The sequence below is a fragment of the Lepisma saccharinum genome, chromosome 10, assembly GCF_977018435.1.
Source record: "Lepisma saccharinum chromosome 10, izLepSacc3.1, whole genome shotgun sequence".
NCBI classification, from domain to species: Eukaryota; Metazoa; Arthropoda; class Insecta; order Zygentoma; family Lepismatidae; genus Lepisma; species Lepisma saccharinum.
This window is the reverse complement of record NC_139238.1, coordinates 77,737,013-77,809,101: the sequence shown is the minus strand read 5'-3', so window position 1 is coordinate 77,809,101 and position 72,089 is coordinate 77,737,013. Positions and strand designations below refer to the sequence as shown.

At 40.0% G+C, this 72,089-nt stretch overlaps 10 non-coding genes across 10 annotated transcripts; all 10 read left to right on the top strand.

Moving 5' to 3' along the window:
* Window positions 1-2,703: 2,703 nt before the first annotated feature.
* Window positions 2,704-2,865, top strand: LOC145994510 (U1 spliceosomal RNA). The gene has a single exon (XR_014442375.1). It is a non-coding gene; the product is annotated as a U1 spliceosomal RNA (small nuclear RNA).
* Window positions 2,866-9,462: 6,597 nt separating this feature from the next.
* On the top strand, window positions 9,463-9,624 carry LOC145994509 (U1 spliceosomal RNA). The gene has a single exon (XR_014442374.1). It is a non-coding gene; the product is annotated as a U1 spliceosomal RNA (small nuclear RNA).
* A 14,455-nt stretch (window positions 9,625-24,079) lies between these two features.
* LOC145994508 (U1 spliceosomal RNA) lies at window positions 24,080-24,241 on the top strand. The gene has a single exon (XR_014442373.1). It is a non-coding gene; the product is annotated as a U1 spliceosomal RNA (small nuclear RNA).
* Window positions 24,242-32,623: 8,382 nt separating this feature from the next.
* Window positions 32,624-32,785, top strand: LOC145994507 (U1 spliceosomal RNA). The gene has a single exon (XR_014442372.1). It is a non-coding gene; the product is annotated as a U1 spliceosomal RNA (small nuclear RNA).
* A 3,660-nt stretch (window positions 32,786-36,445) lies between these two features.
* LOC145994514 (U1 spliceosomal RNA) lies at window positions 36,446-36,607 on the top strand. The gene has a single exon (XR_014442379.1). It is a non-coding gene; the product is annotated as a U1 spliceosomal RNA (small nuclear RNA).
* A 3,675-nt stretch (window positions 36,608-40,282) lies between these two features.
* LOC145994506 (U1 spliceosomal RNA) lies at window positions 40,283-40,444 on the top strand. Its single transcript, XR_014442371.1, has one exon. It is a non-coding gene; the product is annotated as a U1 spliceosomal RNA (small nuclear RNA).
* A 3,674-nt stretch (window positions 40,445-44,118) lies between these two features.
* LOC145994505 (U1 spliceosomal RNA) lies at window positions 44,119-44,280 on the top strand. The gene has a single exon (XR_014442370.1). It is a non-coding gene; the product is annotated as a U1 spliceosomal RNA (small nuclear RNA).
* A 14,457-nt stretch (window positions 44,281-58,737) lies between these two features.
* On the top strand, window positions 58,738-58,899 carry LOC145994504 (U1 spliceosomal RNA). Its single transcript, XR_014442369.1, has one exon. It is a non-coding gene; the product is annotated as a U1 spliceosomal RNA (small nuclear RNA).
* An 8,382-nt stretch (window positions 58,900-67,281) lies between these two features.
* On the top strand, window positions 67,282-67,443 carry LOC145994503 (U1 spliceosomal RNA). Its single transcript, XR_014442368.1, has one exon. It is a non-coding gene; the product is annotated as a U1 spliceosomal RNA (small nuclear RNA).
* A 3,660-nt stretch (window positions 67,444-71,103) lies between these two features.
* Window positions 71,104-71,265, top strand: LOC145994502 (U1 spliceosomal RNA). The gene has a single exon (XR_014442367.1). It is a non-coding gene; the product is annotated as a U1 spliceosomal RNA (small nuclear RNA).
* The last annotated feature ends 824 nt before the right edge of the window (window positions 71,266-72,089 follow it).

Here is a 72,089-nt window from a genome sequence, read left to right as displayed (position 1 = left end):
TCTAACTCTGATTGATATCTGTGCATTGTGGAAAAGTACAAAATGAAAAGGAACTGTTCATCAACAAAGTGAAAGGCTAGATGTTTATTGAAAGGAAGCAAGGCGAATTCAGTTTCAATTTAAAGAGTAGACTCAAGTCTGAACTTGTATACAACGCCAAAGTATTTCCAATTCAATTTGAATTTTATGGTTTGTAAAGTAGTAGTAGTAGTAGGAGTAACTAATAATAATAATAATAGCAATAATAATAATAATAATAATAATAAAAGTAATAATAACAAACATTTCAATGACTCTGCTCCACCCCTGAGAAAAAAATCACTTGAAGGGATGGCTTTTGGGACTGAAGGCTCACCCACCTAAAGTCCAAAGGAGTGTTGAATTTAAACAATTCCCCGTAACAGTATTTTTTAAAAAATAACTGTGGATTATATATTAATTTTACAAAAAAACAAAGGATTACGAGCGTTTGTTTCCAGTATCGAGCTTGGAAAACATTGAGAAGATTGGGCGTAACTCACTTATTCCCCACTTCATGGCATACTTTGTATGATCTCCAGTTACGAGACAACAAGGCGTATCTGTGGCGTAACTCAAAATATCTCCACTGGAACATGTTTTTCTCACAAGACAATGGGCATCTCTGTTTTCAACGGCCAACAAAGCCATTATTACTGATTTTCAAAAATGCAAACAGACTCACCAGAAAGCATGGCCCTTTAGCTATCTGTATGCTTCGACACATCTTTTGATTACCAAGCCCATTTTGCTAGGTAAGCTCCCCGGTACCGGGTAAATTTTAAGCAAAAAGCAGTGTTTCATTTGGATGACTGTAGATCGGAGGCTAATTGCCCTAGACAAACGAATGATATATCGTTATACGCGGAATGAACCATAGAATCGGACTATATAAAATTTATTCACATTGTGTATATATATGGATGCTTTTGAAACCGGAAAACTCCAAAATCTCAGAAAAAATGCCCCTCCGCCCAGAACAAGAAAGTACAGAACATTGTCAAAATACACATGGAAATGATCGCTGGCATGTCTGGAACAACAAAATAATTGCAGTATTATGATATGAACAATACAACACGACTTGCATCCCCAAAACGATATGTCTGTACGCCACTGAGCCATTCAGCAAAGTTACCTTCAAACGACTGTAGGTCCGAAGCTAATTGCCCTAGACGGACGAATCAAGTACCGTTATACGCGGAATGAACCATAGATTCGGACTACATACAATTTATGCACATTGAGTGTATACATATATGGATGCGGGGTGAGGGGAGGAACCGGAAAATTCCAAAATTTCTGAAGAAAAATGCCCCTTCGCACATGGACAACAAAGTACAGGACATTGTCAAAATACACATGGAAATGATCGCAGGCATGTCTGGAACAAGCAAATAATTGCACTATTATCATACGAGAAATAGAACACGACTTGTAGCCCGACCAAAAGACATGTTTGTGCGCCACTGACTCAAGCCTCGAATTGCAGAGTTACCTCGAAACGACTGTATATTGGAGGCTAATTGCCCTAGACGGATGAATCAAGTACCGTTATCCGCAGAATGAACCATAGATTCGGACTACATATAACTTACGCACATTGAGTGTATATATGGATGCGGAGGAAGGGGAGGAACCGGAACATTCCAAAATTTCTGAAGAAAGATGCCCCTTCCCCCTTCAACCCTGGACAACAAAGTACAGGACATTGTCAAAATACACATGGAAATGATCGCTGGCATGTCTGGAACAAGAAAATAATTGCACTATTATCATACGAGTAATAGAACACGACTTGTACCTAACAAAGGAAGTCGCCATTTTCCCGCCGCCCCCTTTTTATGGAAGAACAAGACGTGCAACAGTCTGTACGGTGCAGAATACGTGTTAACAATAAGGCCGAGTCTGCTGCCGCGCACGTGTCAGCAGTAAGAATAAGCGTCAAATTTGCTCCTGCCACGAAATACGTCTGCTAAGATGAGGTTACAAGTCTTAGGAACAGATTGAGACGAGAGAAATGCAAGTTTAGGATTAGTGGGAATGAATGTACAGGTAATTTAGGCCCTTTTTCTGTAGAAAGCATTCAGCTATATTATTTTAATGCTAACAGAACCTAGCCTAACTACGAGAACATTTATGCTTATATTAGAAGAATGCTAAGGAACATAATGTTAAAGAAATTTCGTGAAAGTAATCGCTACAACTTCACAGTATCTGTTACAGACGTAATTGCATGCATAACATGACGAAATCACGATAAGACAAAAACCGAGTCTGTTGCCACGCGCATCTTTTTTGAGGTTCCAGCAGAAAAAGAACGTGGCAGCAGACACTGCCTATCTAATCTGATTTGTAATGGGCTATGACGAACCGAATGTAATTACAGAATCGCTCACCAGATGTCACATCCAGCTGGAATATACACCTAGAAAAATGTTCCCGCTAGATGGCAGGAGTAATGAAATGATTTTTCTCTTGAATCAAAAGTAAGTTAAACTATCTGTGAATTCCAAATTTTCCTAAAAATTAGCCTTGTAGTGTGTATTAATGATATTGTTAAACGTTTAATGTAATAAATGTAATTTTTAGTCAAGTGTAGCATAAATACTTGAAGTAACGCAAGGTGCCGCGTGTAGTTACTTTAGACGAGTTAGTTAGGGTCGGGCGTTTCGTGCTTTCGGCATACTTACCTGGCGTAGGGGTTACCGTGATCAGCAAGGCGGTTCTCCCGGGGCGAGGCTCTTCCATTGCACTTCGGTTGGGCTGACCCCTGCGAATATCCCAAACGTGGATATCTCGGGCGCGCAATTTTTGGTAGTAGGGACTGCGTTCGCGCCGTCCCTTATAATTATAATTGAAACAGAATATTCACACAAAAAATCATCAAGAGAGTAGAGACAACTTATCGAACTTGAACGAGAACATTGGTTTCCGTATACAAATACCATGCCTGAATGTGTTGCTAGATTCTACCGTCATATCAAATGAATATTGTTTGGTTGGTTTATAGATTTTTCTTTTGTTTAAACGTTGCCTACATCGTTAGGTTAGCAGCAATGGTGAGATAGAGGGAACATCAAGGAAACGCCAATTTCCTTCATTTAATAAATATGCACACAACATAACAATCTAACCTTACCAGATTCGTTTTACGTACCTGTCAATGACCAATCTTCGAACAAAAATGTACTTCATATTGACAGTTATTACCTGAAACAAACAACAATTAGAAGTTTTAATATTGGTGTATAATCAAATTATGCAATTTCTGTGTTCCGTTGCAAATGTTAAATTTTAGGTTCAGAGCACCTTGATCCAGGGGTTATAGTTGAACGCGTTTCGAAACCAGAGGTCCTGGGTCAGAAGCTTACAAGGTTCTCACAATATTCTACACACACATTATTTTTAATCGTTTCCAGTAAGATTCCTTTCTCTCATTATAGAAGTTTGACGCTGTATAGTGGATTTACATTGTTTCGTATGAAGTAATAATTTTCACTTCATGGTATAATTAAACGAACAATGTAGATTATTATTTTTGATTGATATATTTGAAAAGGATTTATGTAGTTCTTCGTCCAGAATATGATTTCAGTAGTTGTTTTATGTGTTTGAGCACATTTATGTCAAAACAATCCCCAGCCTCCTATAAACTAGTATAAACCGTACAAAATGAAGACTAAAATTGGTATACGCTGTAAGTGCCAAAATAATTCAAACCCCGTTTTCCACGTTAAACTGTGTAATGTGCCATGCTTTATAATGTGGTAAACGTGAAAAGTGGCTGGTAGCCTTCTAAGTAGTTCAAAGTGCGTGAAAAGAGGCCACTAGTGTGAACGTTCTTATGGGCTGATGTGCGGAACGATGGGATTTATCAACACTTTCGCTTTTGGCACTTACAACGTTTACCACTTTTAGTCCTCAAATAATTATTTTTTCCAGGCGCGGGGCTTCGAACGTGTGCCCTAGTTGGCCATCCATAATGCCGGCTCTCGTCTTACCAGTCTGATAGCAAATGCCTGTGGACGCCATGTGATGTCCTTTAATTTAAAATTTTCACGACCGATTCGTATGTTAGTAAATGATGTGTACAGCCACGGACAAAATATTTATTACTGACTCGTTCCCTATTATAGTATTAGGTAAAATAAAGGTAAAGTTCCTCGCGTGCCATGAAGGCACATTTAGGGGATGTAAGCGTACCAAGGTGTGGGCTTAGCACCACGCTCCTACCGCCTTTACGCCCCCCTAGGAACCCAATGATTTGAGGTTGGGTGAGCCCCAGAGCCGCTTTATGTGGGGGACCAGAGGAAAGGAATGTTAGCTATGTATATATCATAATTGTCGCATGATTTACTGCCACTACTCCGTCTCGGTTATCTGTGGAGCAAACGAACGAAAACTGTCCCTGCGCAAGTAGTAACGCGAGACGGCTCGATCAATGAACACGTGAGAGGATATGGGATTGCCTGTAGGGGACGACTTCAGTAATCAACCTTCCCAGCACCGTGTATTGCTTCGCTCTGCTCAATCTCCTGCTACGCACGACATTGCTCCAGAGATAGGCGGGACAGAGTATAAATGTCAACCTCTCTTCTACGTTACACTGTGGATCGTATTTTGCAGACTAACGAGGCTATGGCGTCTGTACTCATGTCCAGTATAATCCCCGTGAACCTTGTTTTGTGAACTGCCCATGTGTTTTTGCGACTGTCCTTTCATCTACCTCATCTTTTCACAATTCATCTTCATGTAAGCGATTAGCCAAATGTGGAAGAAAACCTAAGTCAAATAAAACAAATCAATGAAATTAATTAATCTAAAATGCTAATGAAGTATAGTCTTATGTTCAATTCCTTCTTAATTGAAAGGGATAAGAAAAAATACCCCTTATAGAGCGAAGTACACAGTGAGCAGTTGAAAGACATGAGCAGGAAGACACAATGAAGGGAAGGGACGTTTAAATGGGTGAAATAAGGAAGGATATATTACGATTCGCACAGGGAAGATAGGAATGATAGCCAAGCGGCATTACAACAGGTGACGACATGGAGTAACTTCCTACTCTTTGTTAGATTGGAGTGGATAGAGGGAAATTTAATCAGAAGATTTGGCGAATCGATTATCTGTTTGCGACCATGCTTGTGTGTGAAAGCAAGGATTGGGGGGCGGTAAATATTATACAAGCAGAGATAAATCATAAACTTTATATCTGCACACCCTAATTTATCAAAATTTGACTGCTGCTCAACCGGTCAATATTTTCGTCAGTATCAAGTTTGTCGACGTCCTTCTCGACGTGTGAGACCCTGTCGACCATTTTCGCAATTGTTCCATTCATTAATCTCACTTTCTTCACGATTGTCTCGTTCGAAACCCTTACCATTTCCAGTATTTCCCGAATTTCACTTAGTTCACTTTGGTCCGAAGCGGGGTGATATGTGCCAAGGTATAAATTACATCTCTTCCACAAACCAAACTCTACTGTCTGCATAAAGTTTACAATAAATAATGAACGTTTTTAGTGTTGAATTCAAGCTGTATATTAATACATACATTACTTAAATAAAGCAACTTTTATGGTTTTGCGAATGTAGTAGTTAATTAGGAAAATAGTCTCGGACGCTAATTTCATGGGAGAAAGTTCTTCAATTTTTGGCCCCCTCCCCCAAAGTTAGGCTCCAAGTTACGCCCATGTCCACCACTGTTCCGAAGTCAGTTCTGTCTGAAATTTTATAGGTGTCATAAGCCTTTCTCTTTTACTTAACAACTGAAAATTTGGGGGCACGAGAGCCCCCCTTGCCTCGCCAAGTTACGCCTATGAATTACAGTATTTTAATGTAATTAAATTAAATGTAATATTTCGCATGATTTTTTTCCAGGGAGGGGCAAGCAAAGTATTTTTTTTCAGGGGTGGCAAAGGAGTGATATTTTTCTCCATAATAGTGATACCCCCTGAAGAAACACTATTTCAGTCCGAAATTAACATGTACCTTCAACGAATTTACAATAAATAACATAAGTTACTGTGACCGAAATGATATATCTTTTGGTGGACATTCATTTTCCAGGGGGGTGTGGCCTCCGTTGCCCCCCTTCCGGACGTTCATGGTGACATCGCATGATATTTAATCTGATTTGAACGGGGTGAATGTAATTACAGAATCGCTCACCAGATGTCACATCCAGCTGGAATATACACCTAGAAAAATGTTCCCGCTAGATGGCAGGAGTAATGAAATGATATTTCTCTTGAATCAAAAGTAAGTTAAACTATCTGTGAATTCCAAATTTTCCTAAAAATTAGTCTTGTAGTGTGTATTAATGATATTGTTAAACGTTTAATGTAATAAATGTAATTTTTAGTCAAGTGTAGCATAAATACTTGAAGTAACGCAAGGTGCCGCGTGTAGTTACTTTAGACGAGTTAGTTAGGGTCGGGCGTTTCGTGCTTTCGGCTTCCTAACGCCAAAATTCAAACCCAAGATCAGCGGATATAATATGATTCGACATGATGGGCCAATGGAAGCTCAACGTGCAAATGGAGGAACTGCAATTGGCTTTCGAAAATCATATCCGCACAGAGAACACACATTACCACCGCATTTCAACCTGCCGGAATACAGCATAGCAACAATATATCTGAGACACAGAAGCATTACACTAGCAACCATCTATGTTCGGCCTGGACATCCTATACCATACAACTTTATCAATTACATTGAAAACAGCTACAAGCATTACATAATCATGGCCGACATAAATCTCCATAGTCGACCACAAGCCGAAAAGCGACAATTTCACCAAACTATAGACAGCTGCCAAAATTGCCATTTCCACCAACTTCCGAAACCATCTAGACCAATCAGCAGTACTTCTCCAGATGTTGTACTTACATCGACTTCCCTCCTTACAAATAGCAACGTGGATGTACTTGAACCCATTGGTAGCGATCACGCACCTATAATCTTTACAGTTGACGCACCTGCACCAACTCCTCACAAACCCTTTCTCATAACAAGGTACTCCTACGATCAAGCAGACTGGGAACAATATCGTAATGCAATCGAAAACGCCGTGCAAAACACAGATACGCCAACAAACGATAGGGATCTGGATGATGTAGTCCCATTACTCACTTCCGCCTTAACTGAAGCTGCGAAAAGTACCATCCCACTTCAAACCATCAATCTATATAAACCAAAATTACCGCCGAACTATCTAAAACTGATTTCAGCCTCTAGGCGTGCCTTCCGAGAGTATGTTGTAACAAGAAATCCTGAAGCGTTACGGCATCATAGACAACTCCTCCGCACGGTACAAAACTATATTATTGCATATAAAAGAAGGAATTGGATAAAAACGTGCAATACACTGGCTGATACATCACATCCATCAAAATACTGGCAGCAATTTAACAAACTCACAGGGAAAAGGTCAAGAACTACATATCCCATTATAGTCGATGGGAAATCCATAGACGACGACCAAGAGAAAGCAAACGCCTTTGCACACCACTTTCAAGGTATCTTCACACCACAAACTGAACCATTACACAAAACAACCCTATCACGTACAGTACAACGTGTCTCAAACCCAAATAACCGAGCTCTCAAACCTAACAATGACCATAGTATGGATGAAAATGAACCTCTAACCTCACCTATAACACCAGAAGACATAGCATGCGCCATATCTCGGAAAAGAAACACTGCTCCAGGCTTCGACTCGGTAACCTACCGACTCGTCAAAGAGGCTCCACGAACCTTTCTGCTAATCCTAGCCACCATATATACCTATATACTACGAACAGGTTACTTCCCGACAGAATGGAAAGTTTCCAAAATGCTGCTGTTCGCCAAACCCGGGAAACCTGTTCGCGAAGTATCCTCTTACAGACCAATACAGCTCACATCGACCCTCAGCAAAATCTTTGAAAAAGTACTTGTACGCAGATTGCACCAACACCTTTCATCCAAGAAGCTCCTACCTGCACATCAAGCAGGCTTCCGACCATCCATCAGCCTCAACGACCAACTTCTGAGATTGATAACATCTATAACAAACCACTATAACAAGTCCTTGCCATCGTGTCTTCTTTTATTCGATCTCGAAAAGGCGTTTGACAAAGTATGGCATTCGGGATTAATATATAAACTCCACAAATTCCAACTTCCTCAATGCTACATTCGCCTTATCCATTCGTTCCTGGCAGGCCGCATGGCATACATCTCTCTGAACTCGGCAACATCCTATCCCATCTTCTTGCACACAGGAGTCCCGCAGGGGTCTGTTTTGTCACCGCTGTTATATTTAATGTATGTAACAGATATGCCGACCATGGATACCAGCACACACGTATTCCAATTTGCAGATGACACTGCTTTCCTAACTCTTGGGAAAACAGTTCAATCCATTAATAAAACACTCCAAAAGGCCGTAGACTCCTTTATTCGCTGGTGCAACCAATGGAAACTATCAATAAACTCTTCAAAAACTCAGGCAGTAGTTTTCCTACCTCCCCACTGTCGCTCCAAAGTACACCGAAACCCCAAACTCTTGGAGATTAAAATAGAGGGGAGACGCATCTTACCTTCAAATCACGTAACATACCTTGGGGTTACCATAGATGAAAAACTGACCTGGCGTCCACACTTAGAAAGGATAAAGAAGAAGGTAAAGAACCGCCTAAACTTATTATGGAAACTGGTGGGTACATCTTGGGGATTACACCCGACAACAGTCCTAACCACCTACAAAATGTTCTTGCGCCCAGCCATCACTCACGGGCATATTGCTTGGATTGACGCTTCTGCCTCCTTCAACGACCAACTGGAAATCTTTGAACGGCACGCATTTAGATTGGCTTTCCGGATTAAATTACCTTATCCCACAGCACTACTGTATGACAGAATTTCCTTCCCGACCATTTTGTATCACGTCGAGAGCCTTCGCCAACGATACATAACCAAAGCCATGATATCCGAAAACCCAGTATTCTGGAATACCATTCATCTTGATATCCGACATGATGCAGCACCTACACATATTTATACGCCATTACAATACCTGCTCACCATGTATTCATGTTATCTAGATGATCTAGACCCACAGAAACACGAATACGATATATATCATCCATCGCAGTTATCACGCCATATTTATCCCACCACTACAGCCTAAACAGTACCAACAATACTCCGACTCCAAATATCGAAATCCATATTTACAATCTTCTAAACCACGCCCAAAAGTAAGTTAACACATACGAATCACCAATCTTGATAAGAAAAAGATTCCGCAATATACAAAAGCACTTAGACCATCCAAAATGATGAAAGACACATAACTTACAATGAAATCACTTACCGAAGTGAGGGCATAACCCTCTCAACGGGTTAACACTAGCAAAAAAAAAAAAAAAAAAAAAATGCTTTCGGCATACTTACCTGGCGTAGGGGTTACCGTGATCAGCAAGGCGGTTCCCCCGGGGCGAGGCTCTTCCATTGCACTTCGGTTGGGCTGACCCCTGCGAATATCCCAAACGTGGATATCTCGGGCGCGCAATTTTTGGTAGTAGGGACTGCGTTCGCGCCGTCCCTTATAATTATAATTGAAACAGAATATTCACACAAAAAATCATCAAGAGAGTAGAGACAACTTATCGAACTTGAACGAGAACATTGGTTTCCGTATACAAATACCATGCCTGAATGTGTTGCTAGATTCTACCGTCATATCAAATGAATATTGTTTGGTTGGTTTATAGATTTTTCTTTTGTTTAAACGTTGCCTACATCGTTAGGTTAGCAGCAATGATGAGATAGAGAGAACATCAAGGAAACGCCAATTTCCTTCATTTAATAAATATGCACACAACATAACAATTTAACCTTACCAGATTCGTTTTACGTACCTGTCAATGACGGCGCCGTCTTGACCAATGGGTGGCCACATCTTCGAACAAAAATGTACTTCATATTGACAGTTATTACCTGAAACAAACAACAATTAGAAGTTTTAATATTGGTGTATAATCAAATTATGCAATTTCTGTGTTCCGTTGCAAATGTTAAATTTTAGGTTCAGAGCACCTTGATCCAGGGGTTATAGTTGAACGCGTTTCGAAACCAGAGGTCCTGGGTCAGAAGCTTACAAGGTTCTCACAATATTCTACACACACATTATTTTTAATCGTTTCCAGTAAGATTCCTTTCTCTCATTATAGAAGTTTGACGCTGTATAGTGGATTTACATTGTTTCGTATGAAGTAATAATTTTCACTTCATGGTATAATTAAACGAACAATGTAGATTATTATTTTTGATTGATATATTTGAAAAGGATTTATGTAGTTCTTCGTCCAGAATATGATTTCAGTAGTTGTTTTATGTGTTTGAGCACATTTATGTCAAAACAATCCCCAGCCTCCTATAAACTAGTATAAACCGTACAAAATGAAGACTAAAATTGGTATACGCTGTAAGTGCCAAAATAATTCAAACCCCGTTTTCCACGTTAAACTGTGTAATGTGCCATGCTTTATAATGTGGTAAACGTGAAAAGTGGCTGGTAGCCTTCTAAGTAGTTCAAAGTGCGTGAAAAGAGGCCACTAGTGTGAACGTTCTTATGGGCTGATGTGCGGAACGATGGGATTTATCAACACTTTCGCTTTTGGCACTTACAACGTTTACCACTTTTAGTCCTCAAATAATTATTTTTTCCAGGCGCGGGGCTTCGAACGTGTGCCCTAGTTGGCCATCCATAATGCCGGCTCTCGTCTTCCCAGTCTGATAGCAAATGCCTGTGGACGCCATGTGATGTCCTTTAATTTAAAATTTTCACGACCGATTCGTATGTTAGTAAATGATGTGTACAGCCACGGACAAAATATTTATTACTGACTCGTTCCCTATTATAGTATTAGGTAAAATAAAGGTAAAGTTCCTCGCGTGCCATGAAGGCACATTTAGGGGATGTAAGCGTACCAAGGTGTGGGCTTAGCACCACGCTCCTACCGCCTTTACGCCCCCCTAGGAACCCAATGATTTGAGGTTGGGTGAGCCCCAGAGCCGCTTTATGTGGGGGACCAGAGGAAAGGAATGTTAGCTATGTATATATCATAATTGTCGCATGATTTACTGCCACTACTCCGTCTCGGTTATCTGTGGAGCAAACGAACGAAAACTGTCCCTGCGCAAGTAGTAACGCGAGACGGCTCGATCAATGAACACGTGAGAGGATATGGGATTGCCTGTAGGGGACGACTTCAGTAATCAACCTTCCCAGCACCGTGTATTGCTTCGCTCTGCTCAATCTCCTGCTACGCACGACATTGCTCCAGAGATAGGCGGGACAGAGTATAAATGTCAACCTCTCTTCTACGTTACACTGTGGATCGTATTTTGCAGACTAACGAGGCTATGGCGTCTGTACTCATGTCCAGTATAATCCCCGTGAACCTTGTTTTGTGAACTGCCCATGTGTTTTTGCGACTGTCCTTTCATCTACCTCATCTTTTCACAATTCATCTTCATCTAAGCGATTAGCATTACAACAGGTGACGACATGGAGTAACTTCCTACTCTTTGTTAGATTGGAGTGGATAGAGGGAAATTTAATCAGAAGATTTGGCGAATCGATTATCTGTTTGCGACCATGCTTGTGTGTGAAAGCAAAGATTGGGGGGCGGTAAATATTATACAAGCAGAGATAAATCATAAACTTTATATCTGCACACCCTAATTTATCAAAATTTGACTGCTGCTCACCCGGTCAATATTTTCTGGCGCCGCCCCTTCGTCAGTATCAAGTTTGTCGACGTCCTTCTCGACGTGTGAGACCCTGTCGACCATTTTCGCAATTGTTCCATTCATTAATCTCACTTTCTTCACGATTGTCTCGTTCGAAACCCTTACCATTTCCAGTATTTCCCGAATTTCACATAGTTCACTTTGGTCCGGAGCGGGGTGATATGTGCCAAGGTATAAATTACATCTCTTCCACAAACCAAACTCTACTGTCTGCATAAAGTTTACAATAAATAATGAACGTTTTTAGTGTTGAATTCAAGCTGTATATTAATACATACAAGTATTTATGCTACATTACTTAAATAAAGCAACTTTTATGGTTTTGCGAATGTAGTAGTTAATTAGGAAAATAGTCTCGGACGCTAATTTCATGGGAGAAAGTTCTTCAATTTTTGGCCCCCTCCCGCAAAGTTAGGCTCCAAGTTACGCCCATGTCCACCACTGTTCCGAAGTCAGTTCTGTCTGAAATTTTATAGGTGTCATAAGCCTTTCTCTTTTACTTAACAACTGAAAATTTGGGGGCACGAGAGCCCCCCTTGCCTCGCCAAGTTACGCCTATGAATTACAGTATTTTAATGTAATTAAATTAAATGTAATATTTCGCATGATTTTTTTCCAGGGAGGGGCAAGCAAAGTATTTTTTTTCAGGGGTGGCAAAGGAGTGATATTTTTCTCCATAATAGTGATACCCCCTGAAGAAACACTATTTCAGTCCGAAATTAACATGTACCTTCAACGAATTTACAATAAATAACATAAGTTACTGTGACCGAAATGATATATCTTTTGGTGGACATTCATTTTCCAGGGGGGTGTGGCCTCCGTTGCCCCCCTTCCGGACGTTCATGGTGACATCGCATGATATTTAATCTGATTTGAACGGGGTGAATGTAATTACAGAATCGCTCACCAGATGTCACATCCAGCTGGAATATACACCTAGAAAAATGTTCCCGCTAGATGGCAGGAGTAATGAAATGATATTTCTCTTGAATCAAAAGTAAGTTAAACTATCTGTGAATTCCAAATTTTCCTAAAAATTAGTCTTGTAGTGTGTATTAATGATATTGTTAAACGTTTAATGTAATAAATGTAATTTTTAGTCAAGTGTAGCATAAATACTTGAAGTAACGCAAGGTGCCGCGTGTAGTTACTTTAGACGAGTTAGTTAGGGTCGGGCGTTTCGTGCTTTCGGCCATCAAGGTATAGGTAATCGGAAGTCGGTCTCTCTTGTGTCACGCATCGTGGGCTAATTATTCCAGGTGGAAGCCGTAAGTCTGGCACGGACAAACGGTGCCGCCTATACGGTGGTTAGGTGATTGCGAGGAACCTTTTTGGTTGAACACGTTGAGTGGAGCAGACATACGACTTGCACTATTTTTTGAAACTGTTTTCCCTTACTACCTTCATCCTTCCTCTTCTTTTGTCTTGGGCTCTACAATTAGTTTGGAATTTGGATTCGCTTCTTTGGATTGAGTTGTCAGTTGGTTTGAGTTTGTGCCTCTTTTCCCATAGGATTTGCGTTTGTTCTATTGGATCATATAAACAACTCACGGATGTGGTCTTCTGATATGCATCATGGTCTTCCTGCAACGCTGCTACGACAGCGAGAAGGGGTGAAAACCTTCACCGGAGGTACTAAACGGACGGACGGTCCAAACTCCGAGACGATGCTCGATTCACGAAGTTTCACAATAATTTGCGAAAAATCCTGATAATTAAAAAATAAAGATTGGCCTTCGTTAAGCTGAACTGATCTGTGCGTGTTCAAATTATTATTCAAATTCTGAATGACAATAAAGTGACCTGAACCTGATATTAAAATACCATTGCGTGTTCTGATAAACTGAAATAATTTATTGTCAGTAATACACTTCACTTCAAAATTACAAAATGTATAATTAATAAACAAAGATGAGTGTTGCAAGCATGTTCTAAATTCTGTTTAAATGTAAAAAAAAATTATTATGTCGTGAACCCTTAAAATAAATATATAAAATTTGTGTTGCGCAAAGCAAGCTGTTAGTATCTAAAAGGTTGCTTTGGCAAGCCTCTAATGGCCTCCTAATAAATGATAGGCCGGTGCAATTTGCCGTGGTTGAATATAATGCAATATAACACAAAAATTTCAGTAAACGCTACTTCTGAGTTTCGTTAAAACTCCAGATGGTAACAAATATAGCATCAGGGAATTAAAAAAGTGATATTCAAATTTTAAACACAATAAAAATAATAAAAACTTTCTCAATTTCAAATTTCCTTTAAACAAAAGAAATGTATCCACTCAAAACTTCTTGAGTCCGCCGTATACCTCAAATCACTTGGTCGTGAAAACAGACCCGCCGCGGAAAGGTATACTTGACCCATATAAGAATGGTGTGTCAATCCCTTAGTAATGTTTAAACAAAATAAATAGAAAATAGTTATACTATATATTAAAATATAAATAGAAATTACTAGTATTACCTACTGTACTAAAATTAACATGAAGTTAATCAGTAAGAAGTAATGAATTTATTGCTGCATTGTCAAATAAAGTGCAAATTGGGTAAGTGAGCTAAATTTCCTGATAATAAATAATAATAATTTCTCAAATTATAACATTTGTGGCAAACCACACTGTTTAAATTTGGAAAGGCTAACGATGCCGTGGCGACTTTTGCTGCACATGCCTGTGCTAATCACCGAGGCTTAGCCTGGGCCTGTTGCTAATAATCTTGATTACTCTATGTGCATAAAGTGCTAAAAATTGCCCTTTGTAATATTTCCCTGATTTATCGAAATTTCGTTTGACTTTATCCTGATTTAAACCAAATGTACGTCGATTTCCCAAAAAATTTACTTACTATAAATATCTCTATAAAAAACAGGAAAATTTTGCGAGAAAACGCAAAAGTTTCGTCTTGTTGTTCCTTAAAAAAAACTTATTGGTCGTGATTAACCTGAAGTGCATAAATGCGACGTTTTACGGAAAAAATTTATCTATATAAAACAAAATATCCCTAACCTTGTTTACGTGAACTTCTATCGTAAAAATCAAATTCTAATGGCTATATGCGTAACTAAACTGATCCCATAAAATTTTAAAGGACGACCGCCACTAATGCGAGAAAATATGCAAAGCCTATGGTAAGTGTTTTCTGAGCTTCCAGCGTGCTCAAAGTACTCGGAAGAGAGCTTGAGTGCAGAAAAGGAATTCGCTGATACCAGACATTCTAAATTGTGCAAGGTTGCATTTGTGGTCGCTGGACGTAACTGAAAATTTCTCTATGGCGACAACGAGAGCTCTGGCAAGTTCGCTGCCGTGATCGGCGACTTCGGGGAAGTTCGGGTTCCGTTCGGGAGGTGGAGGGGAAAAGGTCGCTGCTTCGAGCAGCGGGCAAAGGAACGGAGAGAGAAAATGCAAGGCGATGGTTCGCTGATACATGGAATGACGCGTAACTGTTTACAAAACTTTAACTTACTACGAACAAAGTCTAGTAAGCGCTGCGGGAGTTCGAAATAAAGTCAAGGACTTTTGAAATGACGTAATAAATTGAATGAAAAGAAAAAAAAAACTTCGTTGCGCTAGCGACAGCGTGTTACTTGAACACTTCCGTGCTGGTCAAATAACAACAGTTGGGAAGCTGTTAGCTAACTAAATGACTAATAAACCTTGCATAAGGTACAATGAAACGTAAAAAATGAATTATACTTAAAATTTAAATCGTAATTAATATAAAATTCTAGGCGAACGTGAAGTCGTAAAAAATATGATCTGTAAACGATACAACAGGTTCGGGAACCTGAAAATTTGGCTTACTTTCTGCTTTTAAAGTAACACTTGAAACTTTCTCGACTTTTACTGGTGACTGATTCGCAAATGACTCTTTAACTTTTACAACTGGCTGAACACAGTGTGAAATAGGCAAATCACTTTCCATTTTGCAACTGTTTTGAACAAAATTAGGATCCTTGCTTACGGCAAATTTCTGAACTCTATCTTTAACAGATAAAATATTCTTCGGCAAATCTATACTGTCGTCTTTAGTGACTAAACTATTTCTGGATGCATCCTGAACTTCTTCTTGTACCCTAGGTTGAATAATAATGGACTGAGGCAGTGGAGGGGGAATTGGCGGGTGACTCGTTTTTAATGGTACCTCTTCAACAATCGGTGCAATATCGTCGTAAATCTGCTCAATGGGCGGTGAATCATTAAGTTTGCTTAACGGTAATTCATTGGTACACTCATGGTCATAAGTAATAGATTTCTTGCGGTGACATTGAAAATAACAGATTATGAAAATTATAAAAATACTAATAATAAATGTTGTTAATAATAAAATTGTAATTATATTATAAGGATAGTCAAAGGACTTGTTCAACAGATAAATAAAATTAGAAGCTTTTACGTATGGAAGAAATCCGTTTAAAATAACTAAAATCGCAATGATTTTCATGTTGCTTAGGCAATCAAAACAAACAGTTCTTCAAAGCTAATACGTACTTTAAGCTTGCCTAGTCTAAGTAGTAGATATTTTAACTCAACTTTTAATTATTTCTGACTCTAGGCTCAAATTATCTGCGTGATTTATTTATTTAATATAATTTATTTATTCTCTAAATTTATTAGCACTGTTTAACTTATGTTATTTTAAATTTTTCTGCAAACTTATCTTATTTTAATTTCAGGCGTTAACGTTATGTTGAAATACTTAAAATTAATTGAACCGTACTAAAGTACAAGGTAAGGAAAAATTGAGTCTGATTTACTCCTGACTACCTGAAATAAAATAATAATTATTATTTATGCGATCTTTAAATGCATTAAAATACTAACATCACTAAAACTTGAAGAATCTTTAATTCTCTCTACTCATTCTAAAATATGCTTAGCATATTATTGTGGCAAAGCTTTAAACTAAAACCGTTGTGGTTTACTCATAATCATTCTGCGATGGCAGAATGGATTTCCAGGATTATCGGTTGCAATCCAATATCCGAAGGAAAATACTTGTTATAGGAGCGCAAAAAAATCTTGACGTCGACGTCTACATATTCATATAATATAAATATTCTCATAACTGGCGCTTAAAAATAAACTTTGCTAATATAATCATATACCTTCTTCTGAAGAGTAACTATAAAATTCTAGTGATGTATTCGCTGAGCTAGTATTATTACATACTGCAAAAACTTTTGTGCCTAAAGCACATTATTAAATAATAAGTCTGTTTTTAATCTTTAATATTATTAGTGCTATTTTATTATAAATTATTATTATGTCACGCGAGTGGATTTAAAATATTAGACCTGTTTCACTTTAATAAATGCCGTAACTTGGAGCAAAAATTGCAATATTTATATTTTAAGATTTTAAAACAATCTGCATTTTAAAGTTTTTAACATTCGAAGCTACAACGTGCTAAGGAAAAATATTCAACTGTCAAACGAAACATTGTTTCGGACAAAGAAAAAAAAATATAAAGATATACTAACAAAAAATATCTCGTTAATATGTGAGAAACGTCCACGCCGTGTGATGCTCTCCTAATTCTCTTCTAGTTATTCAAAATAAGTTGGCTGTGCCTAACTTTGCTTAAAGCATATAAGTATATGTATATCTGTGTACGGATTCATTCTCGTCACAACTGCTTACGGACATCTCTCGTCACTGCAGCCTATTTATACATCTATTACTTCTCAACTAGAACTTTTAATTAATCGGGCGGTTTATACCCTAAATCACGGTACGCCACTCTAACTATATACACCTGGCGTAATAGCGGACATAATTGTACAGCGTGTCGAGGAATATAATTAGCGTTTCGTTTCTTTACATATTAACATGAATTAAAATTTTCAGGCAATGTATGCGTAAGTTAAGGTAACGTAAGGCAAGTGACTATCTCGTATAAACTTGACTATCTCCTTAATCTAAGCTCCCTTCAAGAGGTGCTAGGAGACTTCAGTCATTAAGAATATAAATGAGTGGTCCTCGGGGCCTTATTCGTTCCCAAAACTATATATGTATAAAAATGTAATATCCTCGTTGCAAAAGTCTTAGCAGTCATAGTTCAAGCATTCTAAATCCTTTACAAGTTACGGTCAGTTTTAAACCAATTTTAAATTAAACTTTTAAGAAAATTCAATTAATAATAATAATAATAACAATATATTGACTCAAACAAGCATACTCTGTGCCATAACTCGTTAAAATGCACCATAGTGCCGATAGACTCTGACTCGGTGGCACTAATTTATTTTCCTCATTCATAAATAACTTTAAAATCCACTTGTAATCCACGTTATTAATTAATTAAAATGTTAAGGGTAAAATCGTTTACTGTTCACTGTAGCTTACTGCATCCTCATAACCAACGTTGTAATAATTTTCGTATCCAAGATCATAAGATCATATCAAAAAAAAAAAATTTCTAAAATCACTGTCACTGCAAGAAATCTTCAAATCTAAATGCCTATTCCTTATTCCTTATTTAAAATTCTGGATGGTAAAAATTTCCCAGGTGGGAATTTGTCGTAGCCATGGTACCGGGTTCGTGAGTGAACCACAGAGCTACCAGGAGCAGATTGATAGGGAATCGTCCACGGACGTCCCTGGGCCGGCCGCATTTTTGCAAAATGGGCCTCCCTAAAATCCGACATCGAACCTTCCGCCACGCGGAATGCCGGACGCTCCTGATACCAAAGCGCCAGCCCGACGTGGGTAACCGCGACGGAGCTAGGGCGCAGTTCCTCCGCATTCTTACATTTCGCTGATTATCGACCCAAACTTGAAGTCGATAAATTTAATCGAATTCATCCTCATGTTAGACTAAACATCTATCATGGCATATATAAATTCTTCTCCCCCCCATTAATGCAAAAAGCTTTAAGCCCTATGTATTTTCAAAATAAAATATGGCAAGGACATACTAACGAAACTAAATAAATGAGCAAAATTTTGGGGTGGTGTTGAATTTAAACTGGTTAAAATTTAACTGCAACTCTTTTCATTTTCTGTAAGAAATGAAAAGGCCCACGTATCTTCATCACGTAACGAGCTTTGGGGTGGGGTTAATTTAAACTGGCTAACAATTTCTTTTCATTTCTGAAAAAAAATGAAGAGACCCGCTAATCTCCACCACGTAACGAGCTGGAGATAGGGGGAAATTTCTAGGCTAACAATTAAATGCAACTCTTTTCATTTCCGAAGAAAATGAAAAGACCCAAAGCAACTCCACCACGTAACGAGCTTTGGGGTGGGGTTAATTTAAACTGGCTAACAATTTATTTTCTCATCGCATTTCCGAAAAAAAATGCATGAGAAGCCCTAGCAAATCCACCACGTAACGAACCTTAAAGTTCGTGGGATCTTAAGAGCACCTAGAATGTTAACCAGTTAACTGATGGGGTGATGTAAACTACTCATCATTCATCCTCTTGATGAGACCACTCGTCATTGACATGACGAGTTATTGCTTGGCATGCGAAAGGTACAAATTACACAAAGGAATTAAACTACTGAAAAAACAATGGCAACTCGTTGGATTTTGTGAACCGTTGAACCTGTATCATGGCTGGGTGTAGGATAATTACCTGTCTAACTGAAGTCTCTGAGCTGAATCAAAATAGCGAAGTCCTCTGTGAGCTTCTAACTTGTTGACCAAAGCGTGCTTCCACTATCGACCTCCTGCCTTGCTGACCTCCTCTCTCTACCAACTCAATTCCCAAAGTCCCGTCACCTCCCAGCTTGCCTCACCTCTATATCCCCTGGCCATCGAGCTCTTCCTCGATGCCGAATCGCCGAATCGTGTTTATTATCATAATTGCTACCATGCAAACCGCTGACTCTAAAACCAGAAGTGTTACCTGTTTCCTGAAAGCTCAGGAGGTTTGCATGGCACAACACAATGCATTGTAAACATGCCTAAGAGGCTTGAGACAGCTGAGAGAAAAACAAGTGAATGCCCTGGTCAACATGAAGCGTTCAGAGAGACTTAATAAAATAAACATACAATCCTATGGATTGATACGCAATGATCCAATGCAAACGTCCAGCTATTCCACAAAACACCGACGTCGCAATTCCTATGAAGGATTACCTCTACCTCAACGTCAACGATCTAGATCACCAATTAAACGAGATACAGGAAATACAGCTCATGCAACCCAACTAAAATCCAAACAACAGGATAACAGCTTATACAACTTCCTGCTCACCAATTACGACACCAAATTCAATACAGCAAAACATGTGTTCCAACAAACATCTAAGTATGTACCAAGGGCACAAATTGCACAAATACTGTTCACCCGTAATGGCATCATATTGAAATCACCAGATCCAGACTTTGCAAAACTAATTAGAAACAAAGCTTCTTTTGAAATTTATGGAGCCAAAGCAAACATCCAAACACTGAATGCTTCCACTCAAAAACAACCACCACCACCACATAAATCCCCACTACTATCAGTAGTCATCAGGGGTGTAGAACCTGTCTTAACAGACGAGGAGATCTTTGAGGAACTGGAATGCGAAGGTGTACAAATCCGCAAATGTATCCGTATTCGCAATAACAACGGACCCACATACATGGTGCGGGTCCTAACAGACTCACAAAATGCTGTAGACACCCTACTACACACTGGAGCATACATATACAGACGCAGGTACAAAGTTGAACCATCCCGTTCTCAACAACCTCTTCCATTGCGGTGCGAAAAATGCCAACAGTATAACAAGCACACTACCGCTGCATGTCCAAACCGAGATAAATGCGGATACTGTTCAGGACCCCATTCAACCAAAGAATGTCAAAACCAAACTGCTCCACCAAAATGTGTCACATGTACGGAAAACCATCCTACATACAGCTACAAATGCAAAGCCAAGCCAGATGCAATACCTGAACACCCTGATCTAACAGTTCCCCTGCGCACCAATGACACTGCTACGGAACCTGACAATTCACTACGACATCCTGTAACAGTGGAAGATCTAATACGTTTCTTCACACTGACTCTCCAAAATGTGCACCCATTTTTAAGAACGCACATATTAACCCAAGTAACGGCATCGGCAAAAACCATTTTCAACTTGCAACTCCATGCAACATACTCTGGTCCTCACGTGCATTTCCACATATCCCACTTGGAAACTGCGGTTTAAGGTTTTGAATATGGCAGTACGGAATATGTATAATTTTCTATTTTTAAATATCCGATCCGTTTCTAAACGAAAAGCTTTATTGCAACACCTGCTCTTGGAAGAATCTGTTCACTGCTTTGCGCTAAACGAAACCTATCTTGCTCCAAAAATGATCTGTCATATTCCACCATACAACATCTTACGCCACGATGGCCCGCCGGGCTTAAGAGTAAACGGCGGCACAGCAATTGGAGTAGATAGAAAATTACCATATCGAACAGTTACCTTCCCACCACACTTCCACTTGCCAGAACATACTGCTAGTACAATCTACTTTCCATCCCGGGTCGTTACATTTGCTACCATCTATGTAAGACCAGGGGAGACTATTCCATACCAATTCTTTCAACATATCCAAACCCTTAGCAAACATTATATCATAGCAGCGGACATCAATTATCATAGTCGAACCATGCAAGACAAAACAAACTTTTTACAATTTCTGGACCAAAACACTACAGCAGAATTCCATGTACTGCCCAGAGCCACACGTCCCATAAGTAACACTACCCCTGACGTTGTTATAACATCAACATCTCTAAGTGCCTGCTTGAACATATCTGTGCTGGATTCCATCGGCAGTGACCATGACCCAGTGAAAATAACCTTAAATCTTGGTAACCGCAATACGAGCAGTACAATACAACCTCGAAAAATCTGGTGTTACAACAAAGCGAACTGGGAGGCATATAGTGAAAAGCTACAGAATGCTTTTTCTCACCCGCATCCACCACCAAACAATTCAGAGGAACTCGATACGGCGGTGGAACATCTTACTGCTCAGATTACCAGTGCGGCAACCACTAACATACCTACGACCACTCTCAATAGTTACAAACCAAAGCTACCTCCGCAATATCTTCACCTAATCACAGCATCACGACGAGCATACAGGGACTATCTCCAGACCAGAAATCCTGAATCCCTTAACTTACACCGTCAGTGGCTGCGTACAGTTCATAACTATATAAAAGCTTATAAACAACGTCGATGGATTGAAACGTGCAACCAATTGAGTGACGAAAGCCATCCCACAAAATACTGGAAACGTTTCAAGGTGCTCACTGGACAATCCAGTAGTACTCCTTATCCGATAACAATCAAGGACGCAGCTCTAAACACAGACACTGAAAAAGCTTATGCCTTCGCAAATGCCTTGCAAGACACTTTCACTCCGACACCGCAACTAGCTCCAAATCTCCGCCTCCAGACCAAAATTGACAGAGTCACAAACCCCAATAACAGGCAACTGCAACCCAGTAATACGCACACTATTGATCCTACAAATGCTCTAACTGTTCCTATCACAACAGACGATATTATCAATACTGTGCGTAGGAAGAGAAACACTGCTCCCGGATTGGACAATATCACATACGTATTGATTAAACAGGCCCCGCTTGCATTGCTGTCCTTTCTGGCCATTATCTACAATTTTATCCTCCGCACAGGACACTACCCGACAGACTGGAAGATTTCAAAGGTTCTAATGTTCCCAAAACCAAACAAAGATAGTACCAACCCAACAAACTATCGACCTATTCAGCTCACATCAACCTTTAGCAAAATATTCGAACGCATCATTGTTCGACGCATACACATGCACTTACAAGCACACAGTTTACTTCCGTCGCACCAAGCAGGCTTTAGACCTCAACACAGTGTCCTTGATAATTTATTAAAACTAACTACTCGCATCACAAATCATTTCAACACATCCAAACCATCCTGCCTAGTACTATTCGACCTGGAGAAAGCATTTGACAAAGTATGGCATACTGGGCTCATCTACAAGCTCCATAAATTCCACCTACCGCTTTCCTATGTCAGATTAGTACACAGCTTCCTAACAAATAGGGTCGCCTATGTCACTGTAAATGGAGCAATGTCATACCCCATTTTCCCTTACTCTGGCGTTCCACAGGGTGCTGCTTTATCACCATTACTCTACATACTATACGTTGCCGATATGCCAAAACCCCCACAAGTTTCTATCTACCAATTCGCTGACGACACCGCATTTCTCGCCTGTTGTTCAACCATCCAAGCTATAAACAAAACTCTCCAACCAGCTATAAACTCCTTCCAAAGATGGTGTGACACATGGCGTCTCACAATTAATGCTCTCAAAACACAAGCATTGGTGTTTCTGCAGACAGGCTGTCGCTCGAAGATCCAAAGGAACCCAACATTATTAAACATCAAAATACGGGGAACTCCAATTCTGCCTGCCACCACTGCAAAATATCTGGGAGTCATATTTGACTCCAAGCTAACCTGGAAACCTCAATTGCTCAACATCGTCCAAAAAGCTACAAATCGTCTGAGCTTGCTCAAACGGCTAATTGGAACATCCTGGGGACTCAACTCCCAGGTTGTCCTACATACCTACAAGGCTTTCCTTCGACCAGCAATTACTTACGGCCACACTGCATGGATATCAGCCCCAGACTCATTCTATCACAAACTACAAGTTCTGGAAAGACATGCTCTTCGTTTGGCCTTCAGAGTAGTCCTACCAAGTCCTACACGACTACTGTACGAGCGAATAACCTTTCCCGAAATCACAACCCACATCGAAGCCATCCGTCACAAATATATAACTGGTCGAATGAACTCGCACCATCCACAACTTCTTAGCACAATGTACGAAGATGCTCTACACGACTGCCTTCCCACATACCACTGCACACCATTACAGCATCTCTTAACCATGTACACCTTCCTGATAGATCCACAGCATCCTGACTACCAGCTGTATAATATCCATCATCCTCCGGAACTACGGCACGTGATATATCCAACACATGCCGCACCATAGCAAATTATTACTTTCCTAACTGAAGTAATTTTCCCACTACTGCATAAATAAGATCTAAGTGAACTACCCTCAGAATAAGTAAATATGTACCTTTTCATTACTGAAAACACTTAGACCATCACCTTGCAAGGGAAAACATTTATGGAAACAATTCACTTACCAAAGAGAAGGTGTACCCTTCTAAATGGAAAACGAGGACAAAAAAAAAAAAAAAAAAAAATTGCTTTCGGCATACTTACCTGGCGTAGGGGTTACCGTGATCAGCAAGGCGGTTCCCCCGGGGCGAGGCTCTTCCATTGCACTTCGGTTGGGCTGACCCCTGCGAATATCCCAAACGTGGATATCTCGGGCGCGCAATTTTTGGTAGTAGGGACTGCGTTCGCGCCGTCCCTTATAATTATAATTGAAACAGAATATTCACACAAAAAATCATCAAGAGAGTAGAGACAACTTATCGAACTTGAACGAGAACATTGGTTTCCGTATACAAATACCATGCCTGAATGTGTTGCTAGATTCTACCGTCATATCAAATGAATATTGTTTGGTTGGTTTATAGATTTTTCTTTTGTTTAAACGTTGCCTACATCGTTAGGTTAGCAGCAATGGTGAGATAGAGAGAACATCAAGGAAACGCCAATTTCCTTCATTTAATAAATATGCACACAACATAACAATTTAACCTTACCAGATTCGTTTTACGTACCTGTCAATGACGGCGCCGTCTTGACCAATGGGTGGTAGCCACATCTTCGAACAAAAATGTACTTCATATTGACAGTTATTACCTGAAACAAACAACAATTAGAAGTTTTAATATTGGTGTATAATCAAATTATGCAATTTCTGTGTTCCGTTGCAAATGTTAAATTTTAGGTTCAGAGCACCTTGATCCAGGGGTTATAGTTGAACGCGTTTCGAAACCAGAGGTCCTGGGTCAGAAGCTTACAAGGTTCTCACAATATTCTACACACACATTATTTTTAATCGTTTCCAGTAAGATTCCTTTCTCTCATTATAGAAGTTTGACGCTGTATAGTGGATTTACATTGTTTCGTATGAAGTAATAATTTTCACTTCATGGTATAATTAAACGAACAATGTAGATTATTATTTTTGATTGATATATTTGAAAAGGATTTATGTAGTTCTTCGTCCAGAATATGATTTCAGTAGTTGTTTTATGTGTTTGAGCACATTTATGTCAAAACAATCCCCAGCCTCCTATAAACTAGTATAAACCGTACAAAATGAAGACTAAAATTGGTATACGCTGTAAGTGCCAAAATAATTCAAACCCCGTTTTCCACGTTAAACTGTGTAATGTGCCATGCTTTATAATGTGGTAAACGTGAAAAGTGGCTGGTAGCCTTCTAAGTAGTTCAAAGTGCGTGAAAAGAGGCCACTAGTGTGAACGTTCTTATGGGCTGATGTGCGGAACGATGGGATTTATCAACACTTTCGCTTTTGGCACTTACAACGTTTACCACTTTTAGTCCTCAAATAATTATTTTTTCCAGGCGCGGGGCTTCGAACGTGTGCCCTAGTTGGCCATCCATAATGCCGGCTCTCGTCTTCCCAGTCTGATAGCAAATGCCTGTGGACGCCATGTGATGTCCTTTAATTTAAAATTTTCACGACCGATTCGTATGTTAGTAAATGATGTGTACAGCCACGGACAAAATATTTATTACTGACTCGTTCCCTATTATAGTATTAGGTAAAATAAAGGTAAAGTTCCTCGCGTGCCATGAAGGCACATTTAGGGGATGTAAGCGTACCAAGGTGTGGGCTTAGCACCACGCTCCTACCGCCTTTACGCCCCCCTAGGAACCCAATGATTTGAGGTTGGGTGAGCCCCAGAGCCGCTTTATGTGGGGGACCAGAGGAAAGGAATGTTAGCTATGTATATATCATAATTGTCGCATGATTTACTGCCACTACTCCGTCTCGGTTATCTGTGGAGCAAACGAACGAAAACTGTCCCTGCGCAAGTAGTAACGCGAGACGGCTCGATCAATGAACACGTGAGAGGATATGGGATTGCCTGTAGGGGACGACTTCAGTAATCAACCTTCCCAGCACCGTGTATTGCTTCGCTCTGCTCAATCTCCTGCTACGCACGACATTGCTCCAGAGATAGGCGGGACAGAGTATAAATGTCAACCTCTCTTCTACGTTACACTGTGGATCGTATTTTGCAGACTAACGAGGCTATGGCGTCTGTACTCATGTCCAGTATAATCCCCGTGAACCTTGTTTTGTGAACTGCCCATGTGTTTTTGCGACTGTCCTTTCATCTACCTCATCTTTTCACAATTCATCTTCATCTAAGCGATTAGCCAAATGTGGAAGAAAACCTAAGTCAAATAAAACAAATCAATGAAATCAATTAATCTAAAATGCTAATGAAGTATAGTCTTATGTTCAATTCCTTCTTAATTGAAAGGGATAAGTAAAAATACCCCTTATAGAGCGAAGTACACAGTGAGCAGTTGAAAGACATGAGCAGGAAGACACAATGAAGGGAAGGGACGTTTAAATGGGTGAAATAAGGAAGGATATATTACGATTCGCACAGGGAAGATAGGAATGATAGCCAAGCGGCATTACAACAGGTGACGACATGGAGTAACTTCCTACTCTTTGTTAGATTGGAGTGGATAGAGGGAAATTTAATCAGAAGATTTGGCGAATCGATTATCTGTTTGCGACCATGCTTGTGTGTGAAAGCAAAGATTGGGGGGCGGTAAATATTATACAAGCAGAGATAAATCATAAACTTTATATCTGCACACCCTAATTTATCAAAATTTGACTGCTGCTCACCCGGTCAATATTTTCTGGCGCCGCCCCTTCGTCAGTATCAAGTTTGTCGACGTCCTTCTCGACGTGTGAGACCCTGTCGACCATTTTCGCAATTGTTCCATTCATTAATCTCACTTTCTTCACGATTGTCTCGTTCGAAACCCTTACCATTTCCAGTATTTCCCGAATTTCACATAGTTCACTTTGGTCCGGAGCGGGGTGATATGTGCCAAGGTATAAATTACATCTCTTCCACAAATCAAACTCTACTGTCTGCATAAAGTTTACTATAAATAATGAACGTTTTTAGTGTTGAAGTCAAGCTGTATATTAATACATACATTAAATAAATAAAGCAACTTTTATGGTTTTGCGAATGTAGTAGTTAATTAGGAAAATAGTCTCGGACGCTAATTTCATGGGAGAAAGTTCTTCAATTTTTGGCCCCCTCCCCCAAAGTTAGGCTCCAAGTTACGCCCATGTCCACCACTGTTCCGAAGTCAGTTCTGTCTGAAATTTTATAGGTGTCATAAGCCTTTCTCTTTTACTTAACAACTGAAAATTTGGGGGCACGAGAGCCCCCCTTGCCTCGCCAAGTTACGCCTATGAATTACAGTATTTTAATGTAATTAAATTAAATGTAATATTTCGCATGATTTTTTTCCAGGGAGGGGCAAGCAAAGTATTTTTTTTCAGGGGTGGCAAAGGAGTGATATTTTTCTCCATAATAGTGATACCCCCTGAAGAAACACTATTTCAGTCCGAAATTAACATGTACCTTCAACGAATTTACAATAAATAACATAAGTTACTGTGACCGAAATGATATATCTTTTGGTGGACATTCATTTTCCAGGGGGGTGTGGCCTCCGTTGCCCCCCTTCCGGACGTTCATGGTGACATCGCATGATATTTAATCTGATTTGAACGGGGTGAATGTAATTACAGAATCGCTCACCAGATGTCACATCCAGCTGGAATATACACCTAGAAAAATGTTCCCGCTAGATGGCAGGAGTAATGAAATGATATTTCTATTGAATCAAAAGTAAGTTAAACTATCTGTGAATTCCAAATTTTCCTAAAAATTAGCCTTGTAGTGTGTATTAATGATATTGTTAAACGTTTAATGTAATAAATGTAATTTTTAGTCAAGTGTAGCATAAATACTTGAAGTAACGCAAGGTGCCGCGTGTAGTTACTTTAGACGAGTTAGTTAGGGTCGGGCGTTTCGTGCTTTCGGCCATCAAGGTATAGGTAATCGTAAGTCGGTCTCTCTTGTGTCACGCATCGTGGGCCAATTATTCCAGGTGGAAGCCGTAAGTCTGGAACGGACAAACGGTACCAATTGTGTCTATACGGTGGTTAGGTGATTGCGAGGAACCTTTTTGGTTGAACACGTTGAGTGGAGCAGACATACGACTTGCACTATTTTTTGAAACTGTTTTTCCCTTACTACCTTCATCCTTCCTCTTCTTTTGTCTTGGGCTCTACAATTAGTTTGGAATTTGGATTCGCTTCTTTGGATTGAGTTGTCAGTTGTTTTGAGTTTGTGCCTCTTTTCCCATAGGATTTGCGTTTGTTCTATTGGATCATATAAACAACTCACGGTTGTGGTCTTCTGATATGCATCATGGTCTTCCTGCAACGCTGCTACGACAGCGAGAAGGGGTGAAAACCTTCACCGGAGGTACTAAACGGACGGACGGTCCAAACTCCGAGACGATACTCGATTCACGAAGTACCAATGATCCAATGCAAACGTCCAGCTATTCCACAAAACACCGACGTCGCAATTCCTATGAAGGATTACCTCTACCTCAACGTCAACGATCTAGATCACCAATTAAACGAGATACAGGAAATACAGCTCATGCAACCCAATTAAAATCCAAACAACAGGATAACAGCTTATACAACTTCCTGCTCACCAATTACGACACCAAATTCAATACAGCAAAACATGTGTTCCAACAAACATCTAAGTATGTACCAAGGGCACAAATTGCACAAATACTGTTCACCCGTAATGGCATCATATTGAAATCACCAGATCCAGACTTTGCAAAACTAATTAGAAACAAAGCTTCTTTTGAAATTTATGGAGCCAAAGCAAACATCCAAACACTGAATGCTTCCACTCAAAAACAACCACCACCACCACATAAATCCCCACTACTATCAGTAGTCATCAGGGGTGTAGAACCTGTCTTAACAGACGAGGAGATCTTTGAGGAACTGGAATGCGAAGGTGTACAAATCCGCAAATGTATCCGTATTCGCAATAACAACGGACCCACATACATGGTGCGGGTCCTAACAGACTCACAAAATGCTGTAGACACACTACTACACAGTGGAGCATACATATACAGACGCAGGTACAAAGTTGAACCATCCCGTTCTCAACAACCTCTTCCATTGCGGTGCGAAAAATGCCAACAGTATAACAAGCACACTACCGCTGCATGTCCAAACCGAGATAAATGCGGATACTGTTCAGGACCCCATTCAACCAAAGAATGTCAAAACCAAACTGCTCCACCAAAATGTGTCACATGTACGGAAAACCATCCTACATACAGCTACAAATGCAAAGCCAAGCCAGAAGCAATACCTGAACACCCCGACCTAACAGTCCCCCTGCGCACCAATGACACTGCTACGGAACCTGACAACTCACTACGACATCCTGTAACAGTGGAAGATCTAATACGTTTCTTCACACTGACTCTCCAAAATGTGCACCCATTTTTAAGAACGCACATATTAACCCAAGTAACGGCATCGGCAAAAACCATTTTCAACTTGCAACTCCATGCAACATACTCTGGTCCTCACGTGCATTTCCACATATCCCACTTGGAAACTGCGGTTTAAGGTTTTGAATATGGCAGTACGGAATATGTATAATTTTCTATTTTTAAATATCCGATCCGTTTCTAAACGAAAAGCTTTATTGCAACACCTGCTCTTGGAAGAATCTGTTCACTGCTTTGCGCTAAACGAAACCTATCTTGCTCCAAAAATGATCTTTCATATTCCACCATACAACATCTTACGCCACGATGGTCCGCCGGGCTTAAGAGTAAACGGCGGCACAGCAATTGGAGTAGATAGAAAATTACCATATCGAACAGTTACCTTCCCACCACACTTCCACTTGCCAGAACATACTGCTAGTACAATCTACTTTCCATCCCGGGTCGTTACATTTGCTACCATCTATGTAAGACCAGGGGAGACTATTCCATACCAATTCTTTCAACATATCCAAACCCTTAGCAAACATTATATCATAGCAGCGGACATCAATTATCATAGTCGAACCATGCAAGACAAAACAAACTTTTTACAATTTCTGGACCAAAACACTACAGCAGAATTCCATGTACTGCCCAGAGCCACACGTCCCATAAGTAACACTACCCCTGACGTTGTTATAACATCAACATCTCTAAGTGCCTGCTTGAACATATCTGTGCTGGATTCCATCGGCAGTGACCATGACCCAGTGAAAATTACCTTTAATCTTGGTAACCGCAATACGAGCAGTACAATACAACCTCGAAAAATCTGGTGTTACAACAAAGCGAACTGGGAGGCATATAGTGAAAAGCTACAGAATGCTTTTTCTCACCCGCATCCACCACCAAACAATTCAGAGGAACTCGATACGGCGGTGGAACATCTTACTGCTCAGATTACCAGTGCGGCAACCACTAACATACCTACGACCACTCTCAATAGTTACAAACCAAAGCTACCTCCGCAATATCTTCACCTAATCACAGCATCACGACGAGCATACAGGGACTATCTCCAGACCAGAAATCCTGAATCCCTTAACTTACACCGTCAATGGCTGCGTACAGTTCATAACTATATAAAAGCTTATAAACAACGTCGATGGATTGAAACGTGCAACCAATTAAGTGACGAAAGCCATCCCACAAAATACTGGAAACGTTTCAAGGTGCTCACTGGACAATCCAGTAGTACTCCTTATCCGATAACAATCAAGGACGCAGCTCTAAACACAGACACTGAAAAAGCTTATGCCTTCGCAAATGCCTTGCAAGACACTTTCACTCCGACAACGCAACTAGCTCCAAATCTCCGCCTCCAGACCAAAATTGACAGAGTCACAAACCCCAATAACAGGCAACTGCAACCCAGTAATACGCACACTATTGATCCTACAAATGCTCTAACTGTTCCTATCACAACAGACGATATTATCAATACTGTGCGTAGGAAGAGAAACACTGCTCCCGGATTGGACAATATCACATACGTATTGATTAAACAGGCCCCGCTTGCATTGCTGTCCTTTCTGGCCATTATCTACAATTTTATCCTCCGCACAGGACACTACCCGACAGACTGGAAGATTTCAAAGGTTCTAATGTTCCCAAAACCAAACAAAGATAGTACCAACCCAACAAACTATCGACCTATTCAGCTCACATCAACCTTTAGCAAAATATTCGAACGCATCATTGTTCGACGCATACACATGCACTTACAAGCACACAGTTTACTTCCGCCGCACCAAGCAGGCTTTAGACCTCAACACAGTGTCCTTGATAATTTATTAAAACTAACGACTCGCATCACAAATCATTTCAACACATCCAAACCATCCTGCCTAGTACTATTCGACCTGGAGAAAGCATTTGACAAAGTATGGCATACTGGGCTCATCTACAAGCTCCATAAATTCCACCTACCGCTTTCCTATGTCAGATTAGTACACAGCTTCCTAACAAATAGGGTCGCCTATGTCACTGTAAATGGAGCAATGTCATACCCCATTTTCCCTTACTCTGGCGTTCCACAGGGTGCTGCTTTATCACCATTACTCTACATACTATACGTTGCCGATATGCCAAAACCCCCACAAGTTTCTATCTACCAATTCGCTGACGACACCGCATTTCTCGCCTGTTGTTCAACCATCCAAGCTATAAACAAAACTCTCCAACCAGTTATAAACTCCTTCCAAAGATGGTGTGACACATGGCGTCTCACAATTAATGCTCTCAAAACACAAGCATTGGTGTTTCTGCAGACAGGCTGTCGCTCGAAGATCCAAAGGAACCCAACATTATTAAACATCAAAATTCGGGGAACTCCAATTCTGCCTGCCACCACTGCAAAATATCTGGGAGTCATATTTGACTCCAAGCTAACCTGGAAACCTCAATTGCTCAACATCGTCCAAAAAGCTACAAATCGTCTGAGCTTGCTCAAACGGCTAATTGGAACATCCTGGGGACTCAACTCCCAGGTTGTCCTACATACCTACAAGGCTTTCCTTCGACCAGCAATTACTTACGGCCACACTGCATGGATATCAGCCCCAGACTCATTCTATCACAAACTACAAGTTATGGAAAGACATGCTCTTCGTTTGGCCTTCAGAGTAGTCCTACCAAGTCCTACACGACTACTGTACGAGCGAATAACCTTTCCCGAAATCACAACCCACATCGAAGCCATCCGTCACAAATATATAACTGGTCGAATGAACTCGCACCATCCACAACTTCTTAGCACAATGTACGAAGATGCTCTACACGACTGCCTTCCCACATACCACTGCACACCATTACAGCATCTCTTAACCATGTACACCTTCCTGATAGATCCACAGCATCCTGACTACCAGCTGTATAATATCCATCATCCTCCGGAACTACGGCACGTGATATATCCAACACATGCCGCACCATAGCAAATTATTACTTTCCTAACTGAAGTAATTTTCCCACTACTGCATAAATAAGATCTAAGTGAACTACCCTCAGAATAAGTAAATATGTACCACTTCATTACTGAAAACACTTAGACCATCACCTTGCAAGGGAAAACATTTATGGAAACAATTCACTTACCAAAGAGAAGGTGTACCCTTCTAAATGGAAAACGAGGACAAAAAAAAAAAAAAAAAATGCTTTCGGCATACTTACCTGGCGTAGGGGTTACCGTGATCAGCAAGGCGGTTCCCCCGGGGCGAGGCTCTTCCATTGCACTTCGGTTGGGCTGACCCCTGCGAATATCCCAAACGTGGATATCTCGGGCGCGCAATTTTTGGTAGTAGGGACTGCGTTCGCGCCGTCCCTTATAATTATAATTGAAACAGAATATTCACACAAAAAATCATCAAGAGAGTAGAGACAACTTATCGAACTTGAACGAGAACATTGGTTTCCGTATACAAATACCATGCCTGAATGTGTTGCTAGATTCTACCGTCATATCAAATGAATATTGTTTGGTTGGTTTATAGATTTTTCTTTTGTTTAAACGTTGCCTACATCGTTAGGTTAGCAGCAATGGTGAGATAGAGAGAACATCAAGGAAACGCCAATTTCCTTCATTTAATAAATATGCACACAACATAACAATTTAACCTTACCAGATTCGTTTTACGTACCTGTCAATGACGGCGCCGTCTTGACCAATGGGTGGTAGCCACATCTTCGAACAAAAATGTACTTCATATTGACAGTTATTACCTGAAACAAACAACAATTAGAAGTTTTAATATTGGTGTATAATCAAATTATGCAATTTCTGTGTTCCGTTGCAAATGTTAAATTTTAGGTTCAGAGCACCTTGATCCAGGGGTTATAGTTGAACGCGTTTCGAAACCAGAGGTCCTGGGTCAGAAGCTTACAAGGTTCTCACAATATTCTACACACACATTATTTTTAATCGTTTCCAGTAACATTCCTTTCTCTCATTATAGAAGTTTGACGCTGTATAGTGGATTTACATTGTTTCGTATGAAGTAATAATTTTCACTTCATGGTATAATTAAACGAACAATGTAGATTATTATTTTTGATTGATATATTTGAAAAGGATGTATGTAGTTCTTCGTCCAGAATATGATTTCAGTAGTTGTTTTATGTGTTTGAGCACATTTATGTCAAAACAATCCCCAGCCTCCTATAAACTAGTATAAACCGTACAAAATGAAGACTAAAATTGGTATACGCTGTAAGTGCCAAAATAATTCAAACCCCGTTTTCCACGTTAAACTGTGTAATGTGCCATGCTTTATAATGTGGTAAACGTGAAAAGTGGCTGGTAGCCTTCTAAGTAGTTCAAAGTGCGTGAAAAGAGGCCACTAGTGTGAACGTTCTTATGGGCTGATGTGCGGAACGATGGGATTTATCAACACTTTCGCTTTTGGCACTTACAACGTTTACCACTTTTAGTCCTCAAATAATTATTTTTTCCAGGCGCGGGGCTTCGAACGTGTGCCCTAGTTGGCCATCCATAATGCCGGCTCTCGTCTTCCCAGTCTGATAGCAAATGCCTGTGGACGCCATGTGATGTCCTTTAATTTAAAATTTTCACGACCGATTCGTATGTTAGTAAATGATGTGTACAGCCACGGACAAAATATTTATTACTGACTCGTTCCCTATTATAGTATTAGGTAAAATAAAGGTAAAGTTCCTCGCGTGCCATGAAGGCACATTTAGGGGATGTAAGCGTACCAAGGTGTGGGCTTAGCACCACGCTCCTACCGCCTTTACGCCCCCCTAGGAACCCAATGATTTGAGGTTGGGTGAGCCCCAGAGCCGCTTTATGTGGGGGACCAGAGGAAAGGAATGTTAGCTATGTATATATCATAATTGTCGCATGATTTACTGCCACTACTCCGTCTCGGTTATCTGTGGAGCAAACGAACGAAAACTGTCCCTGCGCAAGTAGTAACGCGAGACGGCTCGATCAATGAACACGTGAGAGGATATGGGATTGCCTGTAGGGGACGACTTCAGTAATCAACCTTCCCAGCACCGTGTATTGCTTCGCTCTGCTCAATCTCCTGCTACGCACGACATTGCTCCAGAGATAGGCGGGACAGAGTATAAATGTCAACCTCTCTTCTACGTTACACTGTGGATCGTATTTTGCAGACTAACGAGGCTATGGCGTCTGTACTCATGTCCAGTATAATCCCCGTGAACCTTGTTTTGTGAACTGCCCATGTGTTTTTGCGACTGTCCTTTCATCTACCTCATCTTTTCACAATTCATCTTCATGTAAGCGATTAGCCAAATGTGGAAGAAAACCTAAGTCAAATAAAACAAATCAGTGAAATCAATTAATCTAAAATGCTAATGAAGTATAGTCTTATGTTCAATTCCTTCTTAATTGAAAGGGATAAGTAAAAATACCCCTTATAGAGCGAAGTACACAGTGAGCAGTTGAAAGACATGAGCAGGAAGACACAATGAAGGGAAGGGACGTTTAAATGGGTGAAATAAGGAAGGATATATTACGATTCGCACAGGGAAGATAGGAATGATAGCCAAGCGGCATTACAACAGGTGACGACATGGAGTAACTTCCTACTCTTTGTTAGATTGGAGTGGATAGAGGGAAATTTAATCAGAAGATTTGGCGAATCGATTATCTGTTTGCGACCATGCTTGTGTGTGAAAGCAAAGATTGGGGGGCGGTAAATATTATACAAGCAGAGATAAATCATAAACTTTATATCTGCACACCCTAATTTATCAAAATTTGACTGCTGCTCACCCGGTCAATATTTTCTGGCGCCGCCCCTTCGTCAGTATCAAGTTTGTCGACGTCCTTCTCGACGTGTGAGACCCTGTCGACCATTTTCGCAATTGTTCCATTCATTAATCTCACTTTCTTCACGATTGTCTCGTTCGAAACCCTTACCATTTCCAGTATTTCACGAATTTCACATAGTTCACTTTGGTCCGGAGCGGGGTGATATGTGCCAAGGTATAAATTACATCTCTTCCACAAATCAAACTCTACTGTCTGCATAAAGTTTACTATAAATAATGAACGTTTTTAGTGTTGAATTCAAGCTGTATATTAATACATACATTAAATAAATAAAGCAACTTTTATGGTTTTGCGAATGTAGTAGTTAATTAGGAAAATAGTCTCGGACGCTAATTTCATGGGAGAAAGTTCTTCAATTTTTGGCCCCCTCCCCCAAAGTTAGGCTCCAAGTTACGCCCATGTCCACCACTGTTCCGAAGTCAGTTCTGTCTGAAATTTTATAGGTGTCATAAGCCTTTCTCTTTTACTTAACAACTGAAAATTTGGGGGCACGAGAGCCCCCCTTGCCTCGCCAAGTTACGCCTATGAATTACAGTATTTTAATGTAATTAAATTAAATGTAATATTTCGCATGATTTTTTTCCAGGGAGGGGCAAGCAAAGTATTTTTTTTTCAGGGGTGGCAAAGGAGTGATATTTTTCTCCATAATAGTGATACCCCCTGAAGAAACACTATTTCAGTCCGAAATTAACATGTACCTTCAACGAATTTACAATAAATAACATAAGTTACTGTGACCGAAATGATATATCTTTTGGTGGACATTCATTTTCCAGGGGGGTGTGGCCTCCGTTGCCCCCCTTCCGGACGTTCATGGTGACATCGCATGATATTTAATCTGATTTGAACGGGGTGAATGTAATTACAGAATCGCTCACCAGATGTCACATCCAGCTGGAATATACACCTAGAAAAATGTTCCCGCTAGATGGCAGGAGTAATGAAATGATTTTTCTCTTGAATCAAAAGTAAGTTAAACTATCTGTGAATTCCAAATTTTCCTAAAAATTAGCCTTGTAGTGTGTATTAATGATATTGTTAAACGTTTAATGTAATAAATGTAATTTTTAGTCAAGTGTAGCATAAATACTTGAAGTAACGCAAGGTGCCGCGTGTAGTTACTTTAGACGAGTTAGTTAGGGTCGGGCGTTTCGTGCTTTCGGCATACTTACCTGGCGTAGGGGTTACCGTGATCAGCAAGGCGGTTCCCCCGGGGCGAGGCTCTTCCATTGCACTTCGGTTGGGCTGACCCCTGCGAATATCCCAAACGTGGATATCTCGGGCCCGCAATTTTTGGTAGTAGGGACTGCGTTCGCGCCGTCCCTTATAATTATAATTGAAACAGAATATTCACACAAAAAATCATCAAGAGAGTAGAGACAACTTATCGAACTTGAACGAGAACATTGGTTTCCGTATACAAATACCATGCCTGAATGTGTTGCTAGATTCTACCGTCATATCAAATGAATATTGTTTGGTTGGTTTATAGATTTTTCTTTTGTTTAAACGTTGCCTACATCGTTAGGTTAGCAGCAATGGTGAGATAGAGAGAACATCAAGGAAACGCCAATTTCCTTCATTTAATAAATATGCACACAACATAACAATTTAACCTTACCAGATTCGTTTTACGTACCTGTCAATGACGGCGCCGTCTTGACCAATGGGTGGTAGCCACATCTTCGAACAAAAATGTACTTCATATTGACAGTTATTACCTGAAACAAACAACAATTAGAAGTTTTAATATTGGTGTATAATCAAATTATGCAATTTCTGTGTTCCGTTGCAAATGTTAAATTTTAGGTTCAGAGCACCTTGATCCAGGGGTTATAGTTGAACGCGTTTCGAAACCAGAGGTCCTGGGTCAGAAGCTTACAAGGTTCTCACAATATTCTACACACACATTATTTTTAATCGTTTCCAGTAACATTCCTTTCTCTCATTATAGAAGTTTGACGCTGTATAGTGGATTTACATTGTTTCGTATGAAGTAATAATTTTCACTTCATGGTATAATTAAACGAACAATGTAGATTATTATTTTTGATTGATATATTTGAAAAGGATTTATGTAGTTCTTCGTCCAGAATATGATTTCAGTAGTTGTTTTATGTGTTTGAGCACATTTATGTCAAAACAATCCCCAGCCTCCTATAAACTAGTATAAACCGTACAAAATGAAGACTAAAATTGGTATACGCTGTAAGTGCCAAAATAATTCAAACCCCGTTTTCCACGTTAAACTGTGTAATGTGCCATGCTTTATAATGTGGTAAACGTGAAAAGTGGCTGGTAGCCTTCTAAGTAGTTCAAAGTGCGTGAAAAGAGGCCACTAGTGTGAACGTTCTTATGGGCTGATGTGCGGAACGATGGGATTTATCAACACTTTCGCTTTTGGCACTTTCAACGTTTACCACTTTTAGTCCTCAAATAATTATTTTTTCCAGGCGCGGGGCTTCGAACGTGTGCCCTAGTTGGCCATCCATAATGCCGGCTCTCGTCTTCCCAGTCTGATAGCAAATGCCTGTGGACGCCATGTGATGTCCTTTAATTTAAAATTTTCACGACCGATTCGTATGTTAGTAAATGATGTGTACAGCCACGGACAAAATATTTATTACTGACTCGTTCCCTATTATAGTATTAGGTAAAATAAAGGTAAAGTTCCTCGCGTGCCATGAAGGCACATTTAGGGGATGTAAGCGTACCAAGGTGTGGGCTTAGCACCACGCTCCTACCGCCTTTACGCCCCCCTAGGAACCCAATGATTTGAGGTTGGGTGAGCCCCAGAGCCGCTTTATGTGGGGGACCAGAGGAAAGGAATGTTAGCTATGTATATATCATAATTGTCGCATGATTTACTGCCACTACTCCGTCTCGGTTATCTGTGGAGCAAACGAACGAAAACTGTCCCTGCGCAAGTAGTAACGCGAGACGGCTCGATCAATGAACACGTGAGAGGATATGGGATTGCCTGTAGGGGACGACTTCAGTAATCAACCTTCCCAGCACCGTGTATTGCTTCGCTCTGCTCAATCTCCTGCTACGCACGACATTGCTCCAGAGATAGGCGGGACAGAGTATAAATGTCAACCTCTCTTCTACGTTACACTGTGGATCGTATTTTGCAGACTAACGAGGCTATGGCGTCTGTACTCATGTCCAGTATAATCCCCGTGAACCTTGTTTTGTGAACTGCCCATGTGTTTTTGCGACTGTCCTTTCATCTACCTCATCTTTTCACAATTCATCTTCATGTAAGCGATTAGCCAAATGTGGAAGAAAACCTAAGTCAAATAAAACAAATCAATGAAATCAATTAATCTAAAATGCTAATGAAGTATAGTCTTATGTTCAATTCCTTCTTAATTGAAAGGGATAAGAAAAAATACCCCTTATAGAGCGAAGTACACAGTGAGCAGTTGAAAGACATGAGCAGGAAGACACAATGAAGGGAAGGGACGTTTAAATGGGTGAAATAAGGAAGGATATATTACGATTCGCACAGGGAAGATAGGAATGATAGCCAAGCGGCATTACAACAGGTGACGACATGGAGTAACTTCCTACTCTTTGTTAGATTGGAGTGGATAGAGGGAAATTTAATCAGAAGATTTGGCGAATCGATTATCTGTTTGCGACCATGCTTGTGTGTGAAAGCAAGGATTGGGGGGCGGTAAATATTATACAAGCAGAGATAAATCATAAACTTTATATCTGCACACCCTAATTTATCAAAATTTGACTGCTGCTCACCCGGTCAATATTTTCTGGCGCCGCCCCTTCGTCAGTATCAAGTTTGTCGACGTCCTTCTCGACGTGTGAGACCCTGTCGACCATTTTCGCAATTGTTCCATTCATTAATCTCACTTTCTTCACGATTGTCTCGTTCGAAACCCTTACCATTTCCAGTATTTCCCGAATTTCACTTAGTTCACTTTGGTCCGGAGCGGGGTGATATGTGCCAAGGTATAAATTACATCTCTTCCACAAACCAAACTCTACTGTCTGCATAAAGTTTACTATAAATAATCAACGTTTTTAGTGTTGAATTCAAGCTGTATATTAATACATACAAGTATTTATGCTACATTACTTAAATAAAGCAACTTTTATGGTTTTGCGAATGTAGTAGTTAATTAGGAAAATAGTCTCGGACGCTAATTTCATGGGAGAAAGTTCTTCAATTTTTGGCCCCCTCCCCCAAAGTTAGGCTCCAAGTTACGCCCATGTCCACCACTGTTCCGAAGTCAGTTCTGTCTGAAATTTTATAGGTGTCATAAGCCTTTCTCTTTTACTTAATAACTGAAAATTTGGGGGCACGAGAGCCCCCCTTGCCTCGCCAAGTTACGCCTATGAATTACAGTATTTTAATGTAATTAAATTAAATGTAATATTTCGCATGATTTTTTTCCAGGGAGGGGCAAGCAAAGTATTTTTTTTTCAGGGGTGGCAAAGGAGTGATATTTTTCTCCATAATAGTGATACCCCCTGAAGAAACACTATTTCAGTCCGAAATTAACATGTACCTTCAACGAATTTACAATAAATAACATAAGTTACTGTGACCGAAATGATATATCTTTTGGTGGACATTCATTTTCCAGGGGGGTGTGGCCTCCGTTGCCCCCCTTCCGGACGTTCATGGTGACATCGCATGATATTTAATCTGATTTGAACGGGGTGAATGTAATTACAGAATCGCTCACCAGATGTCACATCCAGCTGGAATATACACCTAGAAAAATGTTCCCGCTAGATGGCAGGAGTAATGAAATGATTTTTCTCTTGAATCAAAAGTAAGTTAAACTATCTGTGAATTCCAAATTTTCCTAAAAATTAGCCTTGTAGTGTGTATTAATGATATTGTTAAACGTTTAATGTAATAAATGTAATTTTTAGTCAAGTGTAGCATAAATACTTGAAGTAACGCAAGGTGCCGCGTGTAGTTACTTTAGACGAGTTAGTTAGGGTCGGGCGTTTCGTGCTTTCGGCATACTTACCTGGCGTAGGGGTTACCGTGATCAGCAAGGCGGTTCCCCCGGGGCGAGGCTCTTCCATTGCACTTCGGTTGGGCTGACCCCTGCGAATATCCCAAACGTGGATATCTCGGGCGCGCAATTTTTGGTAGTAGGGACTGCGTTCGCGCCGTCCCTTATAATTATAATTGAAACAGAATATTCACACAAAAAATCATCAAGAGAGTAGAGACAACTTATCGAACTTGAACGAGAACATTGGTTTCCGTATACAAATACCATGCCTGAATGTGTTGCTAGATTCTACCGTCATATCAAATGAATATTGTTTGGTTGGTTTATAGATTTTTCTTTTGTTTAAACGTTGCCTACATCGTTAGGTTAGCAGCAATGGTGAGATAGAGAGAACATCAAGGAAACGCCAATTTCCTTCATTTAATAAATATGCACACAACATAACAATTTAACCTTACCAGATTCGTTTTACGTACCTGTCAATGACGGCGCCGTCTTGACCAATGGGTGGTAGCCACATCTTCGAACAAAAATGTACTTCATATTGACAGTTATTACCTGAAACAAACAACAATTAGAAGTTTTAATATTGGTGTATAATCAAATTATGCAATTTCTGTGTTCCGTTGCAAATGTTAAATTTTAGGTTCAGAGCACCTTGATCCAGGGGTTATAGTTGAACGCGTTTCGAAACCAGAGGTCCTGGGTCAGAAGCTTACAAGGTTCTCACAATATTCTACACACACATTATTTTTAATCGTTTCCAGTAACATTCCTTTCTCTCATTATAGAAGTTTGACGCTGTATAGTGGATTTACATTGTTTCGTATGAAGTAATAATTTTCACTTCATGGTATAATTAAACGAACAATGTAGATTATTATTTTTGATTGATATATTTGAAAAGGATTTATGTAGTTCTTCGTCCAGAATATGATTTCAGTAGTTGTTTTATGTGTTTGAGCACATTTATGTCAAAACAATCCCCAGCCTCCTATAAACTAGTATAAACCGTACAAAATGAAGACTAAAATTGGTATACGCTGTAAGTGCCAAAATAATTCAAACCCCGTTTTCCACGTTAAACTGTGTAATGTGCCATGCTTTATAATGTGGTAAACGTGAAAAGTGGCTGGTAGCCTTCTAAGTAGTTCAAAGTGCGTGAAAAGAGGCCACTAGTGTGAACGTTCTTATGGGCTGATGTGCGGAACGATGGGATTTATCAATACTTTCGCTTTTGGCACTTACAACGTTTACCACTTTTAGTCCTCAAATAATTATTTTTTCCAGGCGCGGGGCTTCGAACGTGTGCCCTAGTTGGCCATCCATAATGCCGGCTCTCGTCTTCCCAGTCTGATAGCAAATGCCTGTGGACGCCATGTGATGTCCTTTAATTTAAAATTTTCACGACCGATTCGTATGTTAGTAAATGATGTGTACAGCCACGGACAAAATATTTATTACTGACTCGTTCCCTATTATAGTATTAGGTAAAATAAAGGTAAAGTTCCTCGCGTGCCATGAAGGCACATTTAGGGGATGTAAGCGTACCAAGGTGTGGGCTTAGCACCACGCTCCTACCGCCTTTACGCCCCCCTAGGAACCCAATGATTTGAGGTTGGGTGAGCCCCAGAGCCGCTTTATGTGGGGGACCAGAGGAAAGGAATGTTAGCTATGTATATATCATAATTGTCGCATGATTTACTGCCACTACTCCGTCTCGGTTATCTGTGGAGCAAACGAACGAAAACTGTCCCTGCGCAAGTAGTAACGCGAGACGGCTCGATCAATGAACACGTGAGAGGATATGGGATTGCCTGTAGGGGACGACTTCAGTAATCAACCTTCCCAGCACCGTGTATTGCTTCGCTCTGCTCAATCTCCTGCTACGCACGACATTGCTCCAGAGATAGGCGGGACAGAGTATAAATGTCAACCTCTCTTCTACGTTACACTGTGGATCGTATTTTGCAGACTAACGAGGCTATGGCGTCTGTACTCATGTCCAGTATAATCCCCGTGAACCTTGTTTTGTGAACTGCCCATGTGTTTTTGCGACTGTCCTTTCATCTACCTCATCTTTTCACAATTCATCTTCATGTAAGCGATTAGCCAAATGTGGAAGAAAACCTAAGTCAAATAAAACAAATCAATGAAATCAATTAATCTAAAATGCTAATGAAGTATAGTCTTATGTTCAATTCCTTCTTAATTGAAAGGGATAAGAAAAAATACCCCTTATAGAGCGAAGTACACAGTGAGCAGTTGAAAGACATGAGCAGGAAGACACAATGAAGGGAAGGGACGTTTAAATGGGTGAAATAAGGAAGGATATATTACGATTCGCACAGGGAAGATAGGAATGATAGCCAAGCGGCATTACAACAGGTGACGACATGGAGTAACTTCCTACTCTTTGTTAGATTGGAGTGGATAGAGGGAAATTTAATCAGAAGATTTGGCGAATCGATTATCTGTTTGCGACCATGCTTGTGTGTGAAAGCAAGGATTGGGGGGCGGTAAATATTATACAAGCAGAGATAAATCATAAACTTTATATCTGCACACCCTAATTTATCAAAATTTGACTGCTGCTCACCCGGTCAATATTTTCTGGCGCCGCCCCTTCGTCAGTATCAAGTTTGTCGACGTCCTTCTCGACGTGTGAGACCCTGTCGACCATTTTCGCAATTGTTCCATTCATTAATCTCACTTTCTTCACGATTGTCTCGTTCGAAACCCTTACCATTTCCAGTATTTCACGAATTTCACATAGTTCACTTTGGTCCGGAGCGGGGTGATATGTGCCAAGGTATAAATTACATCTCTTCCACAAACCAAACTCTACTGTCTGCATAAAGTTTACTATAAATAATCAACGTTTTTAGTGTTGAATTCAAGCTGTATATTAATACATACAAGTATTTATGCTACATTACTTAAATAAAGCAACTTTTATGGTTTTGCGAATGTAGTAGTTAATTAGGAAAATAGTCTCGGACGCTAATTTCATGGGAGAAAGTTCTTCAATTTTTGGCCCCCTCCCCCAAAGTTAGGCTCCAAGTTACGCCCATGTCCACCACTGTTCCGAAGTCAGTTCTGTCTGAAATTTTATAGGTGTCATAAGCCTTTCTCTTTTACTTAATAACTGAAAATTTGGGGGCACGAGAGCCCCCCTTGCCTCGCCAAGTTACGCCTATGAATTACAGTATTTTAATGTAATTAAATTAAATGTAATATTTCGCATGATTTTTTTCCAGGGAGGGGCAAGCAAAGTATTTTTTTTTCAGGGGTGGCAAAGGAGTGATATTTTTCTCCATAATAGTGATACTACTGAAGAAACACTATTTCAGTCCGAAATTAACATGTACCTTCAACGAATTTACAATAAATAACATAAGTTACTGTGACCGAAATGATATATCTTTTGGTGGACATTCATTTTCCAGGGGGGTGTGGCCTCCGTTGCCCCCCTTCCGGACGTTCATGGTGACATCGCATGATATTTAATCTGATTTGAACGGGGTGAATGTAATTACAGAATCGCTCACCAGATGTCACATCCAGCTGGAATATACACCTAGAAAAATGTTCCCGCTAGATGGCAGGAGTAATGAAATGATTTTTCTCTTGAATCAAAAGTAAGTTAAACTATCTGTGAATTCCAAATTTTCCTAAAAATTAGCCTTGTAGTGTGTATTAATGATATTGTTAAACGTTTAATGTAATAAATGTAATTTTTAGTCAAGTGTAGCATAAATACTTGAAGTAACGCAAGGTGCCGCGTGTAGTTACTTTAGACGAGTTAGTTAGGGTCGGGCGTTTCGTGCTTTCGGCATACTTACCTGGCGTAGGGGTTACCGTGATCAGCAAGGCGGTTCCCCCGGGGCGAGGCTCTTCCATTGCACTTCGGTTGGGCTGACCCCTGCGAATATCCCAAACGTGGATATCTCGGGCGCGCAATTTTTGGTAGTAGGGACTGCGTTCGCGCCGTCCCTTATAATTATAATTGAAACAGAATATTCACACAAAAAATCATCAAGAGAGTAGAGACAACTTATCGAACTTGAACGAGAACATTGGTTTCCGTATACAAATACCATGCCTGAATGTGTTGCTAGATTCTACCGTCATATCAAATGAATATTGTTTGGTTGGTTTATAGATTTTTCTTTTGTTTAAACGTTGCCTACATCGTTAGGTTAGCAGCAATGGTGAGATAGAGAGAACATCAAGGAAACGCCAATTTCCTTCATTTAATAAATATGCACACAACATAACAATTTAACCTTACCAGATTCGTTTTACGTACCTGTCAATGACGGCGCCGTCTTGACCAATGGGTGGTAGCCACATCTTCGAACAAAAATGTACTTCATATTGACAGTTATTACCTGAAACAAACAACAATTAGAAGTTTTAATATTGGTGTATAATCAAATTATGCAATTTCTGTGTTCCGTTGCAAATGTTAAATTTTAGGTTCAGAGCACCTTGATCCAGGGGTTATAGTTGAACGCGTTTCGAAACCAGAGGTCCTGGGTCAGAAGCTTACAAGGTTCTCACAATATTCTACACACACATTATTTTTAATCGTTTCCAGTAACATTCCTTTCTCTCATTATAGAAGTTTGACGCTGTATAGTGGATTTACATTGTTTCGTATGAAGTAATAATTTTCACTTCATGGTATAATTAAACGAACAATGTAGATTATTATTTTTGATTGATATATTTGAAAAGGATTTATGTAGTTCTTCGTCCAGAATATGATTTCAGTAGTTGTTTTATGTGTTTGAGCACATTTATGTCAAAACAATCCCCAGCCTCCTATAAACTAGTATAAACCGTACAAAATGAAGACTAAAATTGGTATACGCTGTAAGTGCCAAAATAATTCAAACCCCGTTTTCCACGTTAAACTGTGTAATGTGCCATGCTTTATAATGTGGTAAACGTGAAAAGTGGCTGGTAGCCTTCTAAGTAGTTCAAAGTGCGTGAAAAGAGGCCACTAGTGTGAACGTTCTTATGGGCTGATGTGCGGAACGATGGGATTTATCAACACTTTCGCTTTTGGCACTTTCAACGTTTACCACTTTTAGTCCTCAAATAATTATTTTTTCCAGGCGCGGGGCTTCGAACGTGTGCCCTAGTTGGCCATCCATAATGCCGGCTCTCGTCTTCCCAGTCTGATAGCAAATGCCTGTGGACGCCATGTGATGTCCTTTAATTTAAAATTTTCACGACCGATTCGTATGTTAGTAAATGATGTGTACAGCCACGGACAAAATATTTATTACTGACTCGTTCCCTATTATAGTATTAGGTAAAATAAAGGTAAAGTTCCTCGCGTGCCATGAAGGCACATTTAGGGGATGTAAGCGTACCAAGGTGTGGGCTTAGCACCACGCTCCTACCGCCTTTACGCCCCCCTAGGAACCCAATGATTTGAGGTTGGGTGAGCCCCAGAGCCGCTTTATGTGGGGGACCAGAGGAAAGGAATGTTAGCTATGTATATATCATAATTGTCGCATGATTTACTGCCACTACTCCGTCTCGGTTATCTGTGGAGCAAACGAACGAAAACTGTCCCTGCGCAAGTAGTAACGCGAGACGGCTCGATCAATGAACACGTGAGAGGATATGGGATTGCCTGTAGGGGACGACTTCAGTAATCAACCTTCCCAGCACCGTGTATTGCTTCGCTCTGCTCAATCTCCTGCTACGCACGACATTGCTCCAGAGATAGGCGGGACAGAGTATAAATGTCAACCTCTCTTCTACGTTACACTGTGGATCGTATTTTGCAGACTAACGAGGCTATGGCGTCTGTACTCATGTCCAGTATAATCCCCGTGAACCTTGTTTTGTGAACTGCCCATGTGTTTTTGCGACTGTCCTTTCATCTACCTCATCTTTTCACAATTCATCTTCATCTAAGCGATTAGCATTACAACAGGTGACGACATGGAGTAACTTCCTACTCTTTGTTAGATTGGAGTGGATAGAGGGAAATTTAATCAGAAGATTTGGCGAATCGATTATCTGTTTGCGACCATGCTTGTGTGTGAAAGCAAAGATTGGGGGGCGGTAAATATTATACAAGCAGAGATAAATCATAAACTTTATATCTGCACACCCTAATTTATCAAAATTTGACTGCTGCTCACCCGGTCAATATTTTCTGGCGCCGCCCCTTCGTCAGTATCAAGTTTGTCGACGTCCTTCTCGACGTGTGAGACCCTGTCGACCATTTTCGCAATTGTTCCATTCATTAATCTCACTTTCTTCACGATTGTCTCGTTCGAAACCCTTACCATTTCCAGTATTTCCCGAATTTCACATAGTTCACTTTGGTCCGGAGCGGGGTGATATGTGCCAAGGTATAAATTACATCTCTTCCACAAACCAAACTCTACTGTCTGCATAAAGTTTACAATAAATAATGAACGTTTTTAGTGTTGAATTCAAGCTGTATATTAATACATACAAGTATTTATGCTACATTACTTAAATAAAGCAACTTTTATGGTTTTGCGAATGTAGTAGTTAATTAGGAAAATAGTCTCGGACGCTAATTTCATGGGAGAAAGTTCTTCAATTTTTGGCCCCCTCCCGCAAAGTTAGGCTCCAAGTTACGCCCATGTCCACCACTGTTCCGAAGTCAGTTCTGTCTGAAATTTTATAGGTGTCATAAGCCTTTCTCTTTTACTTAACAACTGAAAATTTGGGGGCACGAGAGCCCCCCTTGCCTCGCCAAGTTACGCCTATGAATTACAGTATTTTAATGTAATTAAATTAAATGTAATATTTCGCATGATTTTTTTCCAGGGAGGGGCAAGCAAAGTATTTTTTTTCAGGGGTGGCAAAGGAGTGATATTTTTCTCCATAATAGTGATACCCCCTGAAGAAACACTATTTCAGTCCGAAATTAACATGTACCTTCAACGAATTTACAATAAATAACATAAGTTACTGTGACCGAAATGATATATCTTTTGGTGGACATTCATTTTCCAGGGGGGTGTGGCCTCCGTTGCCCCCCTTCCGGACGTTCATGGTGACATCGCATGATATTTAATCTGATTTGAACGGGGTGAATGTAATTACAGAATCGCTCACCAGATGTCACATCCAGCTGGAATATACACCTAGAAAAATGTTCCCGCTAGATGGCAGGAGTAATGAAATGATATTTCTCTTGAATCAAAAGTAAGTTAAACTATCTGTGAATTCCAAATTTTCCTAAAAATTAGTCTTGTAGTGTGTATTAATGATATTGTTAAACGTTTAATGTAATAAATGTAATTTTTAGTCAAGTGTAGCATAAATACTTGAAGTAACGCAAGGTGCCGCGTGTAGTTACTTTAGACGAGTTAGTTAGGGTCGGGCGTTTCGTGCTTTCGGCCATCAAGGTATAGGTAATCGGAAGTCGGTCTCTCTTGTGTCACGCATCGTGGGCTAATTATTCCAGGTGGAAGCCGTAAGTCTGGCACGGACAAACGGTGCCGCCTATACGGTGGTTAGGTGATTGCGAGGAACCTTTTTGGTTGAACACGTTGAGTGGAGCAGACATACGACTTGCACTATTTTTTGAAACTGTTTTCCCTTACTACCTTCATCCTTCCTCTTCTTTTGTCTTGGGCTCTACAATTAGTTTGGAATTTGGATTCGCTTCTTTGGATTGAGTTGTCAGTTGGTTTGAGTTTGTGCCTCTTTTCCCATAGGATTTGCGTTTGTTCTATTGGATCATATAAACAACTCACGGATGTGGTCTTCTGATATGCATCATGGTCTTCCTGCAACGCTGCTACGACAGCGAGAAGGGGTGAAAACCTTCACCGGAGGTACTAAACGGACGGACGGTCCAAACTCCGAGACGATGCTCGATTCACGAAGTTTCACAATAATTTGCGAAAAATCCTGATAATTAAAAAATAAAGATTGGCCTTCGTTAAGCTGAACTGATCTGTGCGTGTTCAAATTATTATTCAAATTCTGAATGACAATAAAGTGACCTGAACCTGATATTAAAATACCATTGCGTGTTCTGATAAACTGAAATAATTTATTGTCAGTAATACACTTCACTTCAAAATTACAAAATGTATAATTAATAAACAAAGATGAGTGTTGCAAGCATGTTCTAAATTCTGTTTAAATGTAAAAAAAAATTATTATGTCGTGAACCCTTAAAATAAATATATAAAATTTGTGTTGCGCAAAGCAAGCTGTTAGTATCTAAAAGGTTGCTTTGGCAAGCCTCTAATGGCCTCCTAATAAATGATAGGCCGGTGCAATTTGCCGTGGTTGAATATAATGCAATATAAAACAAAAATTTCAGTAAACGCTACTTCTGAGTTTCGTTAAAACTCCAGATGGTAACAAATATAGCATCAGGGAATTAAAAAAGTGATATTCAAATTTTAAACACAATAAAAATAATAAAAACTTTCTCAATTTCAAATTTCCTTTAAACAAAAGAAATGTATCCACTCAAAACTTCTTGAGTCCGCCGTATACCTCAAATCACTTGGTCGTGAAAACAGACCCGCCGCGGAAAGGTATACTTGACCCATATAAGAATGGTGTGTCAATCCCTTAGTAATGTTTAAACAAAATAAATAGAAAATAGTTATACTATATATTAAAATATAAATAGAAATTACTAGTATTACCTACTGTACTAAAATTAACATGAAGTTAATCAGTAAGAAGTAATGAATTTATTGCTGCATTGTCAAATAAAGTGCAAATTGGGTAAGTGAGCTAAATTTCCTGATAATAAATAATAATAATTTCTCAAATTATAACATTTGTGGCAAACCACACTGTTTAAATTTGGAAAGGCTAACGATGCCGTGGCGACTTTTGCTGCACATGCCTGTGCTAATCACCGAGGCTTAGCCTGGGCCTGTTGCTAATAATCTTGATTACTCTATGTGCATAAAGTGCTAAAAATTGCCCTTTGTAATATTTCCCTGATTTATCGAAATTTCGTTTGACTTTATCCTGATTTAAACCAAATGTACGTCGATTTCCCAAAAAATTTACTTACTATAAATATCTCTATAAAAAACAGGAAAATTTTGCGAGAAAACGCAAAAGTTTCGTCTTGTTGTTCCTTAAAAAAAACTTATTGGTCGTGATTAACCTGAAGTGCATAAATGCGACGTTTTACGGAAAAAATTTATCTATATAAAACAAAATATCCCTAACCTTGTTTACGTGAACTTCTATCGTAAAAATCAAATTCTAATGGCTATATGCGTAACTAAACTGATCCCATAAAATTTTAAAGGACGACCGCCACTAATGCGAGAAAATATGCAAAGCCTATGGTAAGTGTTTTCTGAGCTTCCAGCGTGCTCAAAGTACTCGGAAGAGAGCTTGAGTGCAGAAAAGGAATTCGCTGATACCAGACATTCTAAATTGTGCAAGGTTGCATTTGTGGTCGCTGGACGTAACTGAAAATTTCTCTATGGCGACAACGAGAGCTCTGGCAAGTTCGCTGCCGTGATCGGCGACTTCGGGGAAGTTCGGGTTCCGTTCGGGAGGTGGAGGGGAAAAGGTCGCTGCTTCGAGCAGCGGGCAAAGGAACGGAGAGAGAAAATGCAAGGCGATGGTTCGCTGATACATGGAATGACGCGTAACTGTTTACAAAACTTTAACTTACTACGAACAAAGTCTAGTAAGCGCTGCGGGAGTTCGAAATAAAGTCAAGGACTTTTGAAATGACGTAATAAATTGAATGAAAAGAAAAAAAAAACTTCGTTGCGCTAGCGACAGCGTGTTACTTGAACACTTCCGTGCTGGTCAAATAACAACAGTTGGGAAGCTGTTAGCTAACTAAATGACTAATAAACCTTGCATAAGGTACAATGAAACGTAAAAAATGAATTATACTTAAAATTTAAATCGTAATTAATATAAAATTCTAGGCGAACGTGAAGTCGTAAAAAATATGATCTGTAAACGATACAACAGGTTCGGGAACCTGAAAATTTGGCTTACTTTCTGCTTTTAAAGTAACACTTGAAACTTTCTCGACTTTTACTGGTGACTGATTCGCAAATGACTCTTTAACTTTTACAACTGGCTGAACACAGTGTGAAATAGGCAAATCACTTTCCATTTTGCAACTGTTTTGAACAAAATTAGGATCCTTGCTTACGGCAAATTTCTGAACTCTATCTTTAACAGATAAAATATTCTTCGGCAAATCTATACTGTCGTCTTTAGTGACTAAACTATTTCTGGATGCATCCTGAACTTCTTCTTGTACCCTAGGTTGAATAATAATGGACTGAGGCAGTGGAGGGGGAATTGGCGGGTGACTCGTTTTTAATGGTACCTCTTCAACAATCGGTGCAATATCGTCGTAAATCTGCTCAATGGGCGGTGAATCATTAAGTTTGCTTAACGGTAATTCATTGGTACACTCATGGTCATAAGTAATAGATTTCTTGCGGTGACATTGAAAATAACAGATTATGAAAATTATAAAAATACTAATAATAAATGTTGTTAATAATAAAATTGTAATTATATTATAAGGATAGTCAAAGGACTTGTTCAACAGATAAATAAAATTAGAAGCTTTTACGTATGGAAGAAATCCGTTTAAAATAACTAAAATCGCAATGATTTTCATGTTGCTTAGGCAATCAAAACAAACAGTTCTTCAAAGCTAATACGTACTTTAAGCTTGCCTAGTCTAAGTAGTAGATATTTTAACTCAACTTTTAATTATTTCTGACTCTAGGCTCAAATTATCTGCGTGATTTATTTATTTAATATAATTTATTTATTCTCTAAATTTATTAGCACTGTTTAACTTATGTTATTTTAAATTTTTCTGCAAACTTATCTTATTTTAATTTCAGGCGTTAACGTTATGTTGAAATACTTAAAATTAATTGAACCGTACTAAAGTACAAGGTAAGGAAAAATTGAGTCTGATTTACTCCTGACTACCTGAAATAAAATAATAATTATTATTTATGCGATCTTTAAATGCATTAAAATACTAACATCACTAAAACTTGAAGAATCTTTAATTCTCTCTACTCATTCTAAAATATGCTTAGCATATTATTGTGGCAAAGCTTTAAACTAAAACCGTTGTGGTTTACTCATAATCATTCTGCGATGGCAGAATGGATTTCCAGGATTATCGGTTGCAATCCAATATCCGAAGGAAAATACTTGTTATAGGAGCGCAAAAAAATCTTGACGTCGACGTCTACATATTCATATAATATAAATATTCTCATAACTGGCGCTTAAAAATAAACTTTGCTAATATAATCATATACCTTCTTCTGAAGAGTAACTATAAAATTCTAGTGATGTATTCGCTGAGCTAGTATTATTACATACTGCAAAAACTTTTGTGCCTAAAGCACATTATTAAATAATAAGTCTGTTTTTAATCTTTAATATTATTAGTGCTATTTTATTATAAATTATTATTATGTCACGCGAGTGGATTTAAAATATTAGACCTGTTTCACTTTAATAAATGCCGTAACTTGGAGCAAAAATTGCAATATTTATATTTTAAGATTTTAAAACAATCTGCATTTTAAAGTTTTTAACATTCGAAGCTACAACGTGCTAAGGAAAAATATTCAACTGTCAAACGAAACATTGTTTCGGACAAAGAAAAAAAAATATAAAGATATACTAACAAAAAATATCTCGTTAATATGTGAGAAACGTCCACGCCGTGTGATGCTCTCCTAATTCTCTTCTAGTTATTCAAAATAAGTTGGCTGTGCCTAACTTTGCTTAAAGCATATAAGTATATGTATATCTGTGTACGGATTCATTCTCGTCACAACTGCTTACGGACATCTCTCGTCACTGCAGCCTATTTATACATCTATTACTTCTCAACTAGAACTTTTAATTAATCGGGCGGTTTATACCCTAAATCACGGTACGCCACTCTAACTATATACACCTGGCGTAATAGCGGACATAATTGTACAGCGTGTCGAGGAATATAATTAGCGTTTCGTTTCTTTACATATTAACATGAATTAAAATTTTCAGGCAATGTATGCGTAAGTTAAGGTAACGTAAGGCAAGTGACTATCTCGTATAAACTTGACTATCTCCTTAATCTAAGCTCCCTTCAAGAGGTGCTAGGAGACTTCAGTCATTAAGAATATAAATGAGTGGTCCTCGGGGCCTTATTCGTTCCCAAAACTATATATGTATAAAAATGTAATATCCTCGTTGCAAAAGTCTTAGCAGTCATAGTTCAAGCATTCTAAATCCTTTACAAGTTACGGTCAGTTTTAAACCAATTTTAAATTAAACTTTTAAGAAAATTCAATTAATAATAATAATAATAACAATATATTGACTCAAACAAGCATACTCTGTGCCATAACTCGTTAAAATGCACCATAGTGCCGATAGACTCTGACTCGGTGGCACTAATTTATTTTCCTCATTCATAAATAACTTTAAAATCCACTTGTAATCCACGTTATTAATTAATTAAAATGTTAAGGGTAAAATCGTTTACTGTTCACTGTAGCTTACTGCATCCTCATAACCAACGTTGTAATAATTTTCGTATCCAAGATCATAAGATCATATCAAAAAAAAAAATTTCTAAAATCACTGTCACTGCAAGAAATCTTCAAATCTAAATGCCTATTCCTTATTCCTTATTTAAAATTCTGGATGGTAAAAATTTCCCAGGTGGGAATTTGTCGTAGCCATGGTACCGGGTTCGTGAGTGAACCACAGAGCTACCAGGAGCAGATTGATAGGGAATCGTCCACGGACGTCCCTGGGCCGGCCGCATTTTTGCAAAATGGGCCTCCCTAAAATCCGACATCGAACCTTCCGCCACGCGGAATGCCGGACGCTCCTGATACCAAAGCGCCAGCCCGACGTGGGTAACCGCGACGGAGCTAGGGCGCAGTTCCTCCGCATTCTTACATTTCGCTGATTATCGACCCAAACTTGAAGTCGATAAATTTAATCGAATTCATCCTCATGTTAGACTAAACATCTATCATGGCATATATAAATTCTTCTCCCCCCCATTAATGCAAAAAGCTTTAAGCCCTATGTATTTTCAAAATAAAATATGGCAAGGACATACTAACGAAACTAAATAAATGAGCAAAATTTTGGGGTGGTGTTGAATTTAAACTGGTTAAAATTTAACTGCAACTCTTTTCATTTTCTGTAAGAAATGAAAAGGCCCACGTATCTTCATCACGTAACGAGCTTTGGGGTGGGGTTAATTTAAACTGGCTAACAATTTCTTTTCATTTCTGAAAAAAAATGAAGAGACCCGCTAATCTCCACCACGTAACGAGCTGGAGATAGGGGGAAATTTCTAGGCTAACAATTAAATGCAACTCTTTTCATTTCCGAAGAAAATGAAAAGACCCAAAGCAACTCCACCACGTAACGAGCTTTGGGGTGGGGTTAATTTAAACTGGCTAACAATTTATTTTCTCATCGCATTTCCGAAAAAAAATGCATGAGAAGCCCTAGCAAATCCACCACGTAACGAACCTTAAAGTTCGTGGGATCTTAAGAGCACCTAGAATGTTAACCAGTTAACTGATGGGGTGATGTAAACTACTCATCATTCATCCTCTTGATGAGACCACTCGTCATTGACATGACGAGTTATTGCTTGGCATGCGAAAGGTACAAATTACACAAAGGAATTAAACTACTGAAAAAACAATGGCAACTCGTTGGATTTTGTGAACCGTTGAACCTGTATCATGGCTGGGTGTAGGATAATTACCTGTCTAACTGAAGTCTCTGAGCTGAATCAAAATAGCGAAGTCCTCTGTGAGCTTCTAACTTGTTGACCAAAGCGTGCTTCCACTATCGACCTCCTGCCTTGCTGACCTCCTCTCTCTACCAACTCAATTCCCAAAGTCCCGTCACCTCCCAGCTTGCCTCACCTCTATATCCCCTGGCCATCGAGCTCTTCCTCGATGCCGAATCGCCGAATCGTGTTTATTATCATAATTGCTACCATGCAAACCGCTGACTCTAAAACCAGAAGTGTTACCTGTTTCCTGAAAGCTCAGGAGGTTTGCATGGCACAACACAATGCATTGTAAACATGCCTAAGAGGCTTGAGACAGCTGAGAGAAAAACAAGTGAATGCCCTGGTCAACATGAAGCGTTCAGAGAGACTTAATAAAATAAACATACAATCCTATGGATTGATACGCAATGATCCAATGCAAACGTCCAGCTATTCCACAAAACACCGACGTCGCAATTCCTATGAAGGATTACCTCTACCTCAACGTCAACGATCTAGATCACCAATTAAACGAGATACAGGAAATACAGCTCATGCAACCCAACTAAAATCCAAACAACAGGATAACAGCTTATACAACTTCCTGCTCACCAATTACGACACCAAATTCAATACAGCAAAACATGTGTTCCAACAAACATCTAAGTATGTACCAAGGGCACAAATTGCACAAATACTGTTCACCCGTAATGGCATCATATTGAAATCACCAGATCCAGACTTTGCAAAACTAATTAGAAACAAAGCTTCTTTTGAAATTTATGGAGCCAAAGCAAACATCCAAACACTGAATGCTTCCACTCAAAAACAACCACCACCACCACATAAATCCCCACTACTATCAGTAGTCATCAGGGGTGTAGAACCTGTCTTAACAGACGAGGAGATCTTTGAGGAACTGGAATGCGAAGGTGTACAAATCCGCAAATGTATCCGTATTCGCAATAACAACGGACCCACATACATGGTGCGGGTCCTAACAGACTCACAAAATGCTGTAGACACCCTACTACACACTGGAGCATACATATACAGACGCAGGTACAAAGTTGAACCATCCCGTTCTCAACAACCTCTTCCATTGCGGTGCGAAAAATGCCAACAGTATAACAAGCACACTACCGCTGCATGTCCAAACCGAGATAAATGCGGATACTGTTCAGGACCCCATTCAACCAAAGAATGTCAAAACCAAACTGCTCCACCAAAATGTGTCACATGTACGGAAAACCATCCTACATACAGCTACAAATGCAAAGCCAAGCCAGATGCAATACCTGAACACCCTGATCTAACAGTTCCCCTGCGCACCAATGACACTGCTACGGAACCTGACAATTCACTACGACATCCTGTAACAGTGGAAGATCTAATACGTTTCTTCACACTGACTCTCCAAAATGTGCACCCATTTTTAAGAACGCACATATTAACCCAAGTAACGGCATCGGCAAAAACCATTTTCAACTTGCAACTCCATGCAACATACTCTGGTCCTCACGTGCATTTCCACATATCCCACTTGGAAACTGCGGTTTAAGGTTTTGAATATGGCAGTACGGAATATGTATAATTTTCTATTTTTAAATATCCGATCCGTTTCTAAACGAAAAGCTTTATTGCAACACCTGCTCTTGGAAGAATCTGTTCACTGCTTTGCGCTAAACGAAACCTATCTTGCTCCAAAAATGATCTGTCATATTCCACCATACAACATCTTACGCCACGATGGCCCGCCGGGCTTAAGAGTAAACGGCGGCACAGCAATTGGAGTAGATAGAAAATTACCATATCGAACAGTTACCTTCCCACCACACTTCCACTTGCCAGAACATACTGCTAGTACAATCTACTTTCCATCCCGGGTCGTTACATTTGCTACCATCTATGTAAGACCAGGGGAGACTATTCCATACCAATTCTTTCAACATATCCAAACCCTTAGCAAACATTATATCATAGCAGCGGACATCAATTATCATAGTCGAACCATGCAAGACAAAACAAACTTTTTACAATTTCTGGACCAAAACACTACAGCAGAATTCCATGTACTGCCCAGAGCCACACGTCCCATAAGTAACACTACCCCTGACGTTGTTATAACATCAACATCTCTAAGTGCCTGCTTGAACATATCTGTGCTGGATTCCATCGGCAGTGACCATGACCCAGTGAAAATAACCTTAAATCTTGGTAACCGCAATACGAGCAGTACAATACAACCTCGAAAAATCTGGTGTTACAACAAAGCGAACTGGGAGGCATATAGTGAAAAGCTACAGAATGCTTTTTCTCACCCGCATCCACCACCAAACAATTCAGAGGAACTCGATACGGCGGTGGAACATCTTACTGCTCAGATTACCAGTGCGGCAACCACTAACATACCTACGACCACTCTCAATAGTTACAAACCAAAGCTACCTCCGCAATATCTTCACCTAATCACAGCATCACGACGAGCATACAGGGACTATCTCCAGACCAGAAATCCTGAATCCCTTAACTTACACCGTCAGTGGCTGCGTACAGTTCATAACTATATAAAAGCTTATAAACAACGTCGATGGATTGAAACGTGCAACCAATTGAGTGACGAAAGCCATCCCACAAAATACTGGAAACGTTTCAAGGTGCTCACTGGACAATCCAGTAGTACTCCTTATCCGATAACAATCAAGGACGCAGCTCTAAACACAGACACTGAAAAAGCTTATGCCTTCGCAAATGCCTTGCAAGACACTTTCACTCCGACACCGCAACTAGCTCCAAATCTCCGCCTCCAGACCAAAATTGAGAGAGTCACAAACCCCAATAACAGGCAACTGCAACCCAGTAATACGCACACTATTGATCCTACAAATGCTCTAACTGTTCCTATCACAACAGACGATATTATCAATACTGTGCGTAGGAAGAGAAACACTGCTCCCGGATTGGACAATATCACATACGTATTGATTAAACAGGCCCCGCTTGCATTGCTGTCCTTTCTGGCCATTATCTACAATTTTATCCTCCGCACAGGACACTACCCGACAGACTGGAAGATTTCAAAGGTTCTAATGTTCCCAAAACCAAACAAAGATAGTACCAACCCAACAAACTATCGACCTATTCAGCTCACATCAACCTTTAGCAAAATATTCGAACGCATCATTGTTCGACGCATACACATGCACTTACAAGCACACAGTTTACTTCCGTCGCACCAAGCAGGCTTTAGACCTCAACACAGTGTCCTTGATAATTTATTAAAACTAACTACTCGCATCACAAATCATTTCAACACATCCAAACCATCCTGCCTAGTACTATTCGACCTGGAGAAAGCATTTGACAAAGTATGGCATACTGGGCTCATCTACAAGCTCCATAAATTCCACCTACCGCTTTCCTATGTCAGATTAGTACACAGCTTCCTAACAAATAGGGTCGCCTATGTCACTGTAAATGGAGCAATGTCATACCCCATTTTCCCTTACTCTGGCGTTCCACAGGGTGCTGCTTTATCACCATTACTCTACATACTATACGTTGCCGATATGCCAAAACCCCCACAAGTTTCTATCTACCAATTCGCTGACGACACCGCATTTCTCGCCTGTTGTTCAACCATCCAAGCTATAAACAAAACTCTCCAACCAGCTATAAACTCCTTCCAAAGATGGTGTGACACATGGCGTCTCACAATTAATGCTCTCAAAACACAAGCATTGGTGTTTCTGCAGACAGGCTGTCGCTCGAAGATCCAAAGGAACCCAACATTATTAAACATCAAAATACGGGGAACTCCAATTCTGCCTGCCACCACTGCAAAATATCTGGGAGTCATATTTGACTCCAAGCTAACCTGGAAACCTCAATTGCTCAACATCGTCCAAAAAGCTACAAATCGTCTGAGCTTGCTCAAACGGCTAATTGGAACATCCTGGGGACTCAACTCCCAGGTTGTCCTACATACCTACAAGGCTTTCCTTCGACCAGCAATTACTTACGGCCACACTGCATGGATATCAGCCCCAGACTCATTCTATCACAAACTACAAGTTCTGGAAAGACATGCTCTTCGTTTGGCCTTCAGAGTAGTCCTACCAAGTCCTACACGACTACTGTACGAGCGAATAACCTTTCCCGAAATCACAACCCACATCGAAGCCATCCGTCACAAATATATAACTGGTCGAATGAACTCGCACCATCCACAACTTCTTAGCACAATGTACGAAGATGCTCTACACGACTGCCTTCCCACATACCACTGCACACCATTACAGCATCTCTTAACCATGTACACCTTCCTGATAGATCCACAGCATCCTGACTACCAGCTGTATAATATCCATCATCCTCCGGAACTACGGCACGTGATATATCCAACACATGCCGCACCATAGCAAATTATTACTTTCCTAACTGAAGTAATTTTCCCACTACTGCATAAATAAGATCTAAGTGAACTACCCTCAGAATAAGTAAATATGTACCACTTCATTACTGAAAACACTTAGACCATCACCTTGCAAGGGAAAACATTTATGGAAACAATTCACTTACCAAAGAGAAGGTGTACCCTTCTAAATGGAAAACGAGGACAAAAAAAAAAAAAAAAAAAAATTGCTTTCGGCATACTTACCTGGCGTAGGGGTTACCGTGATCAGCAAGGCGGTTCCCCCGGGGCGAGGCTCTTCCATTGCACTTCGGTTGGGCTGACCCCTGCGAATATCCCAAACGTGGATATCTCGGGCGCGCAATTTTTGGTAGTAGGGACTGCGTTCGCGCCGTCCCTTATAATTATAATTGAAACAGAATATTCACACAAAAAATCATCAAGAGAGTAGAGACAACTTATCGAACTTGAACGAGAACATTGGTTTCCGTATACAAATACCATGCCTGAATGTGTTGCTAGATTCTACCGTCATATCAAATGAATATTGTTTGGTTGGTTTATAGATTTTTCTTTTGTTTAAACGTTGCCTACATCGTTAGGTTAGCAGCAATGGTGAGATAGAGAGAACATCAAGGAAACGCCAATTTCCTTCATTTAATAAATATGCACACAACATAACAATTTAACCTTACCAGATTCGTTTTACGTACCTGTCAATGACGGCGCCGTCTTGACCAATGGGTGGTAGCCACATCTTCGAACAAAAATGTACTTCATATTGACAGTTATTACCTGAAACAAACAACAATTAGAAGTTTTAATATTGGTGTATAATCAAATTATGCAATTTCTGTGTTCCGTTGCAAATGTTAAATTTTAGGTTCAGAGCACCTTGATCCAGGGGTTATAGTTGAACGCGTTTCGAAACCAGAGGTCCTGGGTCAGAAGCTTACAAGGTTCTCACAATATTCTACACACACATTATTTTTAATCGTTTCCAGTAAGATTCCTTTCTCTCATTATAGAAGTTTGACGCTGTATAGTGGATTTACATTGTTTCGTATGAAGTAATAATTTTCACTTCATGGTATAATTAAACGAACAATGTAGATTATTATTTTTGATTGATATATTTGAAAAGGATTTATGTAGTTCTTCGTCCAGAATATGATTTCAGTAGTTGTTTTATGTGTTTGAGCACATTTATGTCAAAACAATCCCCAGCCTCCTATAAACTAGTATAAACCGTACAAAATGAAGACTAAAATTGGTATACGCTGTAAGTGCCAAAATAATTCAAACCCCGTTTTCCACGTTAAACTGTGTAATGTGCCATGCTTTATAATGTGGTAAACGTGAAAAGTGGCTGGTAGCCTTCTAAGTAGTTCAAAGTGCGTGAAAAGAGGCCACTAGTGTGAACGTTCTTATGGGCTGATGTGCGGAACGATGGGATTTATCAACACTTTCGCTTTTGGCACTTACAACGTTTACCACTTTTAGTCCTCAAATAATTATTTTTTCCAGGCGCGGGGCTTCGAACGTGTGCCCTAGTTGGCCATCCATAATGCCGGCTCTCGTCTTCCCAGTCTGATAGCAAATGCCTGTGGACGCCATGTGATGTCCTTTAATTTAAAATTTTCACGACCGATTCGTATGTTAGTAAATGATGTGTACAGCCACGGACAAAATATTTATTACTGACTCGTTCCCTATTATAGTATTAGGTAAAATAAAGGTAAAGTTCCTCGCGTGCCATGAAGGCACATTTAGGGGATGTAAGCGTACCAAGGTGTGGGCTTAGCACCACGCTCCTACCGCCTTTACGCCCCCCTAGGAACCCAATGATTTGAGGTTGGGTGAGCCCCAGAGCCGCTTTATGTGGGGGACCAGAGGAAAGGAATGTTAGCTATGTATATATCATAATTGTCGCATGATTTACTGCCACTACTCCGTCTCGGTTATCTGTGGAGCAAACGAACGAAAACTGTCCCTGCGCAAGTAGTAACGCGAGACGGCTCGATCAATGAACACGTGAGAGGATATGGGATTGCCTGTAGGGGACGACTTCAGTAATCAACCTTCCCAGCACCGTGTATTGCTTCGCTCTGCTCAATCTCCTGCTACGCACGACATTGCTCCAGAGATAGGCGGGACAGAGTATAAATGTCAACCTCTCTTCTACGTTACACTGTGGATCGTATTTTGCAGACTAACGAGGCTATGGCGTCTGTACTCATGTCCAGTATAATCCCCGTGAACCTTGTTTTGTGAACTGCCCATGTGTTTTTGCGACTGTCCTTTCATCTACCTCATCTTTTCACAATTCATCTTCATCTAAGCGATTAGCCAAATGTGGAAGAAAACCTAAGTCAAATAAAACAAATCAATGAAATCAATTAATCTAAAATGCTAATGAAGTATAGTCTTATGTTCAATTCCTTCTTAATTGAAAGGGATAAGTAAAAATACCCCTTATAGAGCGAAGTACACAGTGAGCAGTTGAAAGACATGAGCAGGAAGACACAATGAAGGGAAGGGACGTTTAAATGGGTGAAATAAGGAAGGATATATTACGATTCGCACAGGGAAGATAGGAATGATAGCCAAGCGGCATTACAACAGGTGACGACATGGAGTAACTTCCTACTCTTTGTTAGATTGGAGTGGATAGAGGGAAATTTAATCAGAAGATTTGGCGAATCGATTATCTGTTTGCGACCATGCTTGTGTGTGAAAGCAAAGATTGGGGGGCGGTAAATATTATACAAGCAGAGATAAATCATAAACTTTATATCTGCACACCCTAATTTATCAAAATTTGACTGCTGCTCACCCGGTCAATATTTTCTGGCGCCGCCCCTTCGTCAGTATCAAGTTTGTCGACGTCCTTCTCGACGTGTGAGACCCTGTCGACCATTTTCGCAATTGTTCCATTCATTAATCTCACTTTCTTCACGATTGTCTCGTTCGAAACCCTTACCATTTCCAGTATTTCCCGAATTTCACATAGTTCACTTTGGTCCGGAGCGGGGTGATATGTGCCAAGGTATAAATTACATCTCTTCCACAAATCAAACTCTACTGTCTGCATAAAGTTTACTATAAATAATGAACGTTTTTAGTGTTGAAGTCAAGCTGTATATTAATACATACATTAAATAAATAAAGCAACTTTTATGGTTTTGCGAATGTAGTAGTTAATTAGGAAAATAGTCTCGGACGCTAATTTCATGGGAGAAAGTTCTTCAATTTTTGGCCCCCTCCCCCAAAGTTAGGCTCCAAGTTACGCCCATGTCCACCACTGTTCCGAAGTCAGTTCTGTCTGAAATTTTATAGGTGTCATAAGCCTTTCTCTTTTACTTAACAACTGAAAATTTGGGGGCACGAGAGCCCCCCTTGCCTCGCCAAGTTACGCCTATGAATTACAGTATTTTAATGTAATTAAATTAAATGTAATATTTCGCATGATTTTTTTCCAGGGAGGGGCAAGCAAAGTATTTTTTTTCAGGGGTGGCAAAGGAGTGATATTTTTCTCCATAATAGTGATACCCCCTGAAGAAACACTATTTCAGTCCGAAATTAACATGTACCTTCAACGAATTTACAATAAATAACATAAGTTACTGTGACCGAAATGATATATCTTTTGGTGGACATTCATTTTCCAGGGGGGTGTGGCCTCCGTTGCCCCCCTTCCGGACGTTCATGGTGACATCGCATGATATTTAATCTGATTTGAACGGGGTGAATGTAATTACAGAATCGCTCACCAGATGTCACATCCAGCTGGAATATACACCTAGAAAAATGTTCCCGCTAGATGGCAGGAGTAATGAAATGATATTTCTATTGAATCAAAAGTAAGTTAAACTATCTGTGAATTCCAAATTTTCCTAAAAATTAGCCTTGTAGTGTGTATTAATGATATTGTTAAACGTTTAATGTAATAAATGTAATTTTTAGTCAAGTGTAGCATAAATACTTGAAGTAACGCAAGGTGCCGCGTGTAGTTACTTTAGACGAGTTAGTTAGGGTCGGGCGTTTCGTGCTTTCGGCCATCAAGGTATAGGTAATCGTAAGTCGGTCTCTCTTGTGTCACGCATCGTGGGCCAATTATTCCAGGTGGAAGCCGTAAGTCTGGAACGGACAAACGGTACCAATTGTGTCTATACGGTGGTTAGGTGATTGCGAGGAACCTTTTTGGTTGAACACGTTGAGTGGAGCAGACATACGACTTGCACTATTTTTTGAAACTGTTTTTCCCTTACTACCTTCATCCTTCCTCTTCTTTTGTCTTGGGCTCTACAATTAGTTTGGAATTTGGATTCGCTTCTTTGGATTGAGTTGTCAGTTGTTTTGAGTTTGTGCCTCTTTTCCCATAGGATTTGCGTTTGTTCTATTGGATCATATAAACAACTCACGGTTGTGGTCTTCTGATATGCATCATGGTCTTCCTGCAACGCTGCTACGACAGCGAGAAGGGGTGAAAACCTTCACCGGAGGTACTAAACGGACGGACGGTCCAAACTCCGAGACGATACTCGATTCACGAAGTACCAATGATCCAATGCAAACGTCCAGCTATTCCACAAAACACCGACGTCGCAATTCCTATGAAGGATTACCTCTACCTCAACGTCAACGATCTAGATCACCAATTAAACGAGATACAGGAAATACAGCTCATGCAACCCAATTAAAATCCAAACAACAGGATAACAGCTTATACAACTTCCTGCTCACCAATTACGACACCAAATTCAATACAGCAAAACATGTGTTCCAACAAACATCTAAGTATGTACCAAGGGCACAAATTGCACAAATACTGTTCACCCGTAATGGCATCATATTGAAATCACCAGATCCAGACTTTGCAAAACTAATTAGAAACAAAGCTTCTTTTGAAATTTATGGAGCCAAAGCAAACATCCAAACACTGAATGCTTCCACTCAAAAACAACCACCACCACCACATAAATCCCCACTACTATCAGTAGTCATCAGGGGTGTAGAACCTGTCTTAACAGACGAGGAGATCTTTGAGGAACTGGAATGCGAAGGTGTACAAATCCGCAAATGTATCCGTATTCGCAATAACAACGGACCCACATACATGGTGCGGGTCCTAACAGACTCACAAAATGCTGTAGACACACTACTACACAGTGGAGCATACATATACAGACGCAGGTACAAAGTTGAACCATCCCGTTCTCAACAACCTCTTCCATTGCGGTGCGAAAAATGCCAACAGTATAACAAGCACACTACCGCTGCATGTCCAAACCGAGATAAATGCGGATACTGTTCAGGACCCCATTCAACCAAAGAATGTCAAAACCAAACTGCTCCACCAAAATGTGTCACATGTACGGAAAACCATCCTACATACAGCTACAAATGCAAAGCCAAGCCAGAAGCAATACCTGAACACCCCGACCTAACAGTCCCCCTGCGCACCAATGACACTGCTACGGAACCTGACAACTCACTACGACATCCTGTAACAGTGGAAGATCTAATACGTTTCTTCACACTGACTCTCCAAAATGTGCACCCATTTTTAAGAACGCACATATTAACCCAAGTAACGGCATCGGCAAAAACCATTTTCAACTTGCAACTCCATGCAACATACTCTGGTCCTCACGTGCATTTCCACATATCCCACTTGGAAACTGCGGTTTAAGGTTTTGAATATGGCAGTACGGAATATGTATAATTTTCTATTTTTAAATATCCGATCCGTTTCTAAACGAAAAGCTTTATTGCAACACCTGCTCTTGGAAGAATCTGTTCACTGCTTTGCGCTAAACGAAACCTATCTTGCTCCAAAAATGATCTTTCATATTCCACCATACAACATCTTACGCCACGATGGTCCGCCGGGCTTAAGAGTAAACGGCGGCACAGCAATTGGAGTAGATAGAAAATTACCATATCGAACAGTTACCTTCCCACCACACTTCCACTTGCCAGAACATACTGCTAGTACAATCTACTTTCCATCCCGGGTCGTTACATTTGCTACCATCTATGTAAGACCAGGGGAGACTATTCCATACCAATTCTTTCAACATATCCAAACCCTTAGCAAACATTATATCATAGCAGCGGACATCAATTATCATAGTCGAACCATGCAAGACAAAACAAACTTTTTACAATTTCTGGACCAAAACACTACAGCAGAATTCCATGTACTGCCCAGAGCCACACGTCCCATAAGTAACACTACCCCTGACGTTGTTATAACATCAACATCTCTAAGTGCCTGCTTGAACATATCTGTGCTGGATTCCATCGGCAGTGACCATGACCCAGTGAAAATTACCTTTAATCTTGGTAACCGCAATACGAGCAGTACAATACAACCTCGAAAAATCTGGTGTTACAACAAAGCGAACTGGGAGGCATATAGTGAAAAGCTACAGAATGCTTTTTCTCACCCGCATCCACCACCAAACAATTCAGAGGAACTCGATACGGCGGTGGAACATCTTACTGCTCAGATTACCAGTGCGGCAACCACTAACATACCTACGACCACTCTCAATAGTTACAAACCAAAGCTACCTCCGCAATATCTTCACCTAATCACAGCATCACGACGAGCATACAGGGACTATCTCCAGACCAGAAATCCTGAATCCCTTAACTTACACCGTCAATGGCTGCGTACAGTTCATAACTATATAAAAGCTTATAAACAACGTCGATGGATTGAAACGTGCAACCAATTAAGTGACGAAAGCCATCCCACAAAATACTGGAAACGTTTCAAGGTGCTCACTGGACAATCCAGTAGTACTCCTTATCCGATAACAATCAAGGACGCAGCTCTAAACACAGACACTGAAAAAGCTTATGCCTTCGCAAATGCCTTGCAAGACACTTTCACTCCGACAACGCAACTAGCTCCAAATCTCCGCCTCCAGACCAAAATTGACAGAGTCACAAACCCCAATAACAGGCAACTGCAACCCAGTAATACGCACACTATTGATCCTACAAATGCTCTAACTGTTCCTATCACAACAGACGATATTATCAATACTGTGCGTAGGAAGAGAAACACTGCTCCCGGATTGGACAATATCACATACGTATTGATTAAACAGGCCCCGCTTGCATTGCTGTCCTTTCTGGCCATTATCTACAATTTTATCCTCCGCACAGGACACTACCCGACAGACTGGAAGATTTCAAAGGTTCTAATGTTCCCAAAACCAAACAAAGATAGTACCAACCCAACAAACTATCGACCTATTCAGCTCACATCAACCTTTAGCAAAATATTCGAACGCATCATTGTTCGACGCATACACATGCACTTACAAGCACACAGTTTACTTCCGCCGCACCAAGCAGGCTTTAGACCTCAACACAGTGTCCTTGATAATTTATTAAAACTAACGACTCGCATCACAAATCATTTCAACACATCCAAACCATCCTGCCTAGTACTATTCGACCTGGAGAAAGCATTTGACAAAGTATGGCATACTGGGCTCATCTACAAGCTCCATAAATTCCACCTACCGCTTTCCTATGTCAGATTAGTACACAGCTTCCTAACAAATAGGGTCGCCTATGTCACTGTAAATGGAGCAATGTCATACCCCATTTTCCCTTACTCTGGCGTTCCACAGGGTGCTGCTTTATCACCATTACTCTACATACTATACGTTGCCGATATGCCAAAACCCCCACAAGTTTCTATCTACCAATTCGCTGACGACACCGCATTTCTCGCCTGTTGTTCAACCATCCAAGCTATAAACAAAACTCTCCAACCAGTTATAAACTCCTTCCAAAGATGGTGTGACACATGGCGTCTCACAATTAATGCTCTCAAAACACAAGCATTGGTGTTTCTGCAGACAGGCTGTCGCTCGAAGATCCAAAGGAACCCAACATTATTAAACATCAAAATTCGGGGAACTCCAATTCTGCCTGCCACCACTGCAAAATATCTGGGAGTCATATTTGACTCCAAGCTAACCTGGAAACCTCAATTGCTCAACATCGTCCAAAAAGCTACAAATCGTCTGAGCTTGCTCAAACGGCTAATTGGAACATCCTGGGGACTCAACTCCCAGGTTGTCCTACATACCTACAAGGCTTTCCTTCGACCAGCAATTACTTACGGCCACACTGCATGGATATCAGCCCCAGACTCATTCTATCACAAACTACAAGTTATGGAAAGACATGCTCTTCGTTTGGCCTTCAGAGTAGTCCTACCAAGTCCTACACGACTACTGTACGAGCGAATAACCTTTCCCGAAATCACAACCCACATCGAAGCCATCCGTCACAAATATATAACTGGTCGAATGAACTCGCACCATCCACAACTTCTTAGCACAATGTACGAAGATGCTCTACACGACTGCCTTCCCACATACCACTGCACACCATTACAGCATCTCTTAACCATGTACACCTTCCTGATAGATCCACAGCATCCTGACTACCAGCTGTATAATATCCATCATCCTCCGGAACTACGGCACGTGATATATCCAACACATGCCGCACCATAGCAAATTATTACTTTCCTAACTGAAGTAATTTTCCCACTACTGCATAAATAAGATCTAAGTGAACTACCCTCAGAATAAGTAAATATGTACCACTTCATTACTGAAAACACTTAGACCATCACCTTGCAAGGGAAAACATTTATGGAAACAATTCACTTACCAAAGAGAAGGTGTACCCTTCTAAATGGAAAACGAGGACAAAAAAAAAAAAAAAAAATGCTTTCGGCATACTTACCTGGCGTAGGGGTTACCGTGATCAGCAAGGCGGTTCCCCCGGGGCGAGGCTCTTCCATTGCACTTCGGTTGGGCTGACCCCTGCGAATATCCCAAACGTGGATATCTCGGGCGCGCAATTTTTGGTAGTAGGGACTGCGTTCGCGCCGTCCCTTATAATTATAATTGAAACAGAATATTCACACAAAAAATCATCAAGAGAGTAGAGACAACTTATCGAACTTGAACGAGAACATTGGTTTCCGTATACAAATACCATGCCTGAATGTGTTGCTAGATTCTACCGTCATATCAAATGAATATTGTTTGGTTGGTTTATAGATTTTTCTTTTGTTTAAACGTTGCCTACATCGTTAGGTTAGCAGCAATGGTGAGATAGAGAGAACATCAAGGAAACGCCAATTTCCTTCATTTAATAAATATGCACACAACATAACAATTTAACCTTACCAGATTCGTTTTACGTACCTGTCAATGACGGCGCCGTCTTGACCAATGGGTGGTAGCCACATCTTCGAACAAAAATGTACTTCATATTGACAGTTATTACCTGAAACAAACAACAATTAGAAGTTTTAATATTGGTGTATAATCAAATTATGCAATTTCTGTGTTCCGTTGCAAATGTTAAATTTTAGGTTCAGAGCACCTTGATCCAGGGGTTATAGTTGAACGCGTTTCGAAACCAGAGGTCCTGGGTCAGAAGCTTACAAGGTTCTCACAATATTCTACACACACATTATTTTTAATCGTTTCCAGTAACATTCCTTTCTCTCATTATAGAAGTTTGACGCTGTATAGTGGATTTACATTGTTTCGTATGAAGTAATAATTTTCACTTCATGGTATAATTAAACGAACAATGTAGATTATTATTTTTGATTGATATATTTGAAAAGGATGTATGTAGTTCTTCGTCCAGAATATGATTTCAGTAGTTGTTTTATGTGTTTGAGCACATTTATGTCAAAACAATCCCCAGCCTCCTATAAACTAGTATAAACCGTACAAAATGAAGACTAAAATTGGTATACGCTGTAAGTGCCAAAATAATTCAAACCCCGTTTTCCACGTTAAACTGTGTAATGTGCCATGCTTTATAATGTGGTAAACGTGAAAAGTGGCTGGTAGCCTTCTAAGTAGTTCAAAGTGCGTGAAAAGAGGCCACTAGTGTGAACGTTCTTATGGGCTGATGTGCGGAACGATGGGATTTATCAACACTTTCGCTTTTGGCACTTACAACGTTTACCACTTTTAGTCCTCAAATAATTATTTTTTCCAGGCGCGGGGCTTCGAACGTGTGCCCTAGTTGGCCATCCATAATGCCGGCTCTCGTCTTCCCAGTCTGATAGCAAATGCCTGTGGACGCCATGTGATGTCCTTTAATTTAAAATTTTCACGACCGATTCGTATGTTAGTAAATGATGTGTACAGCCACGGACAAAATATTTATTACTGACTCGTTCCCTATTATAGTATTAGGTAAAATAAAGGTAAAGTTCCTCGCGTGCCATGAAGGCACATTTAGGGGATGTAAGCGTACCAAGGTGTGGGCTTAGCACCACGCTCCTACCGCCTTTACGCCCCCCTAGGAACCCAATGATTTGAGGTTGGGTGAGCCCCAGAGCCGCTTTATGTGGGGGACCAGAGGAAAGGAATGTTAGCTATGTATATATCATAATTGTCGCATGATTTACTGCCACTACTCCGTCTCGGTTATCTGTGGAGCAAACGAACGAAAACTGTCCCTGCGCAAGTAGTAACGCGAGACGGCTCGATCAATGAACACGTGAGAGGATATGGGATTGCCTGTAGGGGACGACTTCAGTAATCAACCTTCCCAGCACCGTGTATTGCTTCGCTCTGCTCAATCTCCTGCTACGCACGACATTGCTCCAGAGATAGGCGGGACAGAGTATAAATGTCAACCTCTCTTCTACGTTACACTGTGGATCGTATTTTGCAGACTAACGAGGCTATGGCGTCTGTACTCATGTCCAGTATAATCCCCGTGAACCTTGTTTTGTGAACTGCCCATGTGTTTTTGCGACTGTCCTTTCATCTACCTCATCTTTTCACAATTCATCTTCATGTAAGCGATTAGCCAAATGTGGAAGAAAACCTAAGTCAAATAAAACAAATCAGTGAAATCAATTAATCTAAAATGCTAATGAAGTATAGTCTTATGTTCAATTCCTTCTTAATTGAAAGGGATAAGTAAAAATACCCCTTATAGAGCGAAGTACACAGTGAGCAGTTGAAAGACATGAGCAGGAAGACACAATGAAGGGAAGGGACGTTTAAATGGGTGAAATAAGGAAGGATATATTACGATTCGCACAGGGAAGATAGGAATGATAGCCAAGCGGCATTACAACAGGTGACGACATGGAGTAACTTCCTACTCTTTGTTAGATTGGAGTGGATAGAGGGAAATTTAATCAGAAGATTTGGCGAATCGATTATCTGTTTGCGACCATGCTTGTGTGTGAAAGCAAAGATTGGGGGGCGGTAAATATTATACAAGCAGAGATAAATCATAAACTTTATATCTGCACACCCTAATTTATCAAAATTTGACTGCTGCTCACCCGGTCAATATTTTCTGGCGCCGCCCCTTCGTCAGTATCAAGTTTGTCGACGTCCTTCTCGACGTGTGAGACCCTGTCGACCATTTTCGCAATTGTTCCATTCATTAATCTCACTTTCTTCACGATTGTCTCGTTCGAAACCCTTACCATTTCCAGTATTTCACGAATTTCACATAGTTCACTTTGGTCCGGAGCGGGGTGATATGTGCCAAGGTATAAATTACATCTCTTCCACAAATCAAACTCTACTGTCTGCATAAAGTTTACTATAAATAATGAACGTTTTTAGTGTTGAATTCAAGCTGTATATTAATACATACATTAAATAAATAAAGCAACTTTTATGGTTTTGCGAATGTAGTAGTTAATTAGGAAAATAGTCTCGGACGCTAATTTCATGGGAGAAAGTTCTTCAATTTTTGGCCCCCTCCCCCAAAGTTAGGCTCCAAGTTACGCCCATGTCCACCACTGTTCCGAAGTCAGTTCTGTCTGAAATTTTATAGGTGTCATAAGCCTTTCTCTTTTACTTAACAACTGAAAATTTGGGGGCACGAGAGCCCCCCTTGCCTCGCCAAGTTACGCCTATGAATTACAGTATTTTAATGTAATTAAATTAAATGTAATATTTCGCATGATTTTTTTCCAGGGAGGGGCAAGCAAAGTATTTTTTTTTCAGGGGTGGCAAAGGAGTGATATTTTTCTCCATAATAGTGATACCCCCTGAAGAAACACTATTTCAGTCCGAAATTAACATGTACCTTCAACGAATTTACAATAAATAACATAAGTTACTGTGACCGAAATGATATATCTTTTGGTGGACATTCATTTTCCAGGGGGGTGTGGCCTCCGTTGCCCCCCTTCCGGACGTTCATGGTGACATCGCATGATATTTAATCTGATTTGAACGGGGTGAATGTAATTACAGAATCGCTCACCAGATGTCACATCCAGCTGGAATATACACCTAGAAAAATGTTCCCGCTAGATGGCAGGAGTAATGAAATGATTTTTCTCTTGAATCAAAAGTAAGTTAAACTATCTGTGAATTCCAAATTTTCCTAAAAATTAGCCTTGTAGTGTGTATTAATGATATTGTTAAACGTTTAATGTAATAAATGTAATTTTTAGTCAAGTGTAGCATAAATACTTGAAGTAACGCAAGGTGCCGCGTGTAGTTACTTTAGACGAGTTAGTTAGGGTCGGGCGTTTCGTGCTTTCGGCATACTTACCTGGCGTAGGGGTTACCGTGATCAGCAAGGCGGTTCCCCCGGGGCGAGGCTCTTCCATTGCACTTCGGTTGGGCTGACCCCTGCGAATATCCCAAACGTGGATATCTCGGGCGCGCAATTTTTGGTAGTAGGGACTGCGTTCGCGCCGTCCCTTATAATTATAATTGAAACAGAATATTCACACAAAAAATCATCAAGAGAGTAGAGACAACTTATCGAACTTGAACGAGAACATTGGTTTCCGTATACAAATACCATGCCTGAATGTGTTGCTAGATTCTACCGTCATATCAAATGAATATTGTTTGGTTGGTTTATAGATTTTTCTTTTGTTTAAACGTTGCCTACATCGTTAGGTTAGCAGCAATGGTGAGATAGAGAGAACATCAAGGAAACGCCAATTTCCTTCATTTAATAAATATGCACACAACATAACAATTTAACCTTACCAGATTCGTTTTACGTACCTGTCAATGACGGCGCCGTCTTGACCAATGGGTGGTAGCCACATCTTCGAACAAAAATGTACTTCATATTGACAGTTATTACCTGAAACAAACAACAATTAGAAGTTTTAATATTGGTGTATAATCAAATTATGCAATTTCTGTGTTCCGTTGCAAATGTTAAATTTTAGGTTCAGAGCACCTTGATCCAGGGGTTATAGTTGAACGCGTTTCGAAACCAGAGGTCCTGGGTCAGAAGCTTACAAGGTTCTCACAATATTCTACACACACATTATTTTTAATCGTTTCCAGTAACATTCCTTTCTCTCATTATAGAAGTTTGACGCTGTATAGTGGATTTACATTGTTTCGTATGAAGTAATAATTTTCACTTCATGGTATAATTAAACGAACAATGTAGATTATTATTTTTGATTGATATATTTGAAAAGGATTTATGTAGTTCTTCGTCCAGAATATGATTTCAGTAGTTGTTTTATGTGTTTGAGCACATTTATGTCAAAACAATCCC